The 72,089-nt window shown below is 35.7% G+C and overlaps 1 protein-coding gene across 1 annotated transcript; it reads right to left on the bottom strand.

Moving 5' to 3' along the window:
- Positions 1–19,281: 19,281 nt before the first annotated feature.
- Positions 19,282–55,631, bottom strand: LOC141415444 (aldehyde dehydrogenase 1A1-like). Its single transcript, XM_074052045.1, has 13 exons — positions 55,395–55,631; positions 51,658–51,762; positions 46,098–46,238; positions 44,303–44,432; positions 42,718–42,779; positions 40,605–40,733; positions 40,075–40,188; positions 34,262–34,364; positions 32,243–32,427; positions 28,784–28,948; positions 25,582–25,739; positions 23,859–23,933; positions 19,282–19,869 (listed from the first exon to the last, which is right to left on the bottom strand). The coding sequence occupies exons 1-13, from the start codon at positions 55,614–55,616 to the stop codon at positions 19,797–19,799; spliced, it is 1,662 nt and encodes a 553-aa protein (XP_073908146.1). The 5' UTR covers positions 55,617–55,631; the 3' UTR covers positions 19,282–19,796.
- Positions 55,632–72,089: the final 16,458 nt, after the last annotated feature.

Here is a 72,089-nt window from a genome sequence, read left to right as displayed (position 1 = left end):
ACAGGGAGTCCACATGGAAAATGCATGATGGTAAGTAACAGTAAGCTCACTACATCTGGAACAAAAACTATGTACTTCCAAAGGATGCCCTTTGTCATCCTTTGACTTAATCTGTGTTCCATTCAAAAGTTCATAGTTTAACCTACTGATGCTGTTTTGTCCCTTTCCCATTTTTAGTACTAAGCAGAATGTGGAGCAAGGGGCACATGCCAAAGGACAAGAATGTAATAAGGAGGAGGCTGGAAAGTACAACTTTGGACATTACTCAGAGTGTTCCTTGTTCCATTCATGAGCTTGAAAATCTGATCCCAAATCCCTTTCTGTCTATCAAATGGACAAAAGTATCAAAATGAATGGAAATGGAAGTGGAATCTAAAGTATCTTTTATATAAGCCAATATTGGAAATAAAATAATCATTATTAAAAAAAACCTTCCCAAACAAGACTTATAGCATGGAACATCCTGAAATTAGAAACTCCAGACCTGTAGATCTAGGGCCTTTGTATATAACTGAAACCTGAGATGTCTGCCCTATTCTGCTACCAGGCAGAAAGCGTTAGGGTCAGATGAAAATGTTTAGCTACAACCCTCCTGTTGAATAACTGAATGCTCCAAACAACATCAAATAAAAAGACAGCCCTGATTTTATTGGCATGAAGTGCTATGAAGTTTTCAAGAATCCTGTGATCTTAAGAACAGGCAGAAAATGGCTGTGCAGAGGGTATTAACTGATTGTAGATTATTCTCTTCACACTTGCTTTATCAATATTTTTTCTCAAATCATTTTGAGTGAGATGCTGGAGGGGAAAAAGTAGGTACGATTTTACCATAGATAGGTAGTGGAGTTTAAACAAGTGGTTTTGCTGGGCTTATGAAAGTCCCATCTGGTCTTCCCCTGCTATATAAGCATTTTTAGAAACAATGGAATATAGGCAGCTGTGATACGATTATACCAGCAGTAAAAGAGAAATGGTGAGATTAACTTTCTATAAATCATGTTCATTTCAATGCACTCTCCGGGTATTTTGGTTAGGAGAGGGTGACTACCACAGATTTAAGGAGGTAATCAGAAAAAAATGACCATGAAGTCAAACTCTTCCCTCTAGAAACATGCAACGTCATTCTGAGTCAGGCATAGGATTAAAATGGAAATAGATTTAAGGATTATTTTTGGCCCAGACAAATCATTGCATAGGTATGGAGGCTCCAAGAGGTCAGGTGGGGTGGCTGATGTTACTTACATAGCCAGTGAGAGGCAGTGTCATGACCAGGATCCATGACTACTGATTTGTAGACTGAGACTCTTCCTGGTGTCACAATATTTTCTAAACATAAAATACTGAAGAGTCTGGTTGGAAGCGAGCTGAGCAATTCTAGTGCCCTAATAAAAGTTAAAGAAATTAATTTGAAAATAATAGAATTTCCTGAGGGATTCTTGCCTTGTAGACATTTCATATAACATTTGGGAACAGTGGGACTCATCGATAGGCAGAGCACTCAGCAACTGTGGAGAAAACTAAAGAGAAATGTTCAGGCAACATTTTTTTCAAACATGGAGGGAGCTTTGTCTGGTAGTGCCATTAGCCCAAACAAAAGCTCTATAAAGTTAAATACAAGACATTGGGTTAAACAAAATTCATATCAGACAGATCTGTCAATATCAAATAAGTCTTATATACACACAATATTTTCTTCAGCATTTGAGCTACATTTATTTGACAAATGAGTGCTCAGCTTTCTTAGGTCACTTTGGTAGCCTGTAAACATATACACAAACATGCACATGTAGATGTATCATTTGCACAATTCACACTTTCGCACATACAAAAACAGACATGAGACAAAGGTTTATTATCCATGGGAACTGAGAAATTGCAATAACCTGCCACTTTAAAAATTACATCCAGATGACGTTGATGCCTCCTGGGGCGTGAGCAGTCTAAAGGTCAACCATGGGGAGACCCTGTTTGGACTCAGGCTTGAAGTGGACTACTGCCCTCATGGCTTCCCGTAACATAATTGATGGAGTCCCCTCTCCAGTGCTCTTCCTTCCCACACTATCCACAGCAGCTCATACCCAGGGATTGTGTGTTTGATTGAATAGACATTTCGGGATTTCCTAGGTTATACTGAGATTGTGGCTGTGTTACTTTGCATATTAAATACACCCTTTTCTTTGTATTTTTATCTTCTTGGCCTCCTATATCCAGAGTGACAATGGTACTTTGTGTCTTGCCTTAGATATCTATGGTTTCTATTAGGTATCTGAGCTGGGATTTGTAGGCCCAAGGGGATTAAATATTATAGCTATATGAATCCCACTGGACCCTCTTGGACTAGAGTCTAGATTTAATTTCATAAAAGCCCAAAACAAGGTATTTCTTCCCACATTTCTTCTCTTTTGAAAAGTAGTTTTACCTACAGTATAGTAACATAACTTAGAATTTTGTTTTTGGGGCCAATGTTCTTGGTCTCCCAGATCATATTGAGGTCAAGCATAGTTACAAAAGATAATTGGTCTCTTTTCCTTGAGCTTCTCTGAAGAAAAATGATTAGAGTTGCCATTTAACAAACAAGGGGTGAATACTTTTGAACACCACAGTTTTTTCCCATATCTACATGTTCTATACAGAGAGAATATGGAAGAAAGTGTCTCATGAGGTAAGAAGAAGTAGAGACAAAATCTTAGTACATGCTTAAGCTACTTTTTGCCATATATGGATATTTGCTCCAGACTCCCAGTCCTTACATATGAACACCAAAGCACATGCTAAAGCAAAGTGCATAGAAACTGAACTAAAATATGTAAAGATTTCAGAAACTAAGACAAAGGCCGGTATTATGACATCATAGTCCCAAATGAAGTTTTGAATGAGAATAAAGGCACCACACAAGAGAAAGAAAAAAAAGTCTTAGTATACCAATCTCACCTAATATCTTCTGGGTTCATGTAGACTTAGATGTCACTTCAGTGGAACCCAAATTAAGCAGGCTGCTGATATAGAATATCACAGCAATGAGGAAAGGGATGAGTAGTAAAACACAAGCAGGCAGAGCTGTAGATTAGATCACCCCATACAGATCAGGGAAGAATATGAATCCAGGCAAACAGTGCAGAGAAGCAAGATTCACTAAAGGAAACTCTAAGACAGAACACTATTGTCATGGTGCCCCAACAGAAAAGGGAAGTGAAGGAAGTGACTATGATACATTTTATTGGTACAAAAAACTTCACAAGTCATCACCAGTCAGGATTGGAAGAGCATAAGGACTCAAGAGAACAGGTACCAAATATCTTTTCATCCTGAGCAATGATATTGTCAAGTCCTTGTAGGATCTTTCCAGCCAGAGTATGTCCCTCTGGGGAAAAAAGGCCAAGTTGACTATAATGACATAATGATGAAAAACCTGGGAAGGTCACTTTCTTGAGTGGAATAAAACAATGGCCTTAAGAAATTATAGCTCAAGTTTGTTACCACAGATAGCCTCTGATTCCTAAAAAATTAGAATAAAATATATGCTGTAAGTCCTGAATCATTCAAGCCCTGGAGCCCATTCCATTATAAAAGTAGCCTGTGCTCTGTAAAAGGGACCAATTTGGATGAAAGAGTGAGTTTGATCAGAAGTTTATAAAAAACTTTTACTTTAATTGATGGTACAGATTTTGACTATTTTGTTCCTCTACAATAAGACTGTCAGATTTTGGAATACATGGTGAGACTTCACTTTCCATGTATGTTTGGACCACACACCTGGGGCGCAGGTATTTTGCCACACATTATTTTCCTTGCTCCATGTCCTGGATTAGGTTTACAGTACACTACCTCCAAATTCATCAGCTTGTTCAATTAACTATTTTAAGCTGAAAGAAACTAGGAACAGCATATACAGGAACTTCTTTCTGCCCTTCCCTCTGATACAGGTCATAGGACCTTCTCATGATAGCTACACTTCTTGTCCCAGAGAAAAGGGACATCCTTATCTCTAAGACAGGGACACCAAGAAGAATCTGAATGAATAGCTCCTGCAGCTCAAGCCCCCCATCTACCTGTTCATTGCCCTTAGCTCCTACTCTTTTTTCCATGTCTCTTCATTTTTCATCAAACCTGTCATAAAATACTCAGATGTGACTGCTTCTTATTCTCTATGTGCTAATGAAGGCTTCTATGTCAAATAAAACTTAAATAAATGTAGATTCATATCACTTGCCATTCTGACATTTGTTACAAGGCCCAAGTTACTGAACCTAATGTAGATAGAAGAAGAGTATCTACACTTAGCTATTTATCCTACTTTACATTTTTTTCCTTCTTAGCAGTTATCCCCTGTGGAAACATTCTATACTTACTTATCTATTACCTTATTATCTCTATCCCCCTTGGTAACAGCATGGAATTTTTAAGTTTTCTTTTTTACCTACTGTGGTCACTGGCTTGTGCATTGTCATGTGTTATAAGTGTTTCACTTGATCGTGTTGAAATTTCCTGATGTCTGCATTGAGTATTATGTTTAACTCCGCATTACAAAGTAACAATCTTGGACTTAACTTGGTTAAGTTCACAAAATGAGAATGGGTGGAACCATGAATTGAACTCAAGCCTACATCATCATCTTTATATAGTTTCAAGTGAAATAACATTAATCTCATGATGAGGAAGTTTCATCAGGTGATTTGCCGTTAGTTGGTTTAGTCCCACTGTCCTATTACACAACTAGTAGTGATCAGAATAACTGGAGAGCTAGGCGAGGTACTGTGGGCCTGGAATCCTCATTACTCCAAGAGCTGGGGAGAAATATTCTTTGGAATATAGTCCTTGTGGGTGTGGAGGTTTGACTAAGTAGGAGACACCCAGAAGAACATTAAGAAGTAGGGAACAAAATAAGAGAAAAAAGTGGAGTTAATAATGGAATGCATAGACAAACACATTAATGAATAAAGAAGTCAATTAGTTGGTGAATTAAAAGCACACAAACACCGAGGGAATGCATTGTGTCACCCTTAGCAACCTGTGTGCTATTACTCAGGGCTCTGATGAAAGAAGAGGAAATCATTAAAGCTCCAGAGCTCCTCCACCCCACTCTCTTTGCCAATTTTGAACACACACTGGCTGGTCCAGATACAGCAAAACTGTACATGTGTGAGAACATGGTTGTGTGTGTATGTATAAATTTTAAGAACTGTTGGAGTATGTCTTGGTACATTTTTAATATTTGGTGAAGAGAGATGCGTTTGAAGTTATCTCACCAGGACTTGAATGTGAGCTTCACAATAACTGTCCTTGTGACCTTGAAATAACTTGTTCTAATGAAACGTCAGTTTCAGTAATAAAGGTTTTCACTCCCTTGGGACACTACCTAAATTACTAGAAATTATATATAATACATTAACACACACACACAGACATGCTGCCTAGAACATACCGGTTTACTAAGCATTTGGTTTGCTTAAAAACAGGCATTCCTTTGGCTGATGAAGGATATGAACCCAAATATTATCCTTTGACATTTGTGAATCAGCAGAAGTAGCTTAAGAGTTTGCAAATCTTGTAGAGGCTCCATAAACTGCACTTAAGCTAGGATGATCTTAGACACTATGCTTGTGGAAATCTATTATTTTCATTGTAGAGGGCATTTGGGTACATTTTTTATTGCCATAGCTAATGTTTACGAGAAGTGACAGCTGTCCACATGCCCTTTTATCAGGATGAGCATTTAAGAGAGATGAAATGACTTCTCCAACAGGTCTTTGTAGAGAGATTTACCTCCCAGCAAGACCAAGGGCTCTACATCTTTTTGCCACAATAGGTCATTAAAGTAAGATAGACTTACCTGAGAGATCTGTACTTAAGTAGATAAAAAAATGTATTAGAAGTCTCAAAAAAATGAATGACTTCTCATGAAACATCAAAGCAAAAGAATAAAATTTACTTCTGCTAGTAATATTCAAGGGATGAAGGGGAGAGCGACAGGATGTGACATGCAAGGACAGAATGAGGAGACCACTGATGCTGGAAGTGTTCTATACCTTGGCTATACTGACATCACTGCTTTGGTTGTTGTAAAATCCCACTAGAGTTATGCAAGATGTTACCATTGAGGGAAACTGGTTAAGAGGGTACATAGCTTCCTTTTATTTCTAGTAAGTACAATTGTGAATCTACAATTATACAAAGTTTTATAACACTTCAACCTCAATAAGTTTACTATTCATTTTAAGGTTCCTATTTGTTTCACTTTATGACTTGACTTTAAATACAAGATTTCTACCAGCATCCCCAACTGCCATCCAGCTTTACATTCTAGTCAAATAGGAATTTCATCATATGAACCTGGGGCTTTCCCTCTTTTATTACTCATTTCCAGGCTAGAACATCCTTCCTATTTCATCTGCACATGTTTGGATTCTACTTGATGTCAAGGCCAGGGCAAATGCTTCCTATTCCGTGAAAACAACTTTATAAAGTATTTAGCTCCTTTCAAACAATTCCACATTTTTGTAATCTTGTGATACTCTGTGCCCTCTGCCTTTCATTTCCAGAATTTTACATGTGCTTCTCATCTTCTCAGTACAGAAGCATTGTAAGAAAGGGTCTTCCATGCATATGTGATGCAAATAACCTCTGGTCACCACTTACCACTATGCTTGCAAAGGAGAAGGACTTCATACCCACTGTTTCTTTTGTGATCCTCAGAATTTTGTCCGTGATTCTTCACTGAATATTAAGTAGATATTATAAATTTTTATCATTGACATTAAATTATTACTTTTATATATGTAAATAAGGCTGCTTTGCAAATGATTTAAACTAATGTGTATTGTTTTAGAGCCTATACAAACTATCATTAAAGATTAAAGATTTTCCTTTTGTTAGACAAAGTTAAAACTCCTAGTAAATAAAATACACAGAAGTGAAATACAGACATGAGCATTACAGCCAACCATGGTGACTCATGCTTTTATTCCAGCTATGTTGGAGGCAGAGATTGAAAAGACTGTGTTTTCAGGCCAGTGCCAAGAAAACAAAGTTAGCGAGACTCCATTTCAACAAAAAGCTGGGTGACTTGGCACACACCTGTCATCCCAAGTCCCTGGGAAGCATAAGTAGGAAGACTAAAGTCCAGACCTACCGTGGCAAAAATGGGAAAATCTACTTGAGAAAGGAAAGCAAGAAGGACTGGGGAGTGGTAGAGCACCTGCCTCGCAAGTACAAAGTCCTGATTTCAAATCCTAATACCACTTAAAGAAAAACTAGACAGTGAATGATTTTTCTCTGTTTTAAACAAATTGAGAGACATAATAAAAGAGGCATGCAAGTTAAACTATGGAAACTGCCAAGGTCCCTACTCCTCATGAATGGATCATGAAAATGTGGCGCTTATATACAATGGAATTTTATTCAGCCATAAAGAAGAATGAACTTTTCTCATTTGCAGGTAAATGGATGGAGCAGGAGAACATCATCTTAAGTGAATTTAGCCAGGTGTAAGTGGACAAAAGTCACCTGTTTTCTGTCATATGTGGAATTGCCCTACTACATACTCAGCTATATTATGAAAAACAGGTCACACTATGGAAGTCACATACGAGAGGGGTAGCATAAAAGAAAGAAATTACGAGGTGAATATGCTTGATGCATTCTCTATACAAGAATAAATATAGAATTTTTAAACCAGTAGAAACCACTGTAAGAAAGGGACTAAGATAGAAAGAAGAAAAATAGAGGAGATGATCCAAATTGGGCTATAAGTCATGAAAAATGTAAGTGCTACAAGGAAACTCCCTGTGTAGCATCTTAAGCAACCAAAACTGTCATTTTTTTCTTCTTTTTTTCCTATACGAACATGGCAAACAGAAGTGTGGAACAGGTCCTGCTTAGGTAGATTGGTACCAGTGGAAGTGGGGAGATGGAAAATGCTGAAAGTGGGTGAATATGGTGCAAATACTATGTACATGTGTATGTAAATGGTAAAATGACACCTGTTGAAAGTATTCCAGGAATGAGTGGAAAGGGAATGTAGGAGAATGGTGGAGGGGACAATTCAAGTATGATATCTTTGATAGATTGGAAGAATTTTTGTAAATGCCACAATGTACCTCCACCCAGCACAACAATAAAAAAAGAAGAAGAAAGAATGTTAGCCAATATTAGTTGATAACTACAAAAAAGCTATGTGAATAAGATGCAGCAATGGGGGTGCATATTTAACCAATTACCAGTTCCATGGCTTACAGACACACATATGAGAAAGACACAGAAGCAAGGATTGGGGAACAGAACCTCCACCAAGGGTAGTTTAGTAAACTTTCAAGTGTGACTTGATTTCTCCAAGTCTCTGTAAAATGAAGTTACTGACTAGAACATCAGAGTCTTTTACAACTCTGACATCTGTGGTTACATGAATACGGAATGACTGTAGAGTGTGCAGAAATGCTAAGCCATGTGCCTTTCAGTCCCCTAATCCATCCCATTGAACTCATGTGGGCTGAGTGTCTGACTAGGTCGACCAATGACTAACATCATTTTGGGCTCCTGTGTTGAATTTGAAACCAGCCTCCTCTATTTGTCCTGCACTTAGTCTGTTTTCTTTGACTATTAGGTTAAGGATTAATTGTGCTGAGTAGCAACCTGCATGAATAGCAGTTGAGTTCCCTTATCAGAAAACTCCACTTGGTATTACATGTATTTATATTTCTAGCCTCACCTCTAAGCCAACTGTTTGGCTCATGTTCTTGTCCACCCTGTTCTTTTTTGATAGTGAATTTTAAAGAAGAGTAACTGATGAAAGGGATGAGCAAAACATTACAATTAAGGGGTTTTAATTGAGATTAGCCTAACAAGTCAAGGGGAAACTGAGAGAAATAGCATGTACAGAAAATATACAAAGTCAAGGTCAACAGGAGGAAAACCTTGGTGCCTATAATAAATCATAAATTTTGTTGAAATAGTTATCAGACCAGGATTTTTAAAAATAGATCAGTGTCGTGCGTTAGGCACTTGTTATAGTCTAGGCAACTTGTTTAACATTCTGCAAACATCATTCCATGTAATAGAATACAATTTGGGAGATATTATTATAAATACCTTTTTGCAGAAAAGTAAATTGGAACTTAGAAAGATGGAGAAATCTACCCCAAATCTGAAAATCATTGAGTACAGACCTAGATTTCACACCAGATTTCTGAGGTCTAACGGCCCATGTGATTAAGTAAAACATTTATTGCTTCCAAAATATCAGTAGTCACCATGATCTGCTGAATGACAAGTATGTGAGAAAGGTTTAATAATAGACATAAGGTCATATCAATAGTGAGAACCAGAATTTAGCCTCTGTTTTTCTCCAAAGGGTGGGATAGAATAATTATATTTGAAAGCAAAGTAAAATTTCTATGCGGATAAAGGATTTGTAACTAATTAATTTTAAGGTGCCTCCACAGACTTAATCAGACAGTGGACCACCTGTTATTAAGGAAAGAAGCCAAATAAATAATAAAGAAAACAAAAGAAAAAGAAATGATCCAGGTGCTGGTGAATAAATCTAGCTACTCAGGAGTCAGAAATCGGGAGGATCACTGTTCAAAACCACCTCAAGCAAATAGTTCGCGAGACCCTATCTTGAAAACACCCATCACAAATAAAAGGGTTGGTGGAGTGGCAGAAGATGCAGGTCCTGAGTTCAAACCCTAGTGCCACAAAAAAAAAAAGAAAGAAGAGAAAAGGAAAGAAATGAGGAATGGAAATATTGTAATACACCCAAAGAACAGACACTAGTGTCCTCCAGGGAGAATAACTTTTGTTCCCCCTATCAATTGCACAAGGTAGAAGGCACATTTTTGATGGGACTGGAATTTGAATTCAAGACCTTTCACTTGCTGGAGCCAAACTTTAGGCTGAAAGACACATTTTTCAGCCTACATAAATATTCTTCTCTGGCTTATCATGAAGGATGATAATTAATAATGCAATTTTGAAATGAAGTGTTTTTGCATTAAAACCATCAATTCCATTTGGCTGATTATTGTTTACTTAACAACTTTGAGTTTGGCATTCTCTTTTTCATCTCCAATCCAGGCCAAGACAGTATAACCTACCTTATGGAATATTTGGTGTGCTTACAAGTTCTATCCCCATTATTAAAGCACAGTAAGACAAAAGAGAACCATTAATTTTTGGTTCATGGGATAAAGTGTTATAAAGGAGGTTAAGTGGGACAGTTAGAGAAAACTGTTCATATACTTTGTATTAGATGTTAGTATTTTGTTAATGTGAAATTTCCTGGATTGGATCATTGCACTGTGGTTTTATGCTAAAATGACCTTATTTGTAGAAAAATACATTGAAATTTCCTGGACTAGAGGATATAATGTCCTAAAAGTGTGTCTCAAGGGGGAAAATATATCTATATAGAGAATGGGAGTGAATTCCCATTAATAAATTAGTAAGTAAAGGATACATATGAATTTTTTTCATTACTATTGCATCTCCTCTAAAAGTGTGAAGTTATTTTAAACTTTTAAAAAAGCCACTTTCCACACTAATGTATCTATGCCCAGTATGTAGGTCAAGTACTAATGATCTTTTATTAAGTGAATTGACAAAAAGCAGCCAAACAAAAATCCTAAACTGAGTGAAATTGTTTCAAAGTGGTACGATGTCAACTGTCTATGAAATGTGCATTAAAAAATAAAAGGAAAGTTTTTTTTGAGAGTATTCTGTACATTGTGCTGAAGAAATTGTACCAAAAGCTTCACTATTCCTTTTGTGTAGATATTTTATGTGGTGATCAAGTTGACTTTCTAGTCATTTGGGAATTATCCTAGATGTTTATGGATAAGAGTATTTTTCTCTGGGATGAACCTGCCATATTGAATTTCAGGGAAAGTTAAGAGACCTGATCTAGAGCTGTCTCTATGCCCACAGAGAATTCTGTGGTCTTGTCTGCAGGGAGAAAGCTTCTGGGATCTCTCACAATATGAATGTTGGAGTAATAAGTCAACTGCTTATTTCTCCTTTGCGTTTTGACTCAGCATATTATTTTTGCAGAATGCCACAGTTGGTGTGCTACAACAGAAATCTTATACTTCCTTTCAGCAGCCACTGAATTTGAGTTTCACTGAAACTAGGTGATTATCTCTAATTCTCCTTCCTACATATTATTTAATCCTATGGAAAGCTGCAGAGGAGGAAAAAAAAAAGACTAGAGTAAGTTAGCATATGAAAGTCTAATGGAGAGGATCCATGATGTTGACTAGGGTATGGAAACAAAAAACCTGTGCTCCATGACTCCAAAAACCTCCCTGAGACATTGGAGCCACAGTTGGGTAATTCTGACTGCTTCTAGCCAAAATATTAACTGCAAACACATGACACCAGAAAACATTCAAAGACTGATCCTCAAATCATCCTTTAATTGCACATATGAGCTACAACCTATTGTTTAACCAGCAAGATGGGTCCAGCCCCAGGGAAATATTCCTCCCCCACATGCTTTTTTCTTTCCTTCTCTTCTCCTTCCCAACAAGCAGAAATGAAACATCAATCAGAATCAAACTGTCGACATTCTGAATCCATAGTCTGTTGAAAGCCTCCCCACACCACACTGCACTGAGAAAATTGGCACCTTAAAAGCAAGAATGGCAGGGACTGAGATATTTCAGGTACTGAATGAAAATAACTTCAACCCTAGGAAACTCTACCCAGTAAAACTAATGTTCAAAATAGATGGAACAATAAAAATCTTCCACGATAAGCAGAAACCAAAACAATATATGACCACCAAGCCACCACTACAGAAGATTCTCCAAGGAATTGTGCACACAGAAAATGAAAGCAAACCAAACCATGTGAGGATGGGTAGTACCAAACCACAGGAGAAGACAAGGAATCAGAGAGTAGCACTGATTTAGCGCATACAATCAAGCCCTTAAACAACCAAAAAAAATTGGCAGAAATCACCACATACCTATCAATACTAACACTGAATGTCAACAGACTTAACTTCCCCATCAAAAGACACCTTCTGGTAAACTAGATTAAAAAGGAAGATCTAACAATCTGTGGTTACAGGAGACTTATCCCACTGACAGAAATAAACCCTGCTTAGGGTGAAAGGCTGAAAGGAGATCTATCAAGACAATGACCCCCGAAAACAGGCAGGAGTATCAATACTTATATCAGACAAAGTAAATTTCAAACTTACATTTATCAAATGAGATAAAGAAGGACATTCAATACTAACAAAAGGAGAAGTACACCAAAAGGAAATCAAAATTGTCAACCTAGATGCACCCAATTTCATCAAACATACTCTACAGCACTTAAAAACACATATGGACTCCAACACAGTGGTAGTGGGAAGCTTTAATATCCCCCTACCACCAATAGATAGGTCATCCAGACAGAAAATCAAAAAATAAATTATAAAACTAAACCATACTATAGATCAAATGTACCTAGCTGATGTCTACAGAATATTTCATCCAACATCCATACAATACACATTCTTCTCAGCAGCCCATGGAACTATCTCCAAAATTGGTCATGTCTTAGGGCACAAAGCAAACTTTAGCAAATATAAGAAAATAGAAATAATCCCCTCCAGTCTTTCTGATCACAGTGTATTAAAACTAGAAATCTACCACAGAAACAACAGGAGAAAATACGCAAACAATAGGAAGCTGAATAACACATTGCTCAATGATCAATGGTTCATAGAAGAAATAAAAGGGGAAATTAAGAGGTTCCTGGAAGTTAATGAAAATGAAACGTGACCTAGCAGAATCTATGGGACACAGCAAAGGCAGTCCTGAGAGAAAAGTTTATAGCCATGAGTGCATATATTAAAAGGACAGAAAGATCTAAACAAATGACCTAACGCTACAACTGAAATTCCTAGAAAAACAAGAAGCAAACCCAAATCAAGCAGAAGGAGAGAAATAATTCTAAAAAAAGGCCAAAGTTAATGAAATAAAGACCATATAACCATAGAAAGAATCAACAAAACAAAACACTGTTTCTCTGAAAAATAAACAAGGTTAACAAACTGCCTGCAAATCTGACTAAAATGAGGAACAAAAAGCCCCAAATCAGTAAAATCAGAAACGCAAAAAGGGAGATAAGAAACTCCAAGGAAATCCAGGGAATCATCAGAGACTACTTTGAGAACCTGTATTCCAATAAATTTGAAAATCCTGAAGAAAAGAACAAATTTCTAGATACTTATGACCATCCAAAACTGAACGAAGAGGGTATTAACCACCTTAAAAGATATATAAAACGAAATGAAATTGAGGCAGCAATAAAGGGTCTCCCACATAAGAAAAATCCAGGCCCTGACAGATTCTGTGCTGAATTCTATCAGACCTTTAAAGAAGAATTAATACCAATTCACTTTAAACTTTTCTATGAAACAGTATGAAACAGAAAAGGAGGAAACACTGCCTAACTCATTCATGAAACCAGTATTATACTCATCCCAGAACCAGACAAAGACATATCCAAAAGGAGAATAAAAGGCCAATCACCTTAAGGAACATCAATGCAAAAATCTTTAATAAAATAATGGCAAACTGAATCCAACAACATATCAGAAAAATCATTCACCATGACCAAGTGGGCTTCATCCCAAGGATTCAGGGGTGGTTCAATAAATGTCAAACAGCATATTAATAGAAACAAGGACAAAAACCACTTGATCACATCAATAGATGCAGAAAAAGACTTTGATAAGATTCAACACCATTCATGATAAAAGCTTTAAGAAAACTAGGAGTAGAAGGAATACACCTTAACATTATAAAGGCTATAAATGACATATAGTGACATTGTACTAAATGGAGAAAAACTGAAACCATTTCACCATAAATCAGGAGTGAGACAAGGGTGCCCACTATCCTCACTCTCATTCAACATAGCCTGGAATTCCTAGCCAGAGGAATAAGGCAAGAAGAAGAAATAAAATGAATACAAATAGGTAATGAAATTGTCAAAGTATCCCTATTTCCAGATGACATGATCCTATACCTCAATGACCCAAAAACTCTACCTAAAAACTCTCAGGCACCATAAACAGCTTCAGCAATGTAGCAGGATACAAAATCAACTTTCAAAAATCAGTGGCCTTTCAATACACCAACAATGAACAAATTGAGAAAGAATATATAAAGCATTCCATTTACAATAGCTTCAAAATATCAAATACCTAGGAGTAAACTTACCAAAGGATGTGAATCACCTCTACCAGGAGAACTACAAACCCCTGAAGAAATTTAGTAAGGAAGACTACAGAAGGTGGAAAGATCTCCCTTGCTCATGGATTGTTAGAATCAACATGTAAAATGTTTTGTAAAAATGGCTATTTTTACAAAAGCAATCTACATGTTCAGTGCAATTCTCATCAAAATCCCAATGACATTCATCACAGAGATTGAAAAATCTGCCCTAAAGTTCATTTGGAAAAACAAGAGACCATGAATAGCCAAGGCAATACTCAGTAAAAAGAGCAATGCTGGAGGTATCACAACATCTGACTTCAAACAATATTACAGAGCCATAGCAATAAAAATAGCATGGTACTGGCACAAAAATAGATATGAAAACAAGTGGAACAGAAAAGAGGACCCAGATATGAATCCACACAGCAGTGCCCACCTTATTTTTGACAAAGGCATCAAAACATATGGTGGAGAAAAGACAGCCTCTTCAACAAATGTTGCTTGGAGAACTGGATATCGGCCTGCAGAAAACTGGAACTAGATCCATGTCTATCATCCTGTACTACCATCAGCTCAAGGTGGATTAAGGACCATAATATCAGACCCAAAATTCTGAAGTTAGTACAGGAAAGAGTAGGGAATACTCTGGAAGCAATAAGTATAGGCAAAGAATTCCTCAGTTGAACTCAAGCAGCCCAGAAGCTAGGAGAAATGATGGATAAATGGGATTACATGAAATTAAAAAGTTTCTGCACAACAAAATAAATGGTCTCTAAACTGAAGAGACTACCCACAGAATGGAAGAAAATATTTGCTGGCTGTACATCAGACAAAGGATTGGCAATAAGAATATATAGGGAACTCAAAAAAACTAAACTTACCTAAAACCATGAACCAATAAAGAAGTGGGCAACTGAACTAAATAGAACTTTTTCAAAAGAAGAAATTCTAATGGCCAAAAAATACAAGAAAGAATACTCACCATCCCTGGCCACAAAGGAAATGCAAATCAAAACCACACTAAGATTCTACCTCACTCCTTTTAGAATAGCTATCATCAAAAACACCACCACCAACAAATGTTGGTGAGGGTGAGGGAGATGAGGATGAGGGAGAAAAGGAACCCTCATACACTGGGAATGTAAGCTAGTACCACCACTTTGGAAAACAGTATGAATGCTTCTTAAAAAACTAAGCATATCTCTGTCATATGATCCAGCAATACCACTCCTAGAGATATACCAAAAGGAATGAGACTCAGGTTATTCCAAAGGCATCTGCACTGCCATGTTTATTGCAGCACTATTCACAACAGCCAATGTATCGAAACAGCCAAGATGCCCACTACAAACAATTGGATTAGGAAAATGTGGTATTTATACACAATGGAATTTTACTCAGCCACAAAGAAGAATGAAATTTTGTCATCTGCAAGTAAATGGATATAACTGGAGAACATCATCTTAAGCAAAGTTAGCCAGGCTCAAAAGGCCAAAAATTTATGCTGTCCCTCATATGTAGATTATAGACCTAAAACAAATGCAGTAATATCATTGGACATGGGTCACACACCAAGGGGAGAACACAAACAGGAGAAATAGGGAAAGGGAAGGGAGCCTAAAACTTGAAAGTGTTTGATGTGCCCACCGTAGAGAGCAAATAAAGTAATCTTAAACTAACAGAGGCCACTGTGGGAAGGTGACTGGGAAGTAGTGAAGAGGTCAGGTAGACATGAATCAATTCGGGTTGTAACATATATGTGCATGGAAGTAATGCTAGGAAATTTTCTGTATAGCTGTCTTTATCTCAAGCTAGCAAAAATGCTGTGTCTTTTGTATTATAGCTAATGTTTTCTCCTCAACAAAATTGGAGAAGAGGTTCTGCCTAGAATCGAGGGGGGTGGGGGGAAGGAGTTGTGGGTAGGGGGAGGAGTGATGGCCCAAACAATGTATATACATATGAATAAATGAAGAAACAATAACAAATAAGATAAAAGATGAGAAAGAAAAAAAATAAAGAAAGTCTAATAGAGAATAAGTGTTTAAATGAACATGTACCCTGGTTAAGTTAGTGTATCCTGAGAAAGTCACCAGAAGCTAAATGTTTTGTTGATGTTACTTGTACTTCCAAAGGTTCAAGTTGCATGAAAATTACACACATTTCTCAGGGAAAAGGTCTTTTGAGTTTATTACTGTTTTACAGAATATGCTGAAAAATGACTATAATTCTCTATAAGTTAGTTATTAGTTGATAGCAAGAATTTAAGAAAAACATTTCTTTCCTATTTCTCCTTGACTACTTCAAAATAAACTCAGAGGTATGTATTCCTAAAAAATATCAAGAATTAAAAGAAAGGAAAAGAGGGAAAAAAGAGAGAGAAGAGCACAGTAGACTAGACATTTAGAATTTGTATCTGAGACCTAGCATTGTCCAAGCCTAAACAGCAAATTCTGATTTCTGTTACTTAGTTTGGCATTCCATGAAATGAAAACATTTTGTACCATGTAGACAGAAGGACAGTGAGATTATATTTATGACTGCAAAACTGAATAAATCATAAAAATTCCTTATACTTGTGCCAGGAAGAAATATGTTAACTTTTCAAAGTCTTAAGAATTATTAGCAATATATCTTTCATACAAATAATGAAATATAATAACATCCAAAAACTCAGGATAAGCCAATATAAGACAGATATTTTCTGTTTAATACTATAATGTTTAATTTGTATAACAAAGATTATTTAATTTTCAAGTATTACAGTTGTTCTTTTGAGTTTTGTGTTGTTCTGTGTGCAACTCCCTTATTGTACCCAAAAGATGTTCTGTAGGATGCTATTACAATATTAATTATTTGCACATTTTATGATTAATTTTTATTAGGCTATATTTGTTATCCAGAGGATTAGTCATAGTGACAATTCTGATTAGGTTTATACTGTACATTAGTTAAATTGCCCTCATCGTCTCTTGTCCTCAACCCCTACCCCGACCCAATTAAAGCAACTGCAAGAGGTTTCTTTGTTCTATTTCATATAGGTGCATGAAATCCATCAACCATATACCCTCACCTTAATCTCCTTCATTCACCCTCCCCCCCACTAATGCCCCCACACTCATAATATACCTATTTTACAGTCTGGTCTTTCATTCTTAATATTTAAGTTGATGGTCAAAGGCTTTCTCAATGTATCCCCATAGTAGCTGTACTTTACTTTAGTCTGTTCAACCCTTCCCCTTTACCTTCCACCCCCACTTTTCAAGCTTTCAATATACATCCTTATACCCTCTACCTTCACAGATGTTATGTTTTGCAATATTACTTATTCTCTTTTCCTTTCCCTCTTTCCCCAAGTTCCATAGAGCAGTTCCACTATTAGAAACATGTTCTATGTATGAGTTTGTATATGATCATGTTTGTTTTCTGTACATGTTTATCTTTTGGATCTATTTTCCACATATGAGAGGAAACAAGCAGCCTTTATCTTTCTGAGCCTGGCTTACTTCACTTAACAAGATGTCCTCTAATTGCATTCATTTACCATCAAACCATATGTCTTTATTCCTTATAGTTGCGTAAAACTCCATTGTGTATATATTCCACAATTGTTCAATCCACTCATCAGTTGTAGGGCATCTGGGTTGTTTCCATACCTTGACTATTGTGAGTAGTGCTACAATGAACATTGGTGTACACTGTCTCTATTGTATCCTGACTTAATTTTCCTTTGGGTAGATGCCCAGGAGTGGTATTTAAACATCCTTTAAAAATGATGGTACAGTTTGGTTTTACTAAATCTCAACCCAGCTCCACATTTGGATATTTTTCTTTCTCAACATCCATAGACTTTCTCATTCTACGTAAGGCTTTAGTTGTTTCAGTTTTCAAAATGCTAATTATGTCCCAAATCTTACAAGGTAACCAAATTGCAAATCTTATAGGTTCACACAAGTGTGAGAAACTAAACATGGGTCAGTTGAATTTATTTCAGGTATAAGAACTTAATGGCTTTAATTGATCCTTATATTGTTATGCATGACTGTAGTGGCTTCTATGGTGACCTTTCATGGCCACTAGGCAATCTTTGACTGTACAATGATAAAATTATTCATAGAAAATTTTAATCTAAAATAATGTTATTCTAAGGATCACTAAGCTTACATTTTAAGTACATTTTAAGAACATTTTAGAAGTGTACAGTAATAGACATATATTCTCTCAACTTAAAATGGGTCCTACATGGGAACATGAGAAGAATGAGATGTTCTTTGATTTGGAGACATAATGGAAGCATGGCTCACTTTCTTTTACACACAAAACATTACTTCAGCTGCTCCGTTGTGATCTTCAGAGTTTACCCTAGAACACTACTGTCTCATTGCATAGAACAGCATCTTCCTACATGGGTTTCTTCATATTCATTGGTGTTAAATGAGGTCAGAGCGAAGGCAAGCTTTTTGCTAAACAAATTTGGTAGAAAAAAATATAATGAAACAAATCTGAACAGGTTTCAAAACTTCTCAGAACCCAGAAAATGAGAGTATTGTGCAGTATGAAGCTCCAATAGGTAAATGTACAATGTCTCCAGAGTTTGTTGAAAGAAATGTGTCCTGAGAAATTGGTTGTCATCCTTCCTTTATTCACTGAAAATCCTCTCAGCATGATGGCTGATGTCCAGTCAAATCTCCTTCCATTTCCAACCGGCACAGTCACACTTCTTCATTACCCATTGAGCAAGAAAATGTTAGTTAGAAGGCCCATTTTCCTTTGGGTGGCAAAAATAGTGTCTCTGTTCCCCAGTATATTTTTTGTAACATCTTTGCCTAGCACTTCATAGGTACTCAATAAATGCTTAGGAAGGACTGCTCCTGTCTGTCTCAAATGCATTTTATTGATTTCAAGAATTGCCTAGAAAATAAAATGTTTCTTGACTCATTTGGAAATAGGCTTATTTAATATTTATTTTCAATTTCATCTCTGTTTAATTCAACAGTACTTTTGAATGACAGGGATAGATAGTAAATTACCATTACCCAAACTTTAACTAAAGTAATTCAAACTCAACAAGAATCATAAAAGGTTGTTTTTATTAAGCTTTGTATGCAGATTGCAGCTAAGCATCACATTTGACACTCAGATATGACATTCTAGGAAACATTTCAAAACACTTCAAGCACATTGTAACTACTGAGGAGACTGCTACTTACTCTACAGGTAACATGTATACTAAATACTTTAAAGAGTCATTATCTTTATGTGAAGTGCTAAGTGATTAATTACCCTCTTCCATACAATAATTATTCTGGACAAGAAGCTTAAGGAAAAGCATGTAACTATGATTGAGCTACATAGATCTTGCATCCACATTCATCCTTTTAATTTAGAACAGGAATTGGACTCACATCAAAAGGCAAGTGATTCTTGCAGAGTAAGCTATATGTTTTCTAGGTACGGTATTAATACTAATCATTAGCTTATGTTTAAAAACTTAAAAGAAAAAATTTACATTTAATACCACTATATTAGTGATTATAGGAGATGCTTAGCTGTCGAAGAATCTTCTCTCCATGTTATGAGGCATGTTTAGGAGTTCTTCTGGGAGATTTTCACTGTGACTGTCTTGATCTCTGTGTATTCAAGGATACCTTCTTCTCCCCTGGAGATAGGGAAAAAAATACCTGTAAACACCATTGCTCACAGCAGGGCAATTTTACTGTGGTCCTTAATTTGGTACATGCTTTTTTTTTTTTTTTTTGGTTAGGGACAATGGAAAATATTTTCTGAGTACAGTGGATTTCATACAGTAGCTAGCTGATCAAAAGTTATGTGGCTGAACATGAGTCCCCTTGTAGAAAACAATTCTGAAAAATTCTTTCATTTAAAATAATGTCTTTATTAAAAAGACAATAAAAATTATCTTTCACTTAAAATAATGATGTACTCTCAGAGCTGTAATTTTAACAATCTGACTCAATTCTTGACCAAACCAAATGAAACCCTGACCTTTACTGTTCCAGAGTTTTCCTTCTTTTTGGAATGCTTGTATATTTTCTTTTTAAGAAGGAAAGAAGATAAACATTGGCTGACATTCTGGCATTTTGCTCAGGTTGGGTTTTCCCATTTAAACAACCTTGCCTATCTCCTACCATTTGTTATATCTCCTAAGGCCACCCAAATGACAAAAGACAATCTGTTTTCACCCTGATATCTTGTTATCAGAATTATACCTCTCAGCAGTTTTGAAAACTATGTCTTACCTTATGTTGAGATAATAAGGATTGGGCTCAGATATCCTCTGTATTATTTTGAAGAGAAGATCAAATTTCATGGATATAAGGTATATAAGACAATTCTTAAAATCATATAGGCTATGCACATGGAGGCTGACAGAGAATGAGATATTGATCCTTTTCTATACCTTCCCTTCTTGTGATGTAGACAGGTATGTCAAAGACATCTTTTTCTCCTGAGAAAGCTGATCCCCTTACACTGGTGATTTTCATGGCTTATTAAGGTTTTAGAAGCTTCAATGAGCATGTTCTTCAAAGTAATAAAATGATTTAGACTCAGCTCTTTGAAATCCTTAAAAGGCAGTATTTTAATAAACACTTTATCTCACAGCAGTCAATAAATAAACTCATGGTTTTTCATAAATAGTCATTCCACTGTATTTTGGGTCACAAGGGTGCTGACACTCTCAGGAGAGTTTTAAATGTAATTACTTTCATACTCAAACTGAAATAGGTACCCCTTTTTGAGATTCCTATGCATACATTATATCTATGAGTGAACACAAGAACATCTACTTACTTACATTTATCTTACTAAGTCCCTGTTACTATTTCTGTGCTTGTGAAATTATTTGTGTACAGAGCATTCTGGACCTTATTCACATACTGATTCTGATTCAGGACTCCTACAGTGAGGATTGAGGCTGCATTTCTAATAAGTTATTAGAAACATGATACTCAGATTCTCCTCTATCATCCACACTGTACATAAAAAGGTGCCAGTAACAAGTTATGCTTGTTTTTCCCTCCACACTCAGAATTGAGCCTTGTGCAGAGGGACCTGTTTGCTGAATTGAATTGGCAGTACAATCAAACAAAAATTTCATTTGACTTCTTTCTGTACATCCTGTGTTTTTACCAAACTTCCTCACTCCTCCTTTCTGAATGAGACAGGAAAAAGGAAATAATTTGGTAAGTGACCAGTAAATCTTTGTGAAAGTGAGTAGTATTAGACAAAGAGAAGGATTTCTGTTATTTAGCACATGCCACTGCCAACACTAAGACCAGAGATTCAGAAGTCAAGACTAAGACCCTCTGAGTTACCATTGAACACAGTGGATCAGCACACAACTATTTTGGCTCTTTGAGGGCTCTGCTCCCAATTGATAAATTCTGCTTTTCTAACTTTTAGGAAAAATTATAATTTACCTGCTGGGGTCATTTAGTTTATTGCTTTAGTGATTCTCTTTTCCCATCTTGTAGCAATTGACTTTTTATTCAATATCCTGAGTTTATTATGTAAACTTTCAAAACTTTTAAAACTTTTTTTAGCATTCTCAGCTGGTTTTTGAAGTACAGGATTACAGTATGGTATTTTACTTTGTATTTTAAAGAAGTGAATTATAAATACCCATATTATAGATTTTAAGGAAAGTGTGATTGATTCCTGCTTTCGGTCCTTCTTCAATTTCATTTCCTCTTGCTTCAACCTTAAAGTTTGAAAAAGTTGCATCTAACAAAATTGACATGGTGTCTAGTTTTTCGTACATTTTGCTTGTTTTATCCGCACTGCAAGGGGTACATGTGAGGTAATTGGGCCAGTAATAAAGTAATTGTCCTTTAAAGTAATCTAACCTTTGTAATAGCTTTTTTGTACAAAGTAACTAGTTCTGTCAAGGAATTCTCCAGTAATGGACATTATAAAGAGAAGAAATGAGGGAAGGGAAAAAATTTTGAGTCCTCTCTTTGTGGTAATTGTAAAACTACAGATTGAACACTCTATGTGTCATTTAACCCTCACAACCATCTTAAGAGGTACACTAATATATCCACTTAAAATATAAGGAAATCAAAGCCCATAAGCCAGTCAATTTGAACCAGTCCACACGACTGGCCACTGGTGGAGTCAGCACACAAATACAGGTCAGTCAGTCTCACTTCTGTCTTCTCTCATGTCTGTGCTCTCTGTATCAGTTGATCTTTCACCACTATCTGTGACCTCAACAACATTCTTAAGATATCCATGGTTTTTCACTATTCCACTAATTAGATCCAAGCTAATATCCTTGGATTTAGGATTTCCTAACCTATGTCATGTTGAACTTTGAAATCATACTTCCTACCCCCAATAAATCCACACCAACCAGCAAGGTTAATAGCACTCAAAAATGCCACGTGCCATATCCTATAAGAATGCCCTCTCCTCCACTTACGGCCATCCTGCACCAGCTTCATGTTTTAGACAAAGATCTACCCTTTCTGTGAGTTCTACTCTTTCTGTATCAGTTGTCACTTCATTTATGTCCACTGAATTATTAGTGGAGTTAGAACCACACGATCTTAACCATGAATAGAATTTCAGAAATCTATTTCTTCCTACTCCTGTTCTTACAGAAACCTTGACCTTGTGTAACACATGATATTTATGAGTTAAAGATGTTATACTCTCTTGGCACTCAGATTTTCTGTACTTCAGCAATTTGCTCTTCACTTGAACTACTTCCTTAACCTCATAAGGTATGAGTTCCCAATCTGTTACTACTTATTTCAAACTGAGTGTAGCTACTTTGCACTATATATCTGTTTACATATTCCTCTTACCACCAATAATATAGAGTATGAAACTGAGTGCTGACTCTCTGGGTTTTCTATAACCTCATCCATAGCAAGTACATAGTGACTATGTATTGAGAAAGTGGTTAGAACATTTTATCATTCCCTCAGTTTTCCACCTTCTCAAAGATATTTGTTTTATTATAATTTATCTAATTAATTAAGACAAATGACAAAGTTTATTTCTATTTACTACATCCATGAAAATTAGAAATTGAGATTCATTTTACTTGCATTAAAAATGAGAAGCTTTATTATATTTGATTGTTTAGTTTCTACATGATGTATCTTTTGTCTTAATGAATATTTAGCAAACATAAAAAAATTTTAAGAACTGAAATGGTTAAAAGTGCTTGACGAAGCTAAGAAATATTATGCTTGTGTATATGTGTGTGTAATACTTTAAAAAATCATTGTATATGTATATATACACGTATATAACATATATAACAAAAGCAATTAAAGACTCATAAAGGCCTTTAGGTATAAATATTCACAATTTAGTTGCAACTATAAAATGTCTCTTCTTCAGCCAAATTTCCCTCTGGGTTTATATATTACAATCAAAAACAGCTCATTCAGATAATTTAAAATTTTAGTGTGCTTATTAAAGTTTATTTCACTCCTGCTATTGACATTCTCTCCTTATGAAGTAGAGCCAACATTTAATAAGCTATTTGGTTGTATTAACTTCCAAGAAAGAGCAAAGGCAGGATTTATTTAAGGAGGTGAAAATGGGTTAATTCCCTGGGAACAACAACAACTTTTATTTAAATAAGTATCTTAATAAAATTATTCTTACATTTCTCGTCCATTTCCAGACATCTTGAATCCACCAAAGGGACACTGGGCGGAAAACATCAGGTAGCAATTTACCCTGACAAAAAATAAGTACATTATAGATCATACATAACCTATTAAATAACTACTTAATTGAGAATTTTAGAAGCACTTTTTAAGCACTCCACTCATTTCAGTATAATATAGTCATTGATATAAAAAAACTGTGCTATAATTCAGAATGCAAAAAGACACATACACACACACATGCTGTGTTTTTATATTTTTCCCTTTCTGCATCAAATTATAATAGGTGGAAAACAAGGTGACATCCCAGTATAAACAGAACCAAATTTTGAGCTCTGGTTCCTCGTGCTAGTCGAACATTAGTACCATATCGTATTAAAAAAAAAAAAAAAAAAAACCTCTTTAAGTACAAGGCCTATGCCGAGACTCAACCACAAAATGATTGCAATGGTGTGTTCGTTGCATACCTTCTCTTTCCCCAGGACAGTTTTTCGAATTTTGAAACATATGTGTAGACTTTACTGGTGTAGTATCACTGATGCTAAATTTCAAAATGCTCCAAAAGCGAAAGATTTTTGAGGATGACTTTATTACATTTCACAGCATTTTTGAATTTGGATTATTGAATAAGGGACATTGTACTTTATACTAATGTACATCTAGGGTTGAGAGCCATTGCTTTAAAGTCAGAAACTACAGGTCTTCCTCTCAGCTCTGTTATTTGTTCCAGGATCTAGATAAGTTACTTAGTCCCACTAAGCTTTTTTACTGAACTTTAACAAATAGTTGTTGAAAGGTAAGATGAAATGATAAGTGTAGAAATGCATAGCCACATGCAGTAACTATTCACTAAAGGATGACTATAACTTGGGTTAGGAAGAAAAGATGTAATGGCATCAAGAGATCAAGAGGGATAAGAATTGTTTGGTTATGTCCCTTAAGGACACTTTTCAGCTTCTACTGTTTTTGTTGTTGTTTGTTTTTTTCAGTTTTTTAAAAAGCTGAAACAGATGTGAAAAGGAAGATGATCTGCGGCCAGAACTGAGGGAAAAATGGGAGGCTTAAAGGATTAAAAACTGCTAAGAAAACTGTCCAGGAACAAGGGACTGGGCTGGAGATGCCAAAGTTTGAGAAGCACAGCCTTAGAATTTATATCGACTAAAGTAAATATTAAAATCAAATATTAAAAAATTAATAAAGTAAATATTAAAACTATGTCAAAATGAGATGGATATTCTCCTCAAAACTCAGTATGTTCTTCTAAATTATAACCTTCCTGCATGTATAAAAATCCCAGAGTAAGAATGAGATATATAAATTAAATATTTGCATCCATAAGATTTCCAATAAACATTGCCTTATCTAATTAAACTTTTTCAGACTTACTTTTCTTTGTCTTATTTGTACATAGCATAGTGACATGTGCCTAGACTTGCCTAGCAATATGTATTTTGTGTAAATCGAATATCCATAAAGAATTTTAGGCAACTAATTGCAAATCAAAAGACTGGAGAGAGTTAATGAACATTCTTCTAATATAATATTTATTTAACTATGTTTTCTTTCATTTTTGTTGTTTTCTACATTTTCAACAGCAACAATTTTTCTAGCAGGCTATGTAATTTGAAATGAAAAATTCAAGGCTACAAAAGTCAAAATAAGTTAACCTGTTGACACACCTAACATCAAAAGGCGTAGGTAACTTCAGTTTCACTTACCATACTACACCCGCCTGCAGAGCAGAGGAGACTGTCATGGCTCTGTCAAGGTCTTTGGTAAAGACTCCTGCTGCCAAGCCATAGTGAGTGTTGTTGGCTCTCTTGATCACTTCATCTACAGATTTGAACTTCATGATTTGCTGCACTGGTCCAAATATCTATACCACAAGAAATTAATACAATAGGTTATAACTGAATATTTTAAATTTTAGTTTAGATTCCTATTCTGAATTGCCTAAAATTTTGTTTCTCGGTTCACACCCAGTTGTAAGAATCAAGCTAGGTAACTGTAGAAAAGGAAAGAGAAAACAGGCAATGATCATGTGTTGAATTCCCTTAGAAATAAAAGAGGATAAAAGCAAATAAAGCAATATTTGTTTCCTAGGTGTTGGAATTGTTTCCTAGATCTCACACTAATTCACAATTTCTTTGGAAATATTTTAAATTTTCTCCTTAGTTATAATCACCTTCCAAGTTACTACATATAAAAAGAAAGTACTTTACAGGATAAATGAATAGACAAAGATTGATAATAATATTTATGTTTTAAATATCCAGCATCATTGATTGAAATACCAAATCTTCCTCTATACTTGAATGTTTTTATAATTAGCTAAGTTAGGTAGACTAACATGGAGTTTTAGTCAGACTCTATTTTGTGGACACATCTTGTATAACGTACATATACCCACAGAATTGCTCATTACTGGAAGAGCATAAATTCTTAAGTTCCCTTTACTAACCAAAGCATGATTCACTGGCAATGGATATAATGACAAGACAGGAAACATAAACCAAACTTTGATTATTCTAGTAGACTAGTTATCATGACCCAAACTCATTCTGTATCTCACCCCAGAGAGGAGGAAAACAACTGGATTTTCTCTTTAAAATAAAGCTTCTATATTTCAATTAAACATTTATTAAAGCTAATACAAGAGAGGCTGCTCTGAATGTCAACATAATATTATGGGAAATGTGAATGAATGTAGGCAAAAATCAGACATGACAACTGATTTTCTAGTGTTCCCCACTGATGCAAGTGGTGTAGGGGCTGCCCTTCAGTACAGGCTGAGTGCAAATCCTAAAGCTGTATGTGTAATCATGACATTGTAACCTAGGAAATAGAAGTAGACAGCTACTCCAATAAATGTGTCAATAGTTTACATAATTTTAGTTGAACAAAATACATGGCTCCACGCTCCTCTTTGAAGCAACCAGCTAGCAATATAATATATATTACATAGAAGTTCATGTATAAATATATATAAATGTATTTATATATTATATATTATACGCATGTATCTGTATATATATATGTGTATATATATATATATGTGTATATATATACATTTTTGTTGCTTTTGTTGATAAGCCCTGGGTTTGAACTCAGGACCTTGCACTTGTTAGGCAAGTGCTCTATCACCTGGTCAACCACACTCTAACCCTTATCGCTTTAGTTAATTTTCAGACAGGGTCTCATGACTTTTGGCCAGAACGGGCCTCAGACTAGGATCCTCCAACCTGTGCCTCCTCGTGAGCTCAGATTATTGACATTCACTGCCACCCCTACCTTGTTTTCATTTGTTTTGCGTTTTTTTGAGGTGGGGCTTCACTAACTTTTTTGCTTATGCTGGCCTTGATGTATGGTTCTGCCATTTCTACCTTCCACATAGTTGGCATCACTACACTACTAGAGAAACACCATAAAAGTTTCCTTGAATTATGAGTACATTCCTATTATTGTCTCTACTGGGCATTAATCAAGATGTACAAGGCATATAGCTCTAACCAAACATGAATTTACCAACAGATGCAAACTTGTAATTCAATCAAGGACTGAATCGATGTAGAGAAACTCAGCATGTTGGATATCCATATACGTACATTTACTTTTATTTTGTTTTCCCTATTTGTTACTTTTTTTGAAAATCAGATTACACCCTTTCTTCTTAATTTGATCACATTGTGGGGGTTGGGGGTAAAGACAATAACCTAAGGACAAATATGGTGCTCATCCCTATCATCCTCATCCAGCTACAAGGAGGGAGAATCATGGTTTGTTGCCAGGCCAGGCTGAAAGTTACCAAGATCCCCATCTCAACCCACAAGCCTAGTACGGGGACACCTGCCTATAATATTAGGTATGAGAGCACAAGCAGGAGGATCATGGTCCAAGACCAGCCCTGGACAAAAAACAAGAATGTAACTGAAAACTAACTAAAGAAAAAAGATCTTGGATGTGACTGAAGTGATATCGTGACTGACAAGGAAGGCAGAAAGAAAGAAAAAAAAGAAAGACAGAAAGAGAGAGAGAAAGAAGGAGCAAAAGAAAGAGGGAGAGAGAAAGAGAGAAAGAGGAAGGGAAGGATTTGGGAGGGAAAGAAGGAAGGAAGAAAGGAAGGAAAGGAAGGAAAAAAAGGAGAGAAAGGAAAGAATGGAAGAAAAGAACCTGTCATATAGTGGGCATGAAGTACAACTGTATTCTGTGTGCATTTTATATATTAAATATGTAACTATATGTATTATGTTTAAGTTTTTAGCTGCTACATCACTCCTGATCCTTTATGTGTTCTTAGTTTCAGATATTTAAATTATTAGACTTCTAATTTTGTGTAATTTTGTTAAATATTTGGTAAGCATACATATATTTGTATATATATATATGTCTATAAGTATACATACATAGAAAATTAAGAAGGCAGAAGCAAACAATATGGTGAAAACATAGTGGAAGTTGGGCAATGACTTAGAGAGCTAAAGATTACTTTGAAATGTTAGGATGGTTTATGTGTAGTAAAAGGCCATGGGCAAATATGATCCCAATAAGCAGGATTTAGATATTTATTTATTTATTTGCAGTTATAAAACACAGTCTACTCTCAGCAATTTTCAAGTAGATATCTTGAACTTATTCTTCCTAATTAAAGTTTGTGTCCTTAGACGATGGTGTGAAGGAAGGAAGTCCCTAAAGATTATTAAGCTCCCCTGCTCTGTGCTTGGCTAGTAATTCTTGGCAGGCCCAATGGTTTCCTTACCACATTGAGACTTAGTCACAGGTTACTTACGTGTTTTTCATAGCTAAATGAGGAGTACCATCCACTGAGAAAGATGTTCAAAGAGCTGAGTATGTCAGAGGCACAGCTGGTGCACACAGACAACGCATGGCAGCAAAAGGAACAGAACGGAACGACACCATTACCTCCTCCTTGGCAATGCGCATCTCATCTGTCACATTGGAGAAGACCGTGGGCTGGACAAAGTAGCCTTTGTTCCCCCAGGGTCCACCTCCACATTCCAGTGTGGCCCCTTCTTTCTTCCCACTCTCAATGAGGTCCAGTATTTTATTATGTTGTTCCTTGTCAATCTATTTAAGAAATATCATATGAATAGTAAAAAATATTAGCAATTAATAAAGTTAATGGATTTGTTAATGAGGGACCAAAAATGCTAGAATATTGTTATTAAATCTAATGTTGAACTGAAACAGTTGAGAGAGGTTCAGATTCGTTCTTGGTGACATTTACTTTGCATGAATTTTCAGGAAAGGTACCTGGCAATATTTACATTATTAAATATAAATCTAGAATTGTGTAAGAAACGCATAGTGCAATGTTGAACACACATCAGGCTTCCACACCACTGTCATTTATCCATTCTGGAAGGAAAGTTTAGTAATGATGATGTGTTTAGACTTTAAGAAGACCCTGGACTACCTGTCCTGAAACATCCCCTTTGGCCTGGTGCACACCCTTGCACAACACATTCTCAACATGGATTGGGCATTTTCCAGATCAGTAAGTTGACTAAAATTGATAGCCAGTCCTATTGTTATCTTCCTGCTTCATTAAATGGGCCACATTGAGGTTTATGACAAGTTTCACAAAAGTTGAATGCTTAAAATATTATAAAGGGGGAATAAAAAAGTTGTCAGAGTTCAAGTTAGGAGTTACCAGTAACACATACCTCTCCTCCATGCCGTGGAATGAGAGGACTCTGTATTATCTCAGTTCCTTTAATGAGTGTTTGAATGATTGAGTGACTATTGATTAGATATCATCAGTCTGAGACATCCTGTCTCAGGTGTGGACTGAAGTACAAACAGGAGAAACAGGAGCTAAGATGACAGGGGTTCTCGCCGGTTTAATTTGTCTCTCTCACTACTCAAAAAAGTGGAATTCTTTATCTTCTTAGACTCTGAAAACTTCCCCATCTTTTGAAGGCCAGGAAGCTTCCAAAAAGTTATTTCTGACCTCACACTTCTCTGCTCTCATCTAACTAAATGACTAAATGCTTTCTGCAATCAGAAACTATTTTATAAAATTTGACACAATAATTGGTTCCATGTTTCCCCGGGCTCTTTAGTACACAATATTCAATAGGACAGTCCACAAAGAAAACCTCTTCAATTCCAGCAGCTTATAGAAGTTGTGGTATTAGTATAAAAAGAAGAAATATGTTTATTATTACATATTAGTTAATATAATCCAGTTTAAGGGTTGGTGTTAGATTCTGCCTCATTAAAGCATTCTAGTAAATAGTTAAGGGTTTCATGTACCTCCATGGAAAGCTTCTTTGCCTAGTGCAAGATATTAATCAGACTATAACCTCAGAGTCAGGATAGTTTTGGTTATTTCAATATATTTTTCCCTTGGGCTGGTGGAGTGGCTCAAATGGTTGAGGGTTTGTCTAACAAGTGCAAGGCTCCAAGCTCAAGCCACAGTAATAAAAAAAAAAAAGATATGTTTTCAAAGTCATATTGTTTCCGTCTGTGACCAGAGTGTACACTTGGTAAGAATTCAATCCCTACATACTCACTAAAGAAAGGGACTGAGAGTATATTTCTTGGAATGCATATATAATCACTGACTTCTAAAAATAGAGGCTTTCTATTGAATACCTTGCTGCAGACAATGTGCTCCTATAGGCAATAGGTCTGGCATCATCTGGTAGCAAGATGTCCTTCTTAGGCTGCGCCCTAGCCCCACTGAGTCCCAATGTGGTTCCAATTCATGGGGAAAATGGAGGAACACCATGCTAGAGCATGGGACTAATGACAGAGCACTTCTGGTACACTGAGGGATCACTCAATTTGGCCTGGCTAATTTTGATTCAACAGGAGTACAAATCTTATTCAGCAAGTTTCAGATAGACTAAGGATGAACTTGGCTTTCTCTATGGACCTCATGCACTGTTTAGTAATGCTTGCAGGTAGCAGGAGCTCCTTCCAGGTGAGTCACTGGTTCATGGGCTGGTCTTTGAATTATTTTAGGTCACTGCATTGTTGAAATACGCTTAAACTATATATTTAAATGGATTTGAATGTGGAGAGTTTTTTCCAAGTTTTAAAGAAACTACATGTTTTTATTTATGAAGTTAATTAGGAAAATCACCATAAAAATGAAGAAAAATATATGTGTTTACAAATATGTAACACAATATAAATAATACACAGTAATGCAATTGTCATAACACTCAAAATACTTAAAATAAGAAAAATAAACTTCTTTTAAAAAATATTTTCCTAAACAGAAATTTGGCCATTATTTTCTCTATATTACTGTTTTGTTGTAATATTAATGTAGAAGATCCTATACATATATTTTATATGGCTTTTATTAACCAACAATGGAGGAAGTACTAGGTTAAGGTTTAGTGAGTGAGTGTCTCTTCTCCATAAGATTTTTCTGTTTACAACAGATGAAAAGTTGTAAGGGTAAAGAACCCCTGGATTCTTCTGAGTCTTTTTCTCAAAATTCCAAAATACCTACTTACCCTAGTAATTCAGTGCAACATGTGATAAAAATATATATTATTTACAGAGATAAAGCCTTACATTAGTGAGTTAGGTCACTGGGTTATTTACTTTAGAAATCTATGAATAGATAATTTTAAAAATTCATTTTAACTTCTTCCTCTTAGATACAAGGATATACTTCAGCCGAATATTTTGACGCTATGACTGGCTTGTAGGCATTTAGTGGAGGAAAATATTGACCAACCAATGTTCAATATCAAGAATCTTAGGTACTCTACTTTCTTCTCTTTGTGTGTGTGTATGTACATATATACATATATATATGTATAATAAAAGTACCTATGTTTATACATGTAGACAGATATTTAGTGAGAAAAATTTTTTAAATTAGAATTATATTCTTTTCTCTACTGTGAGAGCAGTTTAGATTGGAATCAAATATATTTCTTGGCATTCATTTTGAGAAGTTACCAAATAAGATAAAAATTGGCAATTCCTCTATGCAGTCATTAAACTCAAAGACAAATCCAAACTATAATGAGATTAAAATGAAAAGGAGTTTTTACTTCATTACCCAGTTGTATTAGAATTTTTAGGTTTCAATACTTGCATATGCCCAAAACTTAAGACTTTCTCACTGGATACTTGGAATCAATAGTGCTTATTAATTTCCTTCACACCTTTAATTCCCAGCTTGGCTCCTAAATTCTTTCTGGATATGAAAAATCTACAACCCAGGAACAGAATGATTTCTTTACATGGAAATCAGGGGTTTTCATCTCTATATTGATACATTATTGTTTAAGATGTACAGATGAGAGGTAAATCTAAATCACAATCTGGTCCTAAAAGGAAACTTTATTCTTGCCCCTTGGTATGGCATTCTTTCTGTTGCCCACTTACCTGAGGGCCTTGAGTTATTCCTGGAGTCAGAGGATTTCCAAGAACATACTGCTTAGCCCGCTCAACACTCCTTTGCACAAACTCATCGTAAATTGATTCCTCTACAAAAAGCCTGGATGCAGCTACACATATTTGGCCCTGGTTGAAAAATACCCCTTGGTGTGCAAATTCAATTGCATGGTCCACTGCAAAGAAAACATTAACTTATAAAAGAAGGAATATTTTCTTTTTATCAGTATTAGGGCTTGAACTCAGGACCCTGTGCTTGCTAGGCAGGTATTCTACCACGTAAGCCATGCCCTCAGTCCTGAAGAAGGAATACTTTCTATTTTTATATGTGCTTCTCAGAGGCAATAGAGTGATATAGAAAAATGATGAATGCATAATCAGAGATGGGCTAACCATAGTTCATATCTTAAACGCCAGATAAGAAATTAAGTTTTATCATCCTATATTTTCTAAGGAAAGGGTAAAAATAATTACTAGCACCTAAAATGTTGATTAATATTACAACTTTAATATGGACAGTACCAAGAGTATGGATTTGGTCACAAGACCAAATATCACTTCAGGTAACTTTTATAAGCATCTCCATTTATAGATACTAGAGGTACTTATATTTCACTACTATGAGTTTAATCCATATATTTATAACAGAGAGATAAACCAAATATGGATAGAAATTTTTTGTATACCATGAATGTTTCTTTTAGTCCTCAGGTTTTAGTTAGATCACAAAAACATCTGAACTGTCCACTTCCTTAAATAATTTCAAAACATTCGTAAAAATACTTTCATCAACAGGAAAAGTGAATTTCCGAAAATTTAACAAAGCTAATCAAACCCCACTACTATTAAGAATTAACCACCCACCTTATGGACTTTTTCTAGAACAGACATTTTCAAATCTATCTAAAACATATGTTATATTATTTTAATTATTCCTATAAACTATCTGTTCAGTTTAAATGGCCAGTGTGCCTGGTTTGCTTCATCAAAATCTTGTTGTCCCAAGAAAAAAAATAAACTTTTATTTGCATTTTCTTTTTCTAAATGCTGAAAATTCAATTCAACGTTAATATAACTGTGTATGAAGTGTGATATAAATAGCTGCATAAGTGGTTGTGGAAGAAGTTAGGGTTGGAAAATTAGGAATCTTATCTTTTTTGTAGAATGTTCACCAAGATATGCTCTAAGGAAAGCTTTGCCTAAGCTCACAATAGTGACACAGACAAATTCTATAAACTATTTGTGTTTATGGTCTCATATCAATAATGCAACAGTGTAAGAGATTTAGAGGAATGTTTTAGTATTTGTTTCTTGTAATGAACTCTTATGTATGAAGTAATTTTGGGATTCTATTAGGTAATATAATAAGAATTAACCTATAATATCATCTATGTGGATAACATCATAAGTGTAGATTTAATATATGTAAACTCAACTATTCTTGATAGGAAAAAAAGAAATTTTAAAAGTTTCCATTTCTTCTAGCTATCTTATCTCATGTGTATAAGACTCAGAATGAAGGGAGATAACAAGTGTGAAATTACGGTCTCCCACTGGGTCTCAGTCCACTATGTCTGATGAATCTCATCATGCTAACATAATGCTCATAATTAAAGATAATGAATTATTAAATACACATTATGGCTCCTAAGCACAAAGCATTTATGTTATCTAGGGTTCAGATTAGGAAGTCGCAATCTATTCCAAACCCAGAAAGAAATTTTTATCCATGTTTAGTATGTCTATGTGTTATAACTTCAGGACAATTTAAAAGACTTTCAGGAAAGACCTGAACACAAACAGTACATAGAATTGACCTGTGTTACCATTGTGATTGTAATTGAGGGCTTTATTTTTAGAACATACTACTTTTTTAAACTTTGTGCAAATGTTAATTAATTCCTTACACTTTGAAGCAAATCTATTTGTAACAACTCAAGTTCACTGCATGGCTTTATCAGTTATCCAAATGGAGGACGGGTGAAAAGTTATCAAAAGGGTAATACTCACAGTCAGCATCAGCAAACACAATGCAGGGGCTCTTCCCCCCAAGCTCCAGGGTGACTCTCTTCAGATTGCTTTTCCCTGCAGCTTCTTTGATCAGTTTGCCAACCTGAAATGGGGCATTACAAAGGAGGAGACTTAGTTTGCTCTCATTAAGACACATTCTTTTATTATTTTAAATTTATATGATGATGTTTGTACCATCATTACATTTCATTTAGGGGAAACACTAAATGACATTTTTCCCATATGCAAGTATGCAGACATGAGGTGAATCAGAAACATGCTCACAGACAAAAGAACAGAGATACAGAACATGACAGCTGTTCTTTTGTGCTAGACTGCAGGTTACTTTTTGCTTTTATCAGAAGGTCATCTGTGAATTGATCAGACATCATGTCCCAACCACAACTCATCTAGTTCACATTTCATCCTTGTTTTGATGTCCAGAAAACTCCACCCATACAAGTAGACATACTCTCCTAAATCTCACCTCTTTTCTTATTATACACCCTCCCTAACCTGAACTGCTTCCAAGTTCTGTCCTTATATTGGCTGCAGCTCACATCTTAGCTTCTCCTTGAATTCTACTTTGATGACTCTACATAGACATGACTCTTTATTCTTCTTGTCTCCCAGAGAACCACATGAACACTCTTTCAGAGTCTGCCTTGAGTTGTAGTATTTGTATATGTATCATTTACCCAAAAAGAATCGTCAACTCCTTGGTTGTCGTGACAATATCCTATCATTACATGCATCTCCTTATCGCCTCAGTAGATTTTATCCCAGTGATTGACACTCTCTCAATCCCCAAATCTTTGGACAGTGGAGTTAGAAGAAAAAAACTGGAATTGAATCTGGGCTCTGTGCTCTTCCTACAGTGAGCTGGAATCCAACTGTTCTGGTGTCTTCTTTAGTGCTACTCATGTCCTTGGAGAAAAAGACACTGCTTTAATATTTTTTGGAACATTTCTCATCAAGATTATTTTCTATTGCTGTTTTTATTTTTGCTTCCCTGTAATCTAAACTGTTTTAATAACTATTTTTTTATTATATTTATTGACACCTTAGTCCAACAAAATTATCTTTGATGTTCTTTTTTTGAGATAATAATTTTTTTCAGCAGTTTCGTATTGTTTATTTTCCTCTTACAAAAGACATTGGAACAAATAAATATAAAATAATATATATCATATTTAGCAATGGCCAAATACAAATTTTCTTGGTGTTCCCCACAGGAGTAAATTAATGAAATTTCAGAAGCACACTCTTCCTAACCACCTATCAGTGTCTTTAAGAAAAAAAAAAAAGTCAATTCTTTTTACGCTTCACAATTTTTAACAAAATAAGTGATCTAGGACTACTCAGAGACCAAGACATATAAATCAACAAAATTTTTAAAATACACACACAAACACACACACTGTTGCCCAGAAACTCCAACTAATGCATATTCTTACAATTTTTTTTATTTGTTGTAATCTGCATGAATAGTCTGTTCTGTTCAAATCTGTATGGCAAATAAAACAGAAATCTGAGTACAATGTGATGTATATAAACATATAGTACCCACACACAACTTTCCTGTCCTAAGAGAAAGCATTAAATACAGGTACATCTAATATACACTGAGCTACAACAAGGTGTAGGAACAACTGATTTCCTACACCTTGGAGGTAATGCAGAAGGCAGACAAATACCAAAAGTACTTGTGAGCAAATTTAGCTAATGAGATACCCTGCCTGCTTGGCTCACAACAATATAACAAAGTTTGAGCAATGACGAATATTCAACTATATTTTTCTCACTAAAATTATCCTCAGGCAAATACCTGAAGAGCTTTGCTAGTTCTTTCAATTAAATATCCTACATAAAGGCTTGCCTTTCCAGTGGAAATGTACAACAGCTACTTCAAGCCAGAACAAGTTGTGGTTTTCCCCCATCCTCCTTCGTGCTTCTGCTCCCACTTTACCAAGACCCTCCTTGTGAGTCTACAGGGTTAGGGTCAATTCTTTCCGGAAATATTAGCTTCTCACAAACTGCCTCCTTTATTGGTAAATACTTATATTTCGTTAGGTTCCGTGAAGAGGACAGGTGGAACATGCATTAAATTAGCAATTTTTTCTCTCCCGTGATGTATATTCTCGTAGCATGTAGGTCTTGTCAGCCTCGTGGTAAAGCCTTGTGTCATTCATTCTGATAAGCACCCCATCAATTCTCAAGAAAAACCGCAGTAGTAGAAAAAAGCTAGAAGGCATTACTCTAATTTTCACACTGAGGCTTGAAACTCCATGATCATGCAGTTCATCCTCAAACAGGAGAACTTCTTCAAAAAATTTCATCTGTTCTCTTGCTTTCAGTTTCTCTGTATCTATATGATCTGTTGTAGGTACCACCTTTAACTTCAGAGATTCTCCAAGTAACGTTCCTTTACAATCTGTTGAATAGGTCCAATCCTATGGTTTAATAACTTCTTTGGAGTGTTCACCCTCCGTCCTGCTTTCCTGCCACTCTTCAGCACAGGCTACTTTAAGCATTCCTTGGTAGTTGTTTACACATCTTAATGCCTCTGTAGCACTGACCTCAATCCCAAAGCCAGAGCCATGCTGGACTCTCAAAACGTTCTCTCCAAACATCATTTCAGGAAGAGATGGCATATGCAATTCATCTGCTAACTTCTCCGCATCCGCTGACTTCCTCATGTGGGTCTTGGAGGCCGTCAGCGTGCAAGGCCCGAAGGAGAAGTCCTGCTGGCTGCTCTGGAAGCCGTGGGTCACCGTGGCCGAAGCGGAGCCCGCGGGGACCACACGGAACTGGCGGGAGCGGCGGCGGCGGGCGGCAGTCACCGGTTCCTCCGCCTTCTTGCGGCCAAGGCTCCCCGGCCTCCCAGCCCTTACCATGCCGGGCCCGCCCCACCACGCCCCTGGCCTGCCCACCCGGACGCGCTCCCTCCTTTCCGCCTTCGAGATAATAATTTTTGATTCTTCTTCTTTTATTCTCGTTGTTTCTTTTGTACTCTACATTTTGAATTTTAATTGAACACTTCTATTCCAGCTGAACAAAAAGATTAGGTTTTAAATTGATGTACACACAGAACTAGCTGCAATTGTCCATGAAAGAATAGAGTATATTTAGTATTTCATGAGACTAAACCAAACCCTTAAAATTAGATTAATGAAAATAAACTAAAAGTTGGCAGGCATTGAGGAAACACTATCTGATATCTACCATTTCCTTCTACAACTTCCATCCTTCCTTTCTTCCTTCCTGACAGTCTTGCTTTACAGAACAAGCTGTTCTCAAACTCTTGATTCTCCTGCTTGTCTCCTAACTACTGGGATTTCAGGGGTTACCACCACATCCAGCATCCACAACACATTTCTTGTGAACATGTTCTTTTGAGGTCAGGAAGTTCTGTTTTCCACATAGTGTTTTTTGTCTCTATTTTTTTGAGTTTCCCAGTTCCTTTCTGTGACTTTTTTGGCTTTTTCATATTTAAAACTGATGTTTACTGGAGAAATTCTACTAAAGTAGGTAACTTTTTTCTTGGGAATGAACTAAGATCAGAAGTATTTTTCTAGAAACTTCTGATGTCAAAAGAACTAACACCGAAGCTGATTATAAGTATGAATGAGGAAGAAATACTACATTTTTGCTTAGTGAAAGTTTAGATGGCAAATGAAAGGCTTCCTTGAGTGTTACCCAAATTGAGCTAAGTCTAAAACAAGAAGGCATTAATTTTTGTCCCATTTCATTCCCTTAGTTGGAAAAAAAAAGTAAAGTTTTATCATTTTCCTCAAAGAGGTCTGTGATAATGACAAAGATAAGAACTGTTAAGACTTTGGGTGGACAGTATTTCCATGACATTGTCATTGCCATGTGAAGCAGAAAGAGCAAATGCTTGTGAAAATGTTCTAACCTACACAGTATGGACAGGGTTCTATTTTAAATGAATTAAAGAGACATTAAAATTCTTAGCTTGATAGAATGGGTCACATTTTTACAATGACCACAAGGAATGCAATCCAATGTTTGTCCCTTTAATGGCATTGGCACATTCCCTAATTTAAGCCAAGCAATAAACCTGAAACTGAAAGAAAACAAACAATAGGTCCTAAAAGCATTTGAGTTGTACTACTAATGCTAATTTATTTCTGTGTGACTTCTAAAACCATGTTGTTCACATTTACTTCTTCAGCATACATTCAGAGGTAGTTATTGTACTGCCTTCTGAGTAAGAATGAATAAGAAGCTCTGGTGAGGGAGAAATAATAAGACAATGGACATATACTTTCCTAATTATATATCACAGACATGGGAACACAGATGTGAAGATTTTAAAATCAGGAGGCTTTTAGAACAGCAGATATGAGGAGCAAACCAGAGAGGTATCACATGGGACTCACGCTAGAGTAGCTTCTGGCCACTTATGAGCAAAATATGGAAAACTAAACAGATACCTGAAATAATCAGGAAGTGATAGGGCATAATGGCAGAGATGAGGGGAAAATGAGGAAGTTTTTGTTTCACCTTCTTTAACTAGTGTAAGAAATTAAAGAGTGGAGGGAAGAAAGAGAAAATCAAATGAGTACCGAACACACAATAGGCCATTTCCAGAGTACCAGTATAAAAATTAGCTTAGTTTGGGTCTTTTTTTGTCAAATGAAGCACTGCTGTTACAAATGCTAGTCTCACTAACTCATTTCTCATATGCTTCATGGACTCTGCTAACCTGGTAAAAGTTTCTATTAAGAACAAAGTCTTGTATTCCTTAGCTGGGCAAGTTCCTGTTTCCACTAGCTGCCCTGGTTATGGAGCTCAGTTCAGGGTTTGTTTTTTCCCCTATCTCAATTAGGGATTTGCAGAATGCAACCTTTTCTGTCTGTTTTCTATGTGTTTACAATATACACATAATACAGTCACTAACTAGGATTATAAAATAATAAATTTCCCAGAACTCACTATCTAAAATGTCCTTTTTCTTTGTAATCTTCAGAGAGTTAAAAAAGCAAGTTTTCTTAAAACACAGTGCAAATTCTAGCACCAATCTGGAAATTAACATTCCATTTCATAACTCCTTTTGTAGCTCATGTATATATCTTATCACACCTGCCTTGTTTCCCATTTGCAGAGGCAGCTTCATAAAATGGAATTATGTGCAGTCCTCATCTTCTATGCTGTATACCAAATGAGAGGAATGCTGAACATCTAGCAATGCCAGAACATAAAAAATGAGACAAGAATGTCCTTGCTTGATATAGGATAATTTCTCCACTCTCTGCCTCATCCATTTCTCCACACAGTGCCCATGGTTAGAGTCCTGATTGCTACTTTATGTCTGACTAAGATAAACCAGGAGAACATCAGTAACTTTGAGGGAAGTTGAAATTCTGGCTGCATTTCATGATGTGTAGGGAAGAGAGAACCTCAAATAAGGAGCTGAGGATGAAGCTCTGTTATTTAATTTTCCTAATCTACAGGATACAATTGCAATGATTCATATAAATCACTGTGATGATTACCATCATATACTTTACCAATCACATGTCACAGGCTTAGCAGCTGTATTTCTCAAGACAGAAGGCAGTGAACACATTAAAACAGCTTTCTCTAATCCTTCTGACATTGTTTTTTTTTTTGACATTGTAAGAAGTATTTCATTTCATCCAAACTTCATCTGCATATGCTGCTATATGAGCATATTTAAAGGCTAAAATTAGGAACTAATCAATAAAAATATTTTGTTACATAGGACATGCTTCTGATGGTTAAAGATGTCAGCATTCTTAACTGCCATTCTGAGTAAATGACATTACCTCTGTTGAACCTGTGAAGGCCACTTTGTCAATGTCCATGTGAGAAGAGATGGCTGCTCCTGCAGTTGGCCCATAACCAGGGATGATGTTCACCACACCAGGAGGAAACCCTGCCTAAAAGGTTAAAAAGAAAAGCAGTTAAAACAGAATTCAGTGGCCTCTACCTTCATATAGATTAAAAATTCCTTTAGTTTAAATGGATTTACAAAAGCCAGCAGGTCCTCAAGTGGCAATTACAAACCAACTTAAATATTCAATATTTGAAAGATTGCTTCTTTGTTTTACCATGAATACATGTTCATGAGAGTTGGACAAAAGAATGAAATAGTTGGTCACAAGGTTACTGACTCTGGTAGAGACTCATTTGGGTTGACTGCCAGAAACCCCAGCCAACTCTCCTGCTACATGTATCCCTACCACTGGGTGAAGGCCATTTGTAAACAATAAAGTACAGTAACTCTAAATGAGGTCCTCGTGTTTTAAATTAGGACTCTCGAATTCATGAGCATGTTTTGATTCAGGAAACTTACCTCTTTTATTAAAGATGCCACGTGAAGAGCAGTGAGGGGAGTTTGCTCAGCTGGTTTGACAATCACTGTGTTTCCACAGCTAAGAGCAGGAGCTATCTTCCAAATGAGTGTAATCAATGGGCCATTCCACTAGAAAGCAATATTTAACAAGAGATTATTTAAATTGGTCCAAGCCACATTTGCTAGTATAAATTCTACATTTATAAGCCGTTCCCCCAGAAATGTGGGTTAATAATTTTGTAGTTTTCTGTTATGTTTAGTGCATCCCATTTGAGTACATTGCTAAAAATGAACAGCAAATGATAAGAACTTCTGAGTAACCTAGATAGGAAATGTGAGCAGAAAAGAGCCTCATATTTGATGAAATGCTCTAATTTTTGAATTCTTATTCTACCAGGGAAAAATCACTGTATGTTTTTGTGTACAATTAAGCATAACATATGTTATATCTGTTCAAAAAGTATGAGTATTCTCCTTTTCCTTTAGGTCATTTATTATGTTCACCCAATAATATTATTAGCAGCATTTATAGCCAGGAAATTTGTTTTGCAGTTTTGAGGTTTGAACCCAGGACCGACCTTGCATGTGCTTTATATGTCTATATTTGCTCTACCCCTGAGCTATACCCTCAGCCCAGGACAAATAATCTTGTTAAAGACATAAGTGTCTAGGGTTTGGAGGCAAAATACTTGGGTTCAGGGCTCAACAAAATAACTGAATAGCCTTGTGAACTCAGACAAGTGACTTGTTGTCTGTGCATGATTTCAGTCCTCTCTACTTCAGAGAGCTGACCAGAGATTAATCATAAACAGGCATGGATATATATCTGTAGGACACCTACCTAGCTTGCATAGGCTCTTGGTTAGATAACTACCACTGTACTGTATCATGTTTTAGCTTTTGAATAATGATCAATTTTATTAAAAATGTTGTAAAGTTACACTTCAATTTCATTGAAACCAAAGATAAGTCATTACCATCTCCTCATGTAAAAACTTCAGGACACATTACCATATTTATATTTAGCCTTTAAAAATATGTTAGTCATGTTTAGAGAGTCTCCCATTTGTAAGGCTTAAAAGGAAATATTCATGATTCCATTTAAAAGTACCATTTTCTCACAGAGGAATTTGGGTATCAGCCTGTTAACTAAAGGTACAATACATTCCATAAAATACTCCAGATGTCTCTGGGATCATTTTTTTTTCCATTATAATTAACAAAAAGTCTTCAGGATTTGAAATGTCTGGTTGCTACTATTGACCATGGTGAGATGTCTTAAAGAGACAACAAAGAGTATTGGAGAGTAGTAAGTGTCCTGCAGCATAAGCGCCTGTGATGAGCACTCTGTCACTTCTTAAAAAGAGTATACATTAGAAATTTTCAAAAACAACCCATAGAGTAAAGTGTTAAGATTGTTGATGCCATGTTATTGAAAAACCCTCAGGAGATATACCAGGATGTAGGGTAATTTCTGGAGTCCCTAATTCATATCCAGCATGTTTAGTCACAGGAAGAATAGGTTCAACAGGACTTTCTTCAAGACATTCAAAAAGACTGAAGGTGAATATGGTTGAAGTCCTTTCTCTACAAGAATGAATATAGCATATTTAAGACTGTGAAAATCACTCTGTGAAGGGAACTAAGGTAAAAAGAAGAAAAATAGAGAGGATGAACCTCTTCCAGGTGTAATACATATATATATGGAAATGTCAAACGAACAAAAATTTCTTTTGTCAAACATTAAAGACAGGATATAAAACAGGTCCTGTCGGGGGGGTTGGTACCATAGGGAGGGGGAAGGAGGTAAGGAAACATTGAAGGAGGGTGATATGGTTGAAATATTATGTACTCATGTATGAAAATAGAGCAAAGAGACATGTTAAACTATTCTAAGAGGAAGAGGAGAGATAAAGGAGAATAATGGAAGGGGTGAGTCTCACTAAGATATATTCTAAGCACTTTTATAAATCTCACAATGTACCCCCAGTACAATAATACACTAAAAAACACACTGCACATATGTAACCAACACTTTGTTTTAGAACACCAAATAAAATATAATTAGAGATTCCTGATCCCCAATTGGGAATTATATGAGAGAACAACTTACAGGAATGATTTGGCCACAAACACCAATAGGTTCACGTCTTGTATATGTGAAAACATCTCCATCTAGAAAATAAAGCACAGCTCAGTACTATAAAGGTAAACGTATTTGGCATTCACTGAAGAATACTTTGCAGTTGATGGGAGATGACCATGTGAACAGTAAGTTTTAAACTGGAAGAAAAAACATATATCAACCTTTTTACAAAATAAAATATTGAGCCCTCAAATGATAAGTATGGAAGGATAGAAACCATAAAACAGAGTTAGGTAAAAGTAAAGAGGCACGATTGGGAAATGACTGAAAGATAACTTTCTCATCTCTTAGGAGGCCTGTTTGGTATACCATCCTTATTCTCAAAGTTTTATACAAAATCAGTGAGAAAGAATGCACAGTCATCTCTGTCTAAAAGAAGAACCATATTCAACTGTACTTCTAACTGCTCAAAGTTCTACCAGTGAAATAATCTTTTTTAAAAAGTTAATATGATTTTAAAATGGTAATATCTCCCCACAAAACATAATCCTATCTAAGAACTTGTTGTAAAATATTTTTTCTTTTGTCTACTAAACAAGAAAGCAAACTTTCTTAATCCTACTGCCTGAAGTGACAGACATTTCCTTCCCATGAGGATTTGACTGAGTTCCTGAGAGCTTTGTTCTCTGTGTTCACCTCTGTTCTAGTTCTCAAAGAAGCCTCCTGGCTATACATCAAGCACTCTCTTTCTCAAGAACCACAGGGACTTTACTTGGCGTTTTCCATGTTGTCTGAGGATAAATTACACAGCTACTAAAATAGCCAAACACTTCTTGTTACCACTATTGTCTCATTTGCCTTTTATTAACTTCCAGGTTACTACTTCTAACCCACTGGATGCTCCAATTAGATCAGAAATGAATAACAGTGTCAGTTCTGGATATTTATTCCCAAAGTCAACACATTTATAGGACTTAAATTTTACCCTTAAAGTTTCCCAAATTGACGCTTTTTCATATCACACTAAATAATGTGTGTATGTGTATATCCCACTAAATAATGCATGCATAAACATTTATATACAGATATTCTTAACGCAGGCTATAAAAATAGCCTCATCTTGCTTTAAAGCTATTTGAAACAAATCAATATGAATTAATTTAATTAGTCTGGTCTAATTTGACTGAGTTTGAATGGGCACAGATGAGCATAACAGATTCATACTGGAACATGAGAACATACATAAATAATTACAATATGGAAAGGGTATAAATGTCACTATGGAATAAAACCCAAATAAGCAATTTCAGAGTTTGGGTCTTAGAGAGACAATTACCTCAAATCAGTGATTGTAGTTGTAAGAATGCTCTTACTGTAATATTTTCTAAAATATCCCAAGTTGTCTTCTACATGATTATGCAGAAACAACTTTAATAAGCATTTATTAAACCTTAACAAGATTTCCACATTTAGAACTGTGTTGGCTTAAAGTCAAGGGGAAAATAATTCTGCCTAATTTGGCTTACATCTTTAAAAGGAAGAGTTTGAAATACTGAGCTTTGTAATTTCCTCAACCCTACACTCACACTTGTGGTTACCCAAATCTACTTACCACTCGGTATGGTGTAGCCATGGATCTTGTCAGCCCAACCTGCACAGTACTGTAATACTTTTATGCATGTTCCTAACTCCATCAGGTATGTTGGAGGAAATAGTTTTCCACCATTCATTGACTCCATTGTCTGAAAAACAGATTAATCCCCATATCTGAAATCATACAGTAATTTTAGATTAAAAATGCATACTTAATATTTTCAATAAGCACATGTTAGATAATTTTGAAACTAGAAGGAGTCTTGAATTATCATGTCTACTCTCTTCTTTTCCAAAAAAATAAGTGTTATAATAACTTGTTTATGGTCACCAGGTAAGATCCTAGTGAATTGGGTACTGAGATCCCAGTTTATAAGCCCTGGTGTTCCTTATGTCAATATAGCTGAGTATCCTCCAGTTTACCAATGTTTTAGGAGTTGCTGACAATTGGAAATATAGCTAGCTGGTAAAAATGGCACCTACTCTCTATGGTCAGATCAGAGTTCCAACAAGATTTCACTTGTAATCTTTTGTGATAATTGAGTGTTAGTGAAAATAATCATGCCTCAATAATCATTTTTAATTTTCATTTTCCACCTGGATACAACCAATCTATTTACACCAATTTAACACCTGGATCTTTCATCTGCAAATATTCTTCTTTAGAATTTTCAAGTAGAAACCTCCTGTTTTAAGCACTATTAACATAATTATCATTTGGAACATCAAACTGTCAAGTTCAGCATTTTCTGGTCTAGCTGTTCCACAACTGTACAATGACTTTCTCTTCTTTTCCTTCTTTCCTCATGTAGAGCTTCAAAGAGCTCTTTGTGGTCTACTGTTCTTCTGGATGATACCTGAAAGGAATGTAACTGTGATTAACTGCTGAAGCTGTTCTGTCTCTGTTATACTGTTCATCATTCCTAAATTTAAGCAAACGTGATTTTTGTGTGACTGTGCTTCCCTGTCCCTTTACACACACGTAAACACACACACACACAAATACACAAATATAATGGGGGAGCTGGGAGCCTGTTGATATACTCAACATTCTACAGTCCATAAATCAGACAAATGAGAGACGCCAAGTTTCAGTGAAGTCTTCTGTCCTCTTATAGGACATTTTGGTTAGCACAGTTTTATTGTACATAGTCTCTGGTTTTATATATTTTTTAATATTTCAAATTATACTGTGTCAGTAATGATCGATAAACTATAATTGCTAATTTTTCAAATTAAATGAAGGACAGTGTTATTTTCACTTTAAGATTCTAACAGTAACAAAAATTTATTGTGAAATTCAATATGGGTATTAGTTTGTATTAAATTAGTTTTATTGTAATGCCTGACTAAGGAAGCTGAAGGAAATGCTCCCCTCTACCTGTGTTATGTGCTGACTGTGTCTAACTCGTAACTGCAAAAAGTTTAAAAATAGTACAACCAGCAAAGATAAAAACATACTTTTAATGAATGTACTAACAATTAGATTTATTTCTTTCTTCTTTGCTTTTGTCAACTGTGATGAGGAAAAACACATCATTTAATTATGAACAGTCACATTTCTGGAAAGGAAATTGTAGCTATTTGTTAAATAGTTTGCAGAGCTGTGCTAGGAAAAAATAAAATTCATTTTGGAGAAATATTTCAAGCACTTCTAATAAAAGTGATAAGAGTTTCCACCAAAAGATTTCAGGACCAAGTAAAGTTGGGAAACCCAGTACATCATTCTAGGAGTTTCACACAGCTTGTGACCTGGAGTAGAGGAAGGAAATTTGTGCTTATCATGCTCACTAAACCAAATTCACAATACTCACTGCTAGCAGCAGACGATCTCTTTCAATTAAGTCAGCCAGCTTGAAGAGCAGGCGTCCCCTCTGCGAAGCATCCATAGTTCGCCATGGAGAACCAATCTGGAAAGCCTGTCTTGCAGCCTTCACTGCCTTGTCAACATCTGCCTGTAAATTACAAGGAAGTCAATTCAGTAGACCTAAACCATTAGATTGGCAAATGCAAAGGCAATAACCCTGTAAAATAGACCAGGGCTCCTCATAAACAGACTCCATTAGCCCAAAGATTGGCACATTCTATACACTCCACTACAGCATGTTGGAATGACTCTTGAGTAATCTTTAGATAAGCTCAACACAATTATCAAATATTTGATTTCCTAGAATTTAACTGATACCATATTTTAATAATTGCTACTATATCTTATTTCAACAGGATACTTTGAATGTTATCCTTAATTCAATTAATATTCTAACAACTTTACACTTATTAGCTCAATCAGTTCTGAATAATCTTATGGAACAAATATGTTTCCCCATTTCATATCTAAATAAACTGAAAAAAGAAAGTGAGGAGATTGGTCTAAGGCTAATAATCTAAGCACTGCTGAATGGAAATTCAAATAGATCTGGTCTGACTGTAGACCCTTGGTCTTCTTCACACATTGGACTCCTTTGGTGATTGGACTGCAGTCATACACAGTTCAAGATCACAAATAGCAAGTATCTTCTGTGGTCTTTGGAGACTCTATAATCTGCCCACTCTCAGGAAGAACTTATTGAAGATTGAAGAAGAACTTTTCTTTGCTGCTGAAGAGTAAGCATTACGAATATATACACAAATTCCTTTTGTGTACAGGAAAAAAGGCATAGAGGGAGTGAATGGAAGTGGTCTATAGAAAGGTCTGTATGTGATTGGACACCATTTCCCAACTGGTACAAAATCCTGTTCAATCTTTGATTAGGTAAAAGAGTCATTTTCCTTTTATTAAGAATGCACTGCTTAAAACTCCATTGATTAAAACAAAGATCCATTAATAGAAGAAGTCCACATTGGTGTAAATAAGTCTCACCTCCATGTCTTCACCCAATGCTCTTTCCTCTCTTTGTGGTTTTCTAAACCAGGCATAGGCTTTACTTCCTTCCTAATCCATCTGGTTTCCAAAGTTTGTCCAGGCAACTCCATTCCCCTATAAATCTCTGTTCTGAACTCTTCTCATCTCCTACAAAATGTACCTACAACAAGTATCACCACTTCTTTCATTATTACTTCATGTAGTTTTATTTTCCTCATCAATTAAATTGCAAATATCTTAAAGGCATACATCATTATAGTATCTATATTTTCTAAAAAGGACTAACCATAGTGTGGAATTCCATTAATCCTGATGACACCATAGGATAGAAGGTTGCAACTTTTATCAGGGAACAAAATTCCCTTTGAGAATTAGTGTAGAAAGAAGCTTTTGAAGTTGCTCAAAAGCTGAAATCCAACTAAGGGTGATGCCTCCTCAAAATGATATCTCTCCTGTTAGGCTGTATTCGGCTAAGTAGTCCCATACTTACAAGTTAGCAAATTAAAATGCTAATAAACTATTTTTAAATATAGATGCTCCTTGATTTATGATAGGATTACATTCTGGTAAACCTTGATAAACAGAAAATGTTACAAATTGATAATGCACTCAATACTCCTGACTCATCCAGCGTTATAATTTAGCCTTGCCTTATTTTCACGTGCACAGAACATTGAACACGTGTTTTGTAATAAGGTTTTGACTATCCCATTTAATTTCTTGAATGCAGTACACTGTAGAGGGTATTGGTTTTTTAGCTTTGTGTTTGTGTGTCTGGTAGGAAGCCTTGCCCTGCATCTTGAAAGAATATAGTATGGCCTATGCAAACTTGGGAAAAGATCAAAATACAAAGCATAGCTTCTACTGAAAATGTGTCACTATTGCATCTTATTAAAGTTGGAAAACCACACTTTGAAGTACAGTGTTAAATCTGGAATTATCTATATTTATCATCAAACTATTATGAATTAGTTTCATGCAAGAAGGGTAACTTAGAAGAATAATCTGGTCTGATTTATCAATAATTATACTGACTACAAGCAAGGTTCATATAATATATCACTGATTATCTCACTGCCAAACTTTTGGGAGAATGATGAGTGTATATAATAAGAATATGCATCTATTTCTTGTTTGGTGAGAAATACATACATTTTAGATATTCAGTTAATCATATGTATTGCTTATATTTGGACACTGTTTTATGCTACAAATTGTAGCCTTTTCCAAACTAAATTTAGAGACCATTATTTGAGAAAAAAGGCAAACCACAAGAATCTGAGATTGCCAGCATGATTTGTGGATCCCATGGCTCATGGAATAAATGCAGCTCTGTGTTTAAACAGATGTGCATGACATACTTTCATTTGGGTCCTTCAGCTGAGTGTTCTGTCATTGGCCTTAGCCAAATAAGGACTAACATAGGCATCCTGACCTCCCCAAGGGATGTGGTGAAATTGGTTTCAAGATAAATAATTCTACCATGTAAATTCATCCCTAGAAAATGTTGCTACAAAGAAAGATGGTTTTCTTTTTCTACATCTTATGTTTAATATTGCAGAAGCAGAAATAGGGCAATGATAGTTAATTTATAGTTTTGGAACAAAAAAAACTCAGATTTGAATTCATATTCCTCTTTGTTAGCTATGTAAGGTTTGAAGCATCCAAGCATTCATTCATTGATCTAAAGATTTCGTACACACTCCACTCTTAGCATTCTCTTATCATCAGTCTGCTAGTGATAGAATAGTGAAATATTCAATCAAATAGGTACGACATAAACTAAATCTTACTATCATCACTCCATTACATTATAACTGAAATCACAGGCAGTCCTCAGTATCTGAAAGGAAATTACTTTCAGGTTGCCCTTGTAGATAGCCTAATCTTAAGAATGTGCAAGTCTTTCCTATAAATTGATGCAGTATTTACCTATGCACAGCCTTCCATATGCTATGAATCATCCCTAGATTACTCATAATGCCTGATAAAGTGTAAATGTTACATAAACAGTCGTATTGTTTAGAGAATAATAATAAGAAAAAATATCTACATATTCAGTATCAACACAACCATGATATCATAATTACAAAGTTTATGTCGGTAAGAGCCTAACATTTTTGATCCTTGGTAGTTAAGTCCACAGATGCAGAGTTTATGAGTAGAGAGGGCCCATGTATTCTAAAGTGAAATATGTATGCTGGGCCACAATTTCTCTAACGTTCAGTTTCCTTTAAAATCAGGGTAAATTGAATCACAGGATTGTGTTAAGGACTACACACAATAACCCTTGACACACAATTTCAATGTGACAGACATCAGGTTAAGTGTTCATTAGATGAGACAAATTTTGCTGTCAGCAATTCTATATTTTTACATTTCCTTTCAGTTTTCACAGCCTTGTACTATTGTAGGCTCTTATTATTCCATAGAATCAACATCTTCCAAGTTCGTGCTCTTCCTCTCCAACTGTCCTCCCTATTGCTAACAGGCTAATCTTCCTGATGGAGTTGCATCTTCTCAGTTTCCCTTTCGATGTTTCCAACTGGTTCCTTTTCTCAACACTTCCAGGGCCAAACTCCTGAACTGGGCCACATCTCAACTGCCCAGACTTTATGATCACAATGTTTCTGCTCAGTCTACCCCAGCCCGTCCCACCTAGTCCTTTAATGTGTGTCACTGAACGTGTGTACTTACCCTTATTTCTAAGAATACTTCTTAGGACACAGGCTTCTGGTCCCGACAGCCCTTTCCAAGGAATGATCAGTATTTTTCTGCTCAAGTTTGGCCTTCTTGCAATTCATGAAGGTACAAAGTGATTGTCACAACAGTTTCCAGTCATAAACTATTTAGCTATCAAAATCCATGCCCTTCTTCACACATCTACAGACAACTGATTTTCAACAAAGGGATCAAAAACATACATTGGAGAAAAGGGAGCCTCTTCAATAAATGATGCCGAGAAAACTGGGTATCTACATGTGGAGAAATAAATCTAGAACTCTATCAATTTACACAAAAATCTACTCAAATGGATCAATCATCCCAAAACTGACCAGAAAATATGAAACTACTAAAAGAAAACAGGGAAATTCTTTAAGACCTTGGTCTAGGCAATGAAGAATTTATGCATAAGTGAAATCTTTAAGACACACAGAAAGTGAAATCTGAAAGTGAGTGACACAAATCTATTTGATTCTGTTTTTACTTCTCAAATTGCTGACTCCTGAGCTTAAACTCAACACTCCTGCCCTTTCAGGTTTGAGTCTCACTTTGTTCTGATAATACTTCAATTTGAATTCAGTGCTTCTCCCAAATCCAGGAAGTTCCCCAGCTCTATTGCTGTCTTGGATTAGAACTGTCCAGTTTAGTCAGTACCTTGAGATTTGTGGTCTCATGGACTGAGGCTGAGGTAATGAAGGAATGGCACCTGGACAGGAACGTGTGATTGCTACAATCAACTGAAACATTGTCTCATAAATGGCATTGTCGCTGAATATTGTTGACTTCACCTCCCAAAAGTCTTTTTTATGAAACCAAATTTTTTTTATGTCTTTGTATCTTATAATACAGAGATTTAAAGCTTGGTAATCACTGCAACTAAACAGCAGAAAAATTATTTCAAATTAGACTGAGAAGCACAAGAACATTTTTGAATATTTTTCAGATCAAAGTTCTGAAGCCTTTTGTTTTCCTTACCCCTCAGGCTATTAAATATCACCCGGTTTTACTTTTACAATAATCACTAGGAAAAGGAATAACCCTGCCAGTCTCAGGCTCTGTTTGGGGTTAGGAAGATGACATTTCAATGCTTATTTCATGTCTTATTAGCAAGATAAATTGGAGTAAATTACTCAACCTTCTATTCTTCCATCATTACTATTTGTAAATGCAATTAAAAATAGTGTCATCTTCATATAGTTTCCTGAAATACTAAATTAAAAGAGCATTTAGAATTTAAAACTATTATTTACATACATTTTCATTTTTGTTATTTTTATTAGTTACATTTATCAACTTTTAATTCAACATTCAATTTCAGTCATTTTAAAATTCAATTTTAAAGGCATTGATTAATGATAACTCAATGATTTTTAGTGAAATAACTTGATATTACAGTGTTTTTAAATTCTTATATTACCTTTTAATTACTTTAGTCACATAAAAATAGAATTTGATATAAGTAAAGGATTTCTCTCCTTTTTAACTCTGTGGTCAATTCCTTCTTAGTCTGTTTATATAATATTTCTCTTTGTATTCTATTTCAATTGGAACACAATGAAGAAAAATTCTATTAAAAAGATAACCACAACACCCAGAGCACAGCGTCATCGTCATTCCATAGACATTGGTTTCCATGACCAAGGATAACTTAGAAAATTTGCCTGGATTTCTCAAGGAGCCCTATGTTCATGACATGTCCTTTTTAACTTGCAGTAGAATTTTGGAACTCACAGTGGTGGAGATATAAGGAACCTGGCATGACAGGGAAGCAGCGTTTAAAAACTCACCTTATCCCCTTCTTCTACCTGGCAGATTTCCTCCTCGGTGGCAGGATTGAGGACAGGGAACTTCTTGCCACTCACTGAATTGTGCCATTCATTGTTTATGAAGATCTGCATGAATGTAGAAAGGGTAGCTAATAAAAGCATTCAACTATGTAGCGAATGTTGGAAGCTTCTACAAACTTATAATACAGAATTATACAACTGCCTAAATGTTGCATATCCTTATCCTCTCAATTTTTTTGATTGTGTCTTGATATTTCACTTATAAACTCACACCTGTGCAAACAAGCACAAGTGCATAGCACACTAAAATAAAGTAGTAATGTTTATGTTTCATGAAGGCATGAAGTCATTTCAACACCTAGAAAATGTAGACCAGAGAAAGCAATTGTTTTCTTCTTTCAATAGCTGAGAATTGGGGGCATGAGCAGAAACTTCATAATTTTTATAAATCATTGCTTACATTTTCCACCACAAATCTGAACACGTTCATTTGGGGCTAGTGATGATCTGGTGACACAGTGATTATTTTCTGATGCTTTATTTTACTGCTTTAAAGCCGGCTTTAGGGTGGGATTTTGAAAGAAGATTGCTAAGAAAAATTGGTTCATGGTATGTTTTTCATTGACATTTTAAGGTTATAGGGGTTTTACTCTTCTTTTGGGAAGAGTACCTCATAGTTTACTCATATTCAGATAAAATCAGGTACTAGATTTCTTAGTGAACCTTTCTTAGTGAAAGAAATCAGAGCGATCCAGAAATTTTGGAATTTTGTTCTGTGTGCACCATAAAGGAACAGAAATGTGAGAAAAGCATGATGTGTCATTTAAAAAGTCTGAGTTTCAAACTTTGCAGTCTTGAATTTTCATTTCATTAAGAAAAGAAGGTTTGAAATTTACCAGAGAAAAATATTTGACAAAAACAAACTAGTAAGTGTGACTTTTAATTGATATATGTATGAACATCATTTGAATGGAAGGATGAAATCTGATTCTTTTTTTACTTTTTTTTTAAACCAATGGCTTTATAAATCTTAAGTTGTTTCTTGTTTTTAAGGAAAAAAATGAAATAGCTCTTGTATGATGAATAAAGATATGTTGTGTTTTGGTCAAATGCAAGATTTCTTTTCTCCTTACATCCCTTAATTTACTATTTGTTATATTATAATTTTTTTAGGTTTATGATAATAAGTAATTTGTTTAATTTCAAATCCTAGGTAGCTGTAATTGCAAATCCTAGGTAGCTGATACATACTTTTTTAGTTATTTTTTTGTTTGGTTTGGTATTCAGAGAACTCAAGGCGTTGTGCCTGCTAGCTATGGAGGCACTTTATCACTTGATCCACACTCCCATCCTATTTGCTGTAGTTATTTTTGGGATAGGATCTTCTGATTTTGCCTGGGCTGGCCTGGACAACATTCCTCTCATTTGTGCTTTCTACTTAGCAGAAATGATAAGCAATGCCACCATGCCCAGCTATCGGTTAGATGAGGGTCTCATTAACATTTTGTGCAAACTTGAGCCAAACTACAATCCCCTGATCTCTGTCTCCTGAGTAGTTAGAATTACAGGTATGGGAAATCACACAGGGCCAATGTATATAGTTTTCAAAGAAGGCTTTTAAAGAAGACATATGGACTGAGTTGTTTTTTAATTTCCTATGTATTTTGTACATAATTAAAATATGCTTTTATATTAGAATATATGAAGTTTAGTGCTATGTTTTTGGATTATTTTTACTGTTGTGCTAGGTTTGGGTACATTGTGGCATTTAAAAAAGTTCTTACAACACAGCAAATATATTATTCTTATATTCACCCTTTCCACTGCTGTCATTTATCCCCACCAACTCCTGGAATAGTTTCAACAGGTATCATTTTTTCTTTTACATACATGTAGACACATTTTTGGACCTTATTGATCCTCCTACCATGTTTTCCTGCCACTTCCCCCCTCCCACTTGTACCAATCCTCCACCCTGGCAGGACTTATTCTACTCTCTTGTTCTCTGATTTTGTACAAGAAAAAAGAAAAAAAAAAAAAGAGACAATTTTTCCTGTTTTAAATAAAACTAGTTACACAGGGAGATTCCTTGTGACATTTCCATGTATATAGACATATATTATAATCACAACTGGTTCACCTCTTTGTTTTTTTCCTTCATTCTTCCTCAGTTCCTTTCTTATGGTAGTTTCAGCAGGTTTAAGAATTCTATATTCATTCTTACATAGAAAATAAATCAACCATATTCATCTTCTTTGTGTCTTTCTTTAACCTTGCCCCTTTCATATGTGACCTTCCCTCCCCCTTAGTGTGATTAGTTTTTCATAATATCGCTATAATTGTATTTGGTCTGTATTCCACATATGAAAGGGAACATGCAGCTTTTGGCCTTCTGAGCATGGCTAACTTCACTTAAGATGATGTTCTCCATTTCCATCCATTTACCTATAAATGACAAAATTCCATTTTTCTTTGTGGCTAAGTAAAATTCCATTCTATATAAATACATTTTCTTAATCCATTCATCAGTAGATGGGCATCTTGTCTGGTTTCATAACTTAATTAATGTGAATAGTGCTGCAATAAACATGGTGTTCAGGTGCCTTTGTAGTAACCTGTTTTAACATGTACTATCATTCAGACAATTCCTCCTAACTTGATATTTAAAGACAAGTTATTAATAATTCAACCCTGAGGAAGAATGTACTGAACACCACTCCAAGGTTTAAATCCATTGGTATGTTAACTATAAATTATTTAGTGATTAAAAATTCTCCAATGACAGCTATCAGGATTATACATGCTAGACGTGAGTACACTATGATGTTAGGGATTTGATATAAAATGGATAGGGGACAAGCCTCCTTGTTTGCCTGTTCATACCAATACAATTACTCAGACAAAAACACCATCATTCTGTGCATGTTAAAGAGTTCAAATGAACTGCAGTGCTGGTCCAGAATTGAGAGAAGATGTGGGTTAGACTTTTTGTTTGTCTCTGTTTTCACTTTGGAGAGTTGGGATGTGTGAGGAAAACAGGCACTTGTCTGTGAAATAGGCCAAAGTTCAGAGAAACTCTCAGAACAACATTTCCTACTTCTCTATGGTTGCAGATTATAAAGTCTAAATCTGGCTCTTGCTCTTGTTTCTCTAAGTACTTTCCAGTTAACCATTACAAACCTACTCCCATAGCAACAAATTCTCTGGAGAAATAAATATGCATGGTTTCTTTCCCAAAATATGCAAAATAACACAAGTCTATTTGAAATTTTATGAAACAGCCTTCATCCAATTATCATACTTAAATCCTCTGTTACTAACATTCATTTTATTAAAAATATAGGGAAGTTATATTATTTCAGTATGCTCTGCTTCTCCTTTAAAGAAATTCCCACTTGTTGGACTCATTCTAGTAAGTTCTTCCAGTAACTATTTGCCTCACTTTTCACATAGGCTGGCTGTACTGGTAGTTACCCAAGTCCACTGACTTCTGGTACATGAAAGTTTCACACAAACAGAACTCCTTTCACTTGGAGTTATTTTAAAAAATAAATTTATGAAAAGTTGTCGGATCCAATATGATTTAGAATTCACTATTTGTTCAGGACACTAAACCCAGACTTGAATTTTACAAACATTTTGTTTTGGCCTGTACAGAGGTTAAATTGACATTTTATGTTTTAATAGACGTACTCTTTACAAATCTGAGGAAAGCAGCACATACAAGTTATACTAACCTTAGTATAATGAATCTTCAAATTGGCGAGGGGGGTAGGTAAGTCTGACTTTCCAGAGGACTGCATTTCTGATTCGGTTCTGGGAACACAAGTGACAGGCTCAGCAATTTGATTCTGATAGAGCACTTGGTTTGTTTGTTCCTTTTTATCTGCATGAGGCTGAGGTTTATTTGCATATTTGAATATGATTGGATGAACAGACTTAGAGCATAACAGACACATCTTCTTTGTAACATCTAAGACAGAAGACTTTTGCCTTTACACTTAAATCCTTAAGATTCCAGCACTCAAGCATGGAAGTTGCATCTGGAGCTAGTGCACTATTTATGTATGAATTAATTTACAAAGCCGAAACCTGTGTTAAGGATATTTGGTGCAGTTGCTCTGGCCACTAAAGCCAGATTGTTTGTTTCGGTTCTTGATGTTTTTTTTCTTTTCCTTACTTTTCATACTATTATGTAACTTTCAGTTCTCTGGCAGACTAAGATAATTTAAGAACTGAAAAAGAATCTAAAAGGACATTTTTCTTCAGTAGGAGCTAGGAAGTAGAGAATCCTAGCCAGGTGTCCTCAGGACAGAGCAACCAGCAAAACAATTGGTCTCCCAGGGTGCTGCTCAGGAAAGAAGGGCCAGCTTTTAAAAATTCAGTAAAGCCTGTATATGTGCAGTGCTGTGTAAGTAGACCTAGTATGAGTTTAGTAACCCGAACCTCTTTTTATTTTCTATATGAGAGCAGAAAAGTCAACAAAATTTTTAGGTAACTCAGAGTACACTGTCATACATAACCAGCACAACCAGCTATATAGCAAAGTCATCTGTGAAAATTCACCTAAAATGAAAGTAACTTCCAGATTTGGATGATGACTATATTTATCACATATAATTATGGACAAATGTACAAAGAAAGATTTAAAAGGGCACTACAAATAACTTCAATTTTTAATGTTTCCAGCTAGGAAATTTCATAAAGGACAATTGTAAGCTGTAGGACACCCATGATATTGCACAACGCTTTATTGTGTTGAAGCTACAGCAAAAGCTACAAAGGAAGTAAGATAAAATTCTTGGATGCTCTCATTAACAATAACAATTTCTTCCTAATGAAACTGCCAGCTCCCTGAACATGGGACTTAGATGGGGAAAGGACTTAGAAGTGTCTGGTATTGGAATCTGTTTCTCTTTCCACCTTCACCTGGTATTCCCATTTTAGAGACAGGGAGAGGGTAAACAGCTTGCTTACCATCAAGTGCTAATAAGTAAAAGGCCAAAAATCTCATTTCAGGCCTGTCTAGTTCTAAAACCAGGGCTTGTTTTCTTTTTTCTCTCTGCCCTCTTCTTCATAAGAGGGTTCCCAGATAGGTTCAAAATCAGCTGCTCTAGTTCTCTAGGTCAATAATGACCCAGGCAGACATTTATGCTTAACCTTTAATTCATCTTAGGATGGGATTGGCAAACTTTTTCTGTAGAGGAGAGATAACAAATATTTTTCACTTTTCAGGTTCAGATGGTTTCTGCTGTAACTTATGCAACTCGGTTCCAAGAAACTGTAGACAATAGGTAAATTAATGAGTGAATGTAATTTTCAATAAAATTTCACTTGCAATAAAAGAAGACAGATCAGATTTGGTACCTGAGCCAGTCCTCTAGATTATAAGGCAATATCATTCCAAAGTCCTTGGCTATACCACACTTCTTGTTTGAAGAGCAGATAGAAAGTCCTGTGCTCTTTGAACATTTCCCTTTCTCTCTCTCAATTTCTTTCTGTTTGGAAATATGGTTGTTTCTGTTTCATAAATGTGCTTGAGTTAAATGCACAATTGCACAATAGCTGTTACATAACATGTTTGCAGAAACAGTGGTTTAGTTGCTGTCCTCTGCTCCCAGATCCACAGTTGTTTGTGGATTAAGACACTGGTTTAGTTGATGTCACTGAAATAAAGCCAAGGCTTCATAACACACATCGCCATGTCATGCCATTCTTTGGATAAACACACACTTGATTGGACTTGTTAAGTAATTATATAAGAAAGGCCTTGTTAAACCAGGTATCACTGATTATAAAGGAAACAACTTTGCAGGCAGGTTACCACACTTGCTTATGTCATTTCAACAAATATTTGCTAACAATCATTATATATCAGTCATTATTAAGCCTTGATTTCACTTGAAGGACAGATCTTTTCTGCTCAGAAACCACAAGCCACAAGATGTATATTTCAGAGGTATCTGCTGGTCCCAGAGTTTATTTTGTAGAGAAGTAGGTTGTTAGGAATAGCTGCATGAGAAGAGATTTTTTTCTTCACTTTTCTTATGGTGGGAAAAATGGCTCTGGTGAGAACAAGGGAAGCACACTTCACGACTGTACCTGGAGTTGTGTGTTTTTAATTGCATGTCTGGCTTATGCAGTAGGGGCTGGGGCTGGTACTTCAACTTGGGACCCTTGACAAGGGGCATTTAATCTTTTTTTCCTTCTTAGGGGCCAGCTAAATTACACAAATACACATATGTACACACACACACACACACACAGAGTAAGAGAGAAATAATAAACATAATATTCATCTCCTAAATGTGATTTCTTCCAGCCCTTTTCTCACATTTTCTGATTTCCAAATTTTCCAATTCATTGAAACTGAAATTCTTCCTTAGTCATGGGACACATCCAGGAACCTTCTCTATTTCCTTAATTGTCACTGGTAAGTCTGCCTGTTGCTTAACCCAGTGGTGTAAATGTCTCCATATTTCTGATGAGTAGACTTTTATCAGATACTATTTCATTCTCATTCATGTTCAAGTTTTAAAATTAACTATTAAATTTTAATACTTTGGTAATGTATTTCCAAAGTATGACCTTTGGAATATCTCACCTCGTTTGTGGCAAGATAAGCTGTTTGATTGGTAAACCGATTTTAAAAACAGAAGTACAATTTGAGTATATGTGTTTGCAGGCTATTTTCAGTTCATCTGCCATTTTTCTTAAACTTAGCAAAATTTCTTGGCCTACTGATTCCTCCTGCTCTTCACATATGCTATCATCATCCTTTTTTTTTGAGATATGGTAGATGTCCTTCTCACCTAGCACAGTCAGTACACTCATTGTTTAGTGTGGTCTCAGAAAGAAATGGTACATTTGAGCCTCTATCAGACAAGTGGGTTTGCTTATACATGAGCTTGTTAAATCTTACGGTGATATCACCCATTGAAACTGGATCTAAAATTATAAGAGGGAAAAAATTATGAGAATAATTATGTATATTTCAGACCACCAAGCTTAAAGTGATTATTACAGTGTTATAGATTTACAGCATTATACTGTTACATTAACTGTTACAGCTTCTGATTATGATAAAGCAGTAACAAGCAAACTTTAGGCACTGGCAATTTGTTGATGCTTTTCTTATAAAACTATTAATTTTATTTAGTGAAACAACAGTTACTTTCACCCTTACAATGTCCTGATACTTCAGGTCTGACTTTTAAAGATTATAAAACTGCAGTGCTTTTTAATGCAGTCTACAGGATGTGAAACTCTGTGTGGGGCTCAGCCACCTGTGGTGTTGTTTGAGAACCACTGTATTACCACACAGATCCCTACCTAACTCTGTTATTTATTCTACTAGTCGGACACTCAAAGTTCCTACCTCTTCTGAACTTTACTTTATATTTTAAGACTGTCTACATGAGATATTATCATTTCCCCAAAAATAATCTTTACCTTGAATTTTCAGTTTCTGATTATGACTAAACAGCACCAACCAAACTTCAGGCACTGACACATTTTTCCCTGTAAAACTAATTACTTTGTCAGTTACTATCAACCATCCGGTGTCCAATAATTTAGGTATGGGAGTAAAGAACATAAAACTAAAGTGTTTCTAGAAATTTGGGTTTTTTTCTCACCTCATTTTAGTCTGGTTTGCCAGGGGTCTGTCGATCTTATTTATGTTTTCAAAGAACCAACTTTTTGTTTCATTAATTCTTTGTATGGCTTTTTTTGGTTTCTATTTCATTGATTTCAGCTCTTATTTTTATTCTTTCTCTCCTTCTATTTGTTTTGGGATTTGCTTGTTCTTGTTTTTATAGGAGTTTGAGATGTATAATTAAGTCATTGATTTGAGATCTTTCAGTCTTTTTAATATATGCACTCATAGCTATAAACTTTCCTCTCAGGACTGCCTTTGCTGTGTTCCATAGGTTCTGGTAGGTTGTGTTTTCATTTTCATTGACTTCCAGGAACTTTTTAATTTCCTCTTTTATTTCATCAATAACCCATTCTTCATTAAGCAATGAGTTATTCAGTTTCCAGCTGTTTGCATGTTTGTTGTCTTTATTTTTGTTGTTGAGCTCTAGTTTTATTGCACTGTGATGAGATAGAATGCATGGTATAATTTCTATTTTCTTATATTTGCTGAAGCTCACTTTGTTCCCTAGGATACGATCTATTTTAGAGATGGTTCTGTGGGCTGCTGAGAAGAATGTATATTGTGTAGAAGTTGGATGGAATGTTCTGTAGACATCAACTAGGTCCATTTGATCTGTGGTATATTTTAGATCTAGGATTTCTTTATTGATTTTTTGCTTGGATGACCTATATATTGATGATAATGAGGTGATAAACCTCTGTGTTGGAGTTAATGTATTCTTTTATGTCCTTCAGGGTATTTTTGATAAAACTGGGTGTGTTGACATTGGGTGCATATAGGTTGATAATTGTTATTTCCTTTTGGTCTATTTCCCCTTTTATTAGTATGGAATGTCCTTCTTTATCTCATTTGATCAATGTAAGTTTGAAGTCTACTTTATCAGAGATAAGTATTTCTACTCCTGCCTGTTTTGGGGAGCCATTGGCTTGGTAAATCTTCTTCCAGCCTTTCATCCTAAGCCTATACTTATTTCTGTTGGTGAGATGGATCTCCTGTAAGCAACAAATTGTTGGATCTTCCTTTTTAATCCAATTCTTCAAACGGTGCCTTTTGATGGGGGAATAAGTCCATTAACATTAAGTGTTAGTACTGATAGATATGTGGTGATTCTGCCATTTAGTTGTCTTAGTTGTTTGAAAGTTTGATTGTGTGTACCTAAATTGAGGTTACTCTCTACTTTCTTGCATTTTCTTTTCCTGCAGTTTGGTGCTGCTTGTCCTTTCATGGATATGTTGGATTTCACTTTCTGTGTGCAGAATGCAAAAGTGGAAATAACAACAAACACCATGGAAGTCCAGGAAATCATCAGAAACTACTTCGAGAACCTATATTCAAATAAATTGGAAAATCTTAAAGAAATGGACAGATTTCTAGATACATATGATCATCCATAACTGAACCAAGAGGATATTAATCACCTGAATAGATCTATAATACAAAATAAAATTGAAGCAGCAATCAAGAGTCTCTGTAAAAGAAAAGTCCTGGACCTGATGGATTCTCTGCTGAATTCTATCAGACTTTCAAAAAAGAACTGATACCAACCCTCCTTAAACTGTTCCACGAAATAGAAAGGGAAGTAAAACTGCCTAACACATTTTATGAAGCCAGTATTACACTTATCCCAAAACCAGGCAAAGACACCTCCAAAAAGGAGAACTATAGGCCAATCTCCTTAATGAACATTGATGCAAAAATCCTCAATAAAATAATGGCAAAACGAATTCAACAACACATCAAAAAGATCATTCACCGTGAGAAGTAGGCTTCATCCCAGGAATGCAGGGGTGGTTCAACATATGAAAAATCAATAAATGTAATAAACCACATTAACAGTAGCATAGACAAAAACCACTTGATCACCTCAATAGATGCAGAAAAAGCCTTTGATAAGATACAACATTAATTCATGATAAAAGCTCTAAAAAAAGTAGTAATAGAAGGAAAGTACCTCAACATCACAATATATATATATATATATATATATGACAAACGTACAGCCAGCATTATACTTAATGGTGAAAAACTGAAACCATTCCCTCTAAAATCAGGAGCTAGACAAGGATGCCTACTATCTCCACTCCTATTCAACATAGTCCTGGAATGTCTAGCCAGAACAATTAGGCAAGAAGAAGGAATAAAAGGAATATAAATAGGTAAGGAAACTGTCAAAAAATATCCCTATTTGTAGATGATATGATCCTATACTTTGAAGATCCAAAACCCTCTACTCAAAAGCTCCTAGACACCATCAATAGCTGTAGCAAGGTAGCAGGATATAAAATCAACATAGAAAAATCATTAGCATTAATATACACTAATAATGAACAAACTGAGAAAGAATATATGAAAACAATTCCATTTACAATAGCCTCAAAAGAAATCAAATACCTAGGTGTAAACTTAATAAGGGATGTGAATGACCTCTACAGGGAAAACTATAAACTTCTGAAGAAAGAGATTGAGGAAGACTTTAGAAAGTGGAGAGATCTCCCATACCCATGGATTGGTAGAATCAACACAGTAAAAATGTCTATACTCCCAAAAGTAATCTACATGTTTAATGCAATTCCCATCAAAATCCCAATGATATTCATCAAAGAGATTGATAAATCTACTGTTAAATTTATATGGAAACACAAGAGGCCATGAATAGCCAAGGCAATACTCAATCAAAAGAACAATGCTGGAAGTATCACGATATCTGACTTCAAACTATATTACAAAGCAATAACAATAAAAACAGCATGGTACTGGCACAAAAACAGACATGAAGACCAATGGAACAGAATAGAAGACCCAGATATGAAGCCACACAGCTATAACCAACTTGTCTTTGACAAAGGTGCAAAAATATATGATGGAGAAAAGACAGCCTCTTCAACAAAAACTGCTGGGAAAACTGGTTAGCAGTCTGCAAAAAATTGAAACTAGATCCATGTATATCACCCTATACCAGTATTAACTCAAAATGGATCAAGGATCTTAATATCAGACCCCAAACTCTAAAGTTAGTACAGGAAAGAGTAGGAAATACTCTGGAATTAATAGGTATAGGCAAGAACTATCTCAATGGAACCCCAGCAGCTCAGCAACTAAGAGATAGCATGAATAAATGGGACTTCCTAAAACCAAAAAGCTTCTGCTCAACAAAAGAAATGGTCTCTAAACTGAAGAGAGCACCTCTTCAGTGGTGGGAGAAAATATTTGCCAGCTACACATCAGACAAAGGACTAATAACCAGAATATATAGGGAACTCAAGAAAACTAAATTCTCCCAAAATTAATGAACTAATAAAGAAATGGGCAAGTGAACTAAACAGAACTTTCTCAAAAGAAGAAATTCAAATGGCCAAAAACACATGAAAAAATGCTCACCATTTCTAGCAATAAAGGAAATGCAAATTAAAACCACACTAAGATTCCACCTCACCCCTGTTAGAATAGCCATCATCAGCAACACCACCAACAACAGGTGTTGGCGAGGATGCGGGGAAAAAGGAACCCTCTTGCACTGTTGGTGGGAATGTAAACTAGTACAACCACTCTGGAAAAAAATTTGGAGGCTATTTAAAAATCTAAACAATGATCTACCATATGATCCAGAAATACCACTCTTGGGAATATACCCAAAAGAATGTGACACAGGTTACTCCAGAGGCACCTGCACACCCATGTTTATTGCAGCACTATTCACAGTAGCCAATTTATGGAAACAGCCAAGATGCCCCACTACTGATGAATGCATTAAATAAATGTGGTATTTATACACAGTGGAATTTTATGAAGCCATGAAGAAGAACGAAATTGCATCATTCATAGGTAAATGGATGGAATTGGAGAACATCATTCTGAGTGAGGTTATCCTGGCCCAAAAACCAAAAATCTAATGTTCTCCCTCATATGTGGACATTAGATCAAGGGCAAACACAACAAGGGAATTGGACTTTAATCACATGATAAAGCGAGAACACACAAGGAAGGTATGAGGATAGGTAAGACAACCAAAAACCTAGATAGCATTCCTCAACACAGAGAAACTAAAGCAGATACTTTAAAGCAACTGAGGCCAATAGGAGAAAGGGACCAGGAACTAGAGAAAAGGTTAGTTCGAGAAGAATTAGCTTAGAAGGTAACACACACGTACAGGAAATCAATGCATGTCAACTCCCTGTATAGCTATTCTTATCTCAACTAGGAAAAACGCTTAGTCCTTCCTATTATTGCTTATACTCTCTCTTCAACAAAATTAGAGATAAGGGCAGAATAATTTCTGCCTGGTAGAGAGGGGTAAGGGGGGGTAAGGAAGGGAGCAGGGGGAGGTAAAAGAGGGGATGGGGGGAGGGTGGAGAAATGCCACAAAGAATGTATGCACATATGAATAAAATAAAAATTTTTAAAAAACATCTAAAGTGTTTTGAATCCAATCTAAGTATTTCTGCCTTTAATAAGTACTTATATTTAATATGCATTTAACATATATGCATATTTCATCCTTTAGGTCTATTTATGTCCATTGTGTTTACTAAGTGACTTTTTGCTTTTTTGTTTCCTTATGTCATGTAGGAGTAAGGATGGCTGTCCATGATGGAAAACCCAAAACAAATATTCTAGGTGAAAATTGATTTCTTTCTCAAATAAACAGGGATTTTAAGTAGGTCATCCAGGGCAGGACTAGTGTCACATAGAGGCTTCTTCCAGCTCACTGCTCCAATGACTTTTGGTTTCTTGGTAAGAGAAGGATGCTACACTTCCTTCAACCACATTCAAATTCCAGAATTCAGAATGAAGAAAGGGTAAGAAAAATGACAAAGAACAAGGTCCCATTACATTTTGAGAAGTACTTTTCTGAAAAGTAGAACTACTTGAACAGAGTATAGTCACAAAACCACACTTACCGGTAGGGTAAATAAAGATTTTTAAAACTTTTCTAAGCATTTTGGCTCAGATGTAAATTCAGTAGCTATTATATGAAGGAGGATGGGAAAGAAGGTAGCAGTTTCTGTCCTGACCCCTTCTTCCTCTTGCCTATTTCCTTTTGCATTGATTACAACATCTTTATTCCTCTTTTGTCACCTCTTGTTATTTGGAAGAAATACTGTATGTCTTTGCTTATTGTCCTCATTTTTTAGCACAGTCGTAAACATGTTTCAATTTCATCACCATCTTTTTTTCTTAAGAAAAATTGAAGACTTTTTAACTGTACAGCCTGGATACACTAGTACTGTTCTGCATATAGTAATTGTCCATTATAAAATTTTTGTTCCATCTTGATTGATGTCCCCAAATGTGTCACAAATCATATCATTATTATTTTATTCAGATAATTTCTATTTTATTATAGCTATTTATTAAGAAATTTCTTTGCCTATAACTTAATATTTGCCCTCAGTCTTCCCTTCTAGATTAAATTTCCATCTTTGAGAATGTGTTAAAGTTCAAATTCTTGATCAATGAATGACTTCAGGAAGATGTCAATTTAATTAAATTTTTAGTGAGCATCTTGGCTTTATCAAGATAGCTTTGTTTTCATTAATTTCTGTTTTAATCTTTTTGTTTTATTTTCTTTAGGTTTTTTTGGTCATCTTTTTCTACCTGCTGTATAGTTAGGTCATTAAAATTTCATATTGTCTTCTTTTCACTTAAACCTCTAAGCTTCCATCTAAGCATGTCTTCAGCAGCAGCTACAAGTTTGTTTATAATATTTTCTTTTTTAGTCAATTCAACTTACTTTCTAACTTTATTATTGTTAGGATAAACAGATTAATGTAAAAAAAAATTAGAAGCTTTTCTTCTCTTCTCTTCCCTATTTTTTTGTTGCTACTTTTAAGAAAAACCAGGAGAGAACAAGAGGGCAGACAGCTCATAAACAATGGGACCTTGACTTAACCATCTCAAAGAAATACTCCAGATTCTCATGGTTGCAAGAATCAGGTAACCTCCTTTTTCTGTCAACTAAGATACAACCAATATGTAGGATGCACATAATATTCCACATAATATTCAATGACTGACCCTTAAATTGGTTTTTTATAGGGCATAACAGTCAGGCATGAGAAGGCAGTTGTTCCTCTACTTCCTCTACTGGTTCACTGGCACAGGCTCTGAAGATGCTTCATTTTTTTCTTTCTCTTTCTTTTTCTCTTTTTTTTATTCCTTCCCAGCTGGTTAGTAAAACAAAACACAACACAGAACTGCAGAAAGAGATATGCAAACATCTGGGACCATGGGGACCTGCCAAGTCTACTGCAGCTCGGGGGCACACTGCAACCTCCCCACAGCCAGACAAAACTGGTGACCAAAAACACAGAAAACATTTCCCCTCCCCATCTGGAGGGGCAGAACACAGAGCAGAACTAGCCTCTGTGGGGGGGGGGGGCGGTCACAAACCAGCAGCACTTTGCTGAAAACTACACATTGCACCACCTTGTAGAAATCTAGAGCAAGCTTAAACTGACAGAGCTCCTAGAGAAAAGGCTCAACTCTAGCTCCCAGGCCTGCCTTGTACATAGAAGGGGCTCGCTACTGCTGATATACCAGCTCCCCAAAGGACCACTTCTGAGGACCTACCTGAACCAGAGGGCCCATGATACCAAGGAAAGCCTGAGCTCTAATGCTCTGAGCTCAGACAGCCCAAAGCTTTCTGATAGGGAGGGTCATGCAGTCCAGCCTAGCAGAGTTAAAAAGGGACAGTGACACAGTCAAAGACCCAGTGAAAAGTGTCAGCACCTGGATTTTTACTCAGATGTAAGAGTTCAGAACATTCATTAATCTAATTTATATATACATATATTATATATAGTATGTATATTATATATGTACATAAGTGAATTTTTTACTTTTTACATTTTTGTCTTCCATTTTATTCTTACCTATCTCCTTCTTCCATTCTATCCAAACATGAATTCACTTAGCCCTCTATTGGTTGATATTTCTTTCCCTCCCCAAATTTTTTTCTATTCTTTTTCTTCTTCTTTCCCTTACCTTCCTCTCATCTGCCTCCTTTTACCCCCACTTCTCCAATGTCCTCAACCCTTACCACTCACTGAATAATCTGTTATAACAACATTCCATGTGACCCCCATCATTCCTATCCCTCTACAGTCCCTGACAATAACATTCTCACACACAACAGCTAAACAACACTTTAGCACACATTAGGGCCTTATTACACTATAGCCCCCACACCTCACACTCCTTCCCCCACTCATCCCACCACCCCTTTCTACCCTCTTCTCTAGCACAATTTTTTAAATACATAAGTATCTCTCTCTATCCAAGCTCTTATCCCCCCAATAACTACTGTTTATAAATAATATTGCCAAGAGGTTTTCTATATATTATGCAAATAACTTTTCAGGAATGGAATTTGTGAATTTGTTACTGTGAAATTTTACTTGTAGGTCAGGGACAGAAATAGTACAACAACCTAGCTATCACTAGGCCAGTCACAGCATAGAAATTAGTCAAGGGAAAGAGAACAGGTGATAATAACCGCATCTAACTAATGAACAAAACAGGAGCAAAGCACAGAATAGAAACATGGGAAGAAGAAGAAGGAACAAGAATACAACTCCTCAAAATACTAACAATTACTCAATATAGGATTTGATGGAAGGTGAAGGAAATGAATCCCCATTTCTTGACCCCTGTACAATGATGCTTTGAAACTTCAATGGGCTTAAAGAAGAACTTATAAAGGACTTACAAAAACAACTAAAAGACTATCAAGGAGATGCAGATAAAAATATCAAGATGACACAGAACCAATTACGTGAACTCAGAGAGGATTTCAACAAACTCAAAAATGAAACTAAGGAGACTATAAAAAAAAGAGATACATGAAATAAAGAAGACAGCACATGATATGAAAATGAGTTTAGCAAAGATGTGGAAAGTATCCCAAAACAGAATGAAACAGAAATCCTGGAAATAAAAAGTTCCTTAAATCAAATAAAAAATACTGTTGAAAGCCACTTTGGCACACACAAAAAAGTGGAAGGCAGAATTTCAGAGCTCAAAAATGAAAGAGATATTAAAGAAAAATAGAAGAATTCATAGACAAAAGACTAAAGAACTCTGAAAAGAATTCACAAGAAGTCTTTGATTCCATCAAAAGACCAAATCTGTGAATCATGGGCCTTAAAGAAGGAGAAGAAGTACAAGAAAAAGGTATACATAATATAGTCAACAAAATAATAGCAGAAAACTTCTCAAGTCTAGATAAAGGGTGCCCATTCAAGTACAGGAAGCCTCTAGGACACCAAACAGACATGAACCTTTTAATGGCATAGTATGGTTAAAACAAGTAGCAGAGAGACTAAGGAAAGAATATTAAAGGCTCAGAGAGTAAAATCTAATAATATGTACTGGTAAACCCATCAAAAAAACAACAGATTTCTCAACAGTATTCTGAAAGGAAGAACAGCATGGAATGATGTATTTTCAGCACTGAAAGAAAATAATTTTAGTCCTAAGATCCTCCACCTACAAAGCTATCTTTTGAAGTTGATATAGGAATAAAAGTCTTCCATGATAAACAGAAACTAAAACAATATTTGACAGCCAATCCATTACTACAGAAGATACCAAAAGGTACGCTACAAACAGAAGATGAATACAAACAAACCATGAAAGAATGGGAATTATTAACCCTTAAGAAAAGAACAGACAAGTAATCAGAGCGTAGCATAGAATTAGCCCCATACATAGAAATCCTTAAATAACAAAAACAACTAAATGGCAGGAATCACTACATACCTCTCAATATTAACACTAAATTTAATTGCCTCATCTCCTCTATCCAAAGACAACAATTGGCACACTGGATTAAAAAGGAAAATCTGACAATATTGTTTATTAAAAACCTACCTGATCGGCAGAAACAAACATTGCCTGAGGGTGAAACAGTGTAAGAAGACTGACACACTAGTAGCTCCACAAATCAAGCAGGAGTAGCACTACTTATAACACATAAAGTAGACTTCAAACCTAAATTGGTCAGAGGGACAAAGAAGGTTTTTAAGAGATACTAACAGTTGTTAACTTCTATGAAGCCAATGTTGCTGCACCGAACTTCTTAAACATACACTACAGGACTTATAAACACAGATAGACACCAACATAGTGGTTGTGGGAGACTTCAATACTCCTCTAGCAACAAAGATAGGCTATCCAGACCAAAAATAAAAAATCAAAGAAACCCTAGAACTAAAGGAAAATACGTATCTAATACACCTGGTACACCTCTACAGAATATCCCATCCTGCAACAGCATAATATATATTCTGCTCAGCAGCCCAAAGAACTTTCCTCAAAACAAACCATATCTTAGTTCACAAAGCAAGTCTCAGCAAATATAAGAAGTTGAAATAATCCCTGGCATGCTGTCTAACCATAGTGCAATAATACTAACACTCAACAACAAAAGAAACAGCAGAAAATACTCGAACAATTAGAGACTGAAAAACATGTTGCTCCATGATTAGTGGATCATTGAAGAAATGAGGGAGGACATCAAAAAAGTTGCTGGTATTTAATGAAAATGAAAACATGATCTATCAGAACCTATGGGACACAACAAGTCCTGTCTTAAGAGGAAAATTCATAGCTATGACTACATATATTAAAAACACATGAAGATCTGAAATACATGACCTAATGCTGCATCTCAAACTCCTAGAAAAAAATGAGCAAGCTAAACCCAAAATAAGGAGGAGAGAAATAATAAAAAGAAGGGCAGGAATCAATGATGTTTAGACCAAAAAAAAAAAAAAAACAAAAAATCAATGAAACAAAAAGGTGTTTCTTTGAAATAATAAACAAAATTGGCCCTGGAAAATGTAACTAAAATAAGGAGGGAAATACACAAATTAATAAAATTAGAAGCAAAAATGGGAAGATAAAAACAAAAAAGGAAAACCAGGGAATCATCAGGGATGATTTTATAAACTTATATTCCAGTAAAATGAAAAATCTAGAAGAAATGGACATATTTGTAGATCTAGATCTCTGACACTCATAGATTGGTAGAATCAACATAGTGAAAATAGCTATATTACCAAAGCAATTTACATGTTCAACATAATTTCAATCAAAATTTCAATGACATATGCAACAGAGATTGGAAAATGAGCCCTAAAATTATTGGTAAAAGAAAGACTGCAAACAGCCAAGACAATACTGAGCAAAAAAGAGCAAGGCCAGAGTTGTGACAATACCCAACATCAAACTATACTACATACCAATAAAAAGAATATGGTACTCACACAAAGACAGATATGAAGACCAGGGCAACTGAAGACCCAGATACGAATCCTTGCAGCTACATTCACCTGGTTTTTGACAAAGGTGCCAAAAAAGCTACATACAGAAAAGAGAGCTTCTTCAACAAATTTTTTCTGGGAAAACTGAATCCCTGCTGCAGAAAACTGAAATTAGATCAGTGTCTTTCACCTATACAATATGAACTCAAGGTAGATTCAGGATTTTAATATAAGACACAAAACTTTGAAACAAGTGTAGGAAAGAGCAGAGAATACATTGGAGGCAACAGTCATAGGCAGTGAATTCAAAAGAACTCAAGTGGCTCAGCAACTAAGAGAAATCATGGACAAATGGGACTACATGAAATTAAAAACCTTTTGCAAAATAAAAGTAATGTTTTCTAAATTGAAGCAGCTACCCACAGAATGGGAGAAAATCTTTGCCAGCTATACATCTGACAAGGAAGTCATAGCCAGAATATACAGGGAACTCAAAAGAGTGTACTTCAAAAACAAATGGCCCAATGAAGAAATAGGCAAATGAATGGACCAGAGTTTTTTCAAAGAAAGAGGTCCAAATGGCTAAAATCACATGACAAAAATGCCCACCATTCTTGGCCATAAAGGAAATGCAAATCATGTTAAGATTTCACCTCACTACTGTTAGAATGGCTATCATCAAGAGGACAAACAACAACAAATTTGGGAGGGAGTGGGGGAAAGAATCCCTCATACACTGCTGGTGGGAATATAAATTATTACAACCACTGTGGAAAATAATATGGAGGCACTTCAAAAAACTAAGCTCCTAAGTATATACCTACAAGGAAGGTAAATCAGGTTATAATAAAGGCACCTGCACATGCATGTTTATTGCAGCATTATTCACAATAGCTAAACTATGGAAAAAGCCAGCATGCCCCAATACTGATGAATGGATTAAGAAAATGTGGTTTTTATATGCAGTGGAATTTTATCCAGCCATTTAGAAGAATGAAATATTGTCCTTTGCAGATAATTGGATGGAACTGAAGAAAATCACCTTAAGTGAATTTAGCCAAGTCCAGGAGGTCAAAAGCCACATGTTTTCTCTTACATATGGAATGTACACCTAATACAAATACTGTTATGAAAAACAGGTCACAGTAAGAGGAGATCACGTTAGAGAGGTTTAAGGTAAGTGACCAAAATTAAAGAGGTGAACATGGTTGATGACTTTCAGAATTTTTAAACCATCTGAAACCATAAGAAATGGACTAACGTAGAAAGAAGAAAAGTAAAAGAAATGAACCAAATGAGGTAAAAGTACATATATACATGGAAGTGCCACAAAGAAATTCCCTATGCGGCTATCATAGACAAGGATAAATGTCAATTTGTTTTCTTCTATGAAATCGAGAACAAGAGGGTGAACAGATCCTGCCCCAGGGGATTGTTGTTACCAGTGGAATGGGGGAGATGGTGAGGAAAGAGCAGCTACTGGTCTAGTGGTTCACTGGCTGGTAAGGCACTTTTTTTTTCTTTTCTTTTTCTCTTTTTTTCCTTCACAGCTGGTGGGTTAAAAAAATAAAAACACAACACAGAACTGCAGAAAGATATGCAAGCATCTGGTACCACTTGGACCTGACAGGGTATTGCAGCTTGAGGGCACATTGCAAGCTCCCTCCCCGCCAGACAAACTGGTGTCCATATACACCAAATATAAAGAGAGAATGTTTCCACTCACATCTGGAGGGGCAGAACGCAGAGCTGAACTAGCCTGTTTGGGGTAGCACAACACAGCAGCACTCTGTTGAAAACTACACATTGCACTGCCCTGCAGAAACCTGGAGCAAGCTTACACTGACAGAGTTAATAGAGAAAAACATAATTCTAGCTCCCAGAACTGCCCTTTGAGTGGAAGGGACCGGCAGCTGCTCATATACCAGCTCACCACAGGACCACCCCTAAGGACCTACTTTCTCCAGAGGGCCCATGACACCATGAAAAGCTTGGACTCAAACTCCCTGAGCACAGACCACCCAAAGCTGTCTGATAGGGAGGGTCAACGTGCATTGCCATGTAGTCCAGCATAGCATGTTAAGAAGGGACAGTGACACAGTCAAAGACCCAGTAAAAAGTGTCAGCACCTGGATTTTAAATCAGAGATAAGAGCTCAGAACATTCATTGAACTGATTTTTACATACACACACACACAAACATATGATGTATATATTAATTTTTAATTCCTTAAAATTTTTTTCTTCCATTTTATTGTTACTTATCTCCCTCTTCCATTTGGTCCAAACACCAATTCATTTAGCCCTCTATTGGTTCACAATACTTTCTCTCCCCAAATTTGTTTCCATTCACTCTTTTTCTTCTTTCCTTTCCTTTTGTTTCCTTACCTTACTCTCCTAGCCCTCCTTTTCCCCCTAGAGCCCCAACCTCCTAAACTCTCAACACTCACTGAATAATCTTTTATACCAATATTACATTACCCCCATCCATCCTATCCCTCTACAAT

The sequence above is a fragment of the Castor canadensis genome, chromosome 13 (genome assembly GCF_047511655.1).
Source record: "Castor canadensis chromosome 13, mCasCan1.hap1v2, whole genome shotgun sequence".
NCBI lineage: Eukaryota > Metazoa > Chordata > Mammalia > Rodentia > Castoridae > Castor > Castor canadensis.
The sequence above is the reverse complement of the archived record's forward strand: the minus strand, read 5'-3'. Positions and strand labels throughout refer to the sequence as shown.

What these genes read in the sequence shown, in the direction of transcription:
- LOC141415444 (XM_074052045.1), bottom strand. Translation starts at nt 55,616, where the DNA reads ATGTGTCTGTTATGCTCTAAGTCTGTTCATCCAATCATATTCAAATAT. An exon ending in TTTGTGGCCAAATCATTCCT is followed by an intron (nt 40,734 to 42,717) that starts GTAAGTTGTTCT and finishes ATTGCTTTCTAG; the next exon opens with TGGAATGGCCCATTGATTAC. An exon ending in TCTGGAAATGGACGAGAAAT is followed by an intron (nt 19,870 to 23,858) that starts GTAAGAATAATT and finishes CCCTATCTCCAG; the next exon opens with GGGAGAAGAAGGTATCCTTG.